Source organism: Serinus canaria, chromosome 21 (assembly GCF_022539315.1).
Source record: "Serinus canaria isolate serCan28SL12 chromosome 21, serCan2020, whole genome shotgun sequence".
Taxonomy (NCBI): Eukaryota; Metazoa; Chordata; class Aves; order Passeriformes; family Fringillidae; genus Serinus; species Serinus canaria.
Window position 1 is genome coordinate 350,109 of NC_066334.1, and position 71,065 is coordinate 421,173.

Below are 71,065 nucleotides of genomic sequence, written 5' to 3' on the forward strand. Positions count from 1 at the left end.
AGTGGAGGGGCCCTTGCTGATCTCAGCTCTCTGGTTACAGTGACAGGATGTTCCCCAGGGGGTGGTGGAGCACTGAACAAGCTCTCTAGGGAAGAGTCACGGCCCCAAGGCTGCTAGAGCTCCAGTAGCATTTGGACAATGTTCTTAGGCACAGGGTGGGATTGTTGGGGTGTCAATGTAGGTCCAGGGGTTGGACTCCATGATCCCTGTGGGTCCCTCCCAGCTCAGGATATTCTGTGATTCCCTCATTCTGCTACTCGTTTGCTAATTGAAAAATTTGACTTTGTCATTTGGCTTTGCCTCACTTTGCTGTCTAGTCTAGGAGCTCTCCGGGATTCTCTGCAGCTGGAGGAGAAATGTGGATCCCTCCAAATGGAAGATCCTTTCAGTTCCTTTTAGTACTTTAGATGCTTTTCCAGAGTCGGATGCACTGTCTCTGACAAGCCCATGATGCCCTTGCCAGAATGCAAACATTGGACTGCCTGTGATGCTTCCTAAAACATTCCCATTTTAGAAATACCTAACTTAATGCTATAGAAATCACCTGGTCTGTACTGCAAAGGGATGTCACGGATTTTCTTTCTCTCTTGTAAGCAACTGGTATGCTGCAAGAACAAGAACATCATGGGAAAAGCTTGTTCATGGGATTACTGACAGCAAGAATGGTTGTCTGGGATGGGATAAAACCTTATCTAAAGAAAAACACACATAGATACTTGGTGGTACAGGAAGAAATCAAGCTGGAGGGATGAGGGGTTTACAGGGATTGGAATACAGAAAATCAGGGACACTTCAGTCAACATTTAATGATGGTTTGATATGAGATGTGCAGGCCACTCTGCCATAATGGAACAGGGAGAATGGGGACTCCTATGAGGGTTCAGGCTTCAGCTGAAACCCAAGAACAGACAGTCACACTGCCACTAGGCTAGACAGGACCTTGACATGCACAAATGGAATATCATGGAGGCGGCACTGCTCCTGCATGTGATTTTAGTGACATCAGCAGCAAAATTCAGGTCTAGTGCTTATGCTTGAGAGTAACACTGAAAACTTGGAAAAGATTCAGGAAAGAATGAGAAAATTATCCCAGGGCTAGAAATCATTCTCAGTGAGAGACAAAAGGAACATGATCTGTTTATTTTATCTGGTTTTTAAGAGGTGATTTAATTGTGGTCTGTGAGAACTGATGTGGGGGAATACTTTGAATGCAAAGGCTCTTTAAGTGCGCAGACAAAGACAGAAAAAGATCCAGGGATTGTAAAGCAAAGCTGGTGGTTGTTGGGCTTGAAATAAAGGAACTCTTTTTAACAGTGGGAATAACTGACCATTGGAACAAGGAGCTGAGAGATGGGGTAAACTCTTCATCGCATACAGCCTTGGAACGCAGACTGGCCAGTTTTCTGTGGATGTGAACTGAATCATAATCTCCTGGTCTTGGTGAAGTAAAAAATGTGAATTTTCAGCTAAGAAAAACCTGAAATGACCCATGGTGGTATGAGAGAGATATTCCATCTCCATCAGGCTGAGATGGTGGCAGGGCCAGGCTTACCTGCCGCTGACATTGGCAAAGGTAGACAAGCACAAAGCTGCTCTTCCTGTGCACCAAAGTCCTGCCTGATACTGCAAGATGTCTGCTATTGAACCTTCCTTGTAATACTTTCTTATTTCCCATTAATGCAGTGCTCCTGGGTGCTTGTTCAAAACCTGGCAAATGTGAATGAATACCTTTCTGCAGCTGACTGGTGTTCTGAAAATATATTTTGGAAATATATATTCATTAGGAGAAAGCTCCTGGGAAGTTGTATAGAACAAAACTTGGTGAAACAGGAATGCTGTGGATGGGACTTGTGGCAGTTCAGTTGCTCCTTCTTGCACTCAGCCCAGCTTACAGGAGTGAATTGGTTTTACAAGTCTCAGCCCAGGCTGACAAGGTTGATAACAGGAAGGTATCAAGGGCAGGATTTAATGAATGGGCAGTGTCACCTTTGGAGAGGATCCTGGCTAATAACCCTTGGAAGGGAGAGTCCTCCTTTCCCTCAGCATGCAATACAATTAATTTCCCCAGATACTTCTATGAGGCAGCCCCCAGGTTTCATTACCCCCAAACTCATTGGGCTGCCTCATTTGAAAATTTCTGTAATTCTCCTAAAAGGCAGATCTAGAACAACAAACCCATACCTCATTCTAGGAACACAACAAGTTAGGCTTCTCAGAACAAAACTGAAAATAAATTTTCTTAATGAAAATATTAAATTAGTTCAGCCTGAACTTCTCTTGACATTGTCTGCTCAAGGGTCATCAGAGGGGATGTTGGGTCCTGCAGATGCCCAGGACACACTTTGGTCAGGAATTCCCTCTTCCGAGTTTTATTACGAGGGTTAATGATATTTTCATTTGGGGATTAAGTCCTCCTACCCTTAGAAAGGAAAAATACATATTTGATGAGCATGGTGATGAAAACTGCTGGGCTGCAACTGGCACAGCAGAAGCCTTTTATGAGCTTCTTTGGCCCTGGAGGGTCAGTGGACTCATCACTACTCCAGGCACCTTCTGTGGCATCACAACAAATAAGAGTTTCTGAAATAGGGAAGTGGGAGATACTGCAGGAGCTCTCACGGCATTGCTGGATGATATTACAACAATCACAGCATACAAATAATGTAGCTCTGCTCAGCGGGGATGGGGTCCCTCCTCTGTGTCTTATGCTTCTAAGAAGGTTACAGCATTGCCACAAAAAGGTATCCTCTGGTCAGTGAGATGAAGGTTTGTGAAGGTGGTCTTTGCATCTCAGACACCCTTTCTCTGATGTGGGAGGACTCAGACAAGCATCATGGCAGGAACGTGGCATCTGACATGATTGCGACTTCAACTGCAGGCTCCCCACGTGGCAGCCAAGCTGGCTACCTTTCTGGTGCTCTGTCCAGCATGAAGGCTGATGCAAACAGTAACTGTGGATGCTGGCACTGGCTGGAGGACAGAACAAACATACATCTGTGCTGGCTGCACGCAACTTCCTTCTGTTTGCGAAGATTCAGACCCACCCAATCCATGATCAGAAGCCACTGCATGTGGCCAAGCAGCCCAGTCAGGCAGTGTGGTGAATGAACAGCAAATAAGTTTGAGGCTATGTATTGTTTGTCCAAGTTACTTGACCAAGACTCCTGACTGAGGAAGTCACTGCCAGGAACTGAGATCACCTGGGAAGGATTCAGAAAAGAAGGAAATTCTTCAGCAGCTTTGTCTCGCTGAACAACGGCAGCTTTTATCCCTGACCAATCACGTTTTGAAATGCATCTCATACCTGAAACCAGAGTGGTTGCTTTGGTCAAACTGAAATCCTGGGCTTGAACTGCACCCCTCAGCTCACTGCTGCAGACAAGTTTCACCTAAACATCTTACTGAGGCATTGAGGAGTCCTGAATCCTGATACAGATGTGAAGAAACACAGCTGTATACTTACACACAAGTTTCTGTGTCCTGGGAAGGACTTAAAATCTTCTCAATTACTCATCCCTGAAACTAGGAATATGATGGAAACTGAGAGATGAAGACAGAACCTTCTTCCTAATCAAACCAAACCCATTTTACCCATCCCTAGTTGCTTCCTACATAACCTTATGAGCACTTTCTTGTCATGGAGCACTTGGAGTGAGACGGGTGTTTGCTTGGCTGGGAAGATGGTTCATTATTATGATGTCCTAGGTCTGTCTGAACATCACACCATGCCTCCTGTTCAGGAGTCTCACAGGATCACAGAATGGTTTATGCTGGATGGGACTTTAAAGACCCTCTTATTTCAACCTTCTGCCATGGGCAGGGACACCTTCTACAGACCACATTGCTCCAAGTCCTATCCCAAGTAGTCCAAATAATTTAGGAGAAATATATTGGAAAAGCAGATGGGTTATTTGCCATTGCAAAGACCCTGAAAAGAAGAAACTAAAACTGCATGGCCTGCATGAGTCTGTATGGTATGTGGTACACAGCTCTGCTGATGGGTGTGCAGGATTTGTGCAACAATGGTATGTCCCCATTGGACCCATACTGGTACAGATCTGGTATGGACCAGGACAACTTTAACCAGCACCTGCATTTCTTTTTCAGGACATGCTTGGGGCCCACCCTGGGCTTAAATCTCCAGAACGGAAGCACAGCAAGGCTCTGGCTCCAGCACAAGGCACAGGCAGTTCAGGGCTGTGCAGGCAAAGATCGAGCTGCCAAGGGCGTTACGTGTTTGTAGCTGAGTGTGGATGGTCTCACTGCCTGGACACAGGCACAGCACATGCTTCCCATCTGTTCCATCCCTATCAATAGGAGCTTGTCCTCACCATGATGAGGGTGGAGATTATCCCCATGAGCTGAGTCTTGTTGCTGAGATGCCCCATTAGCTGAGTGCTAACTAAGGAAAAATCCTGCAAAAGAAAAATGGAACAGAAAAGGGAATAGGAACCTTGCTGTGTCAGAACTACAGTCGGTGTTGCCTGCAACTAGCAAAGGCAATAGGAGATGCTGTTTTGGGGGAGCCTTTGGCTACCTAAGCACCTCCTACTTCAGCATTCATGGTCACTGGGCTTGGGACAGCAGAAGGCATATGTCTGACTGTTCTCTCTGATATTCCGTTATGGACCAGCTCTTCATTAGCTGGTCTAATCCCTTTCCATGCTGACAGCCTCTCAAGGCAGCAAATTCTTGAGATTTTACTCACTGCATGAAATCTTTCCTTTTCTCTGTTTCAGAATGATACACCAGTGCCACTGACTGCCCCTAGCTCTTCGCCTTGGGATTGATTTCAATCTCACCTGATTCATCCCGTTTGGTCACTTCAGTCACATCCCTCCCAGTTTTCTTCTCTTCAGTCAGATGAATCCCAACCTTTTCAGTACTTTTCACAAGACAACCCCTCCAGCCTCTTGATCATTTTAATTATTAATTACCCCTCCTTAGTATATGAAAACTAGAGCCTTCAGTTGTGTTTCTATCCTCTTTTTAACTTCAGAGGAGATCTGGAGGATCTTCTCTTGGCCTCCAGCTGTGGTGAGTGAACATTCAGCTGCTTGAAAATATTCCTAAAAATATCAAATGCCTTGTTCATAGGGTTGGCTGCAGTCTTTCTGAATTTATAGTTTCTTTATAGGGTATTGCTTTTGCTCCAGAAACCTGCATTAGTAGTTGCAGATTCAAGTGACCCACTGCTACAGCAAATGTCAGGAATTCTCTCAGCTCTGCAGAAAGAAAAGGCTTTTGTGGTTTAACCTCAAGGTGAGAAACAGCAAAATTGTGACAGCAACCTTAGATCAAATATCTCACAGGCCAATGTCCCTGGTGGTTTACCATAAACATGCATTTATTTAACACTGGGCTGCATGTGGTCTTGGAGCATTTGCAGGAGAACGGTTATGTGTCTCACCCTACTTCCAGAGTTGTCTGAAGATCCCAAGACTTCGCTCTGCAGAAGCACTGCTGCAGTTAGGATTCTCAAGGCTCACTACAAAGGTTAAGCTGTATCAAAGGAAGATGCTTTTCCAGGGTCAGGGTTAAAGAACAGAGCTCTGGTTCACCAGCACACTGTAAGTGTGGTTGTGATGGTCCATAAGAAGGGCTTTGGGACAGAGAGGGTGGACATTTATTTGTAAGGTTTCTGTTCTCCCGAAATGCTCAGTGCAAAGAGAATGAATAAAACCCAATTCTCTGCCACATTACATCTGTTTCAGCTTCTGCAAAAGCACAGATGATGGGGTAAGGTCATCTTGAGAATGACATCAAGCTAAGCAGCTCACTGTCCTTATGTTCATCTCACAACCCCTGCTCTGTCCTGGTCTCGTGCTAGTATGGTCCCTCCCCTGTCAAAACCAAGTAGAGCTTGCACTTGGCTCCTGAGCCTGGTGTCCACAGTGGCAGCTCTCCAGTGCAGATTCTGGTGGCTAGACACAGATGACCATCAGGCCCCTGTCCATTGCACCCACCACAGTGCATGCAGGATACCATGGGGCAGGAGGGGGCAGATCAGCTGCCTGCACTTTGCAAAAAACAGGTGTGCAAGCAGCAGAGAGGAACCACTGCAGAGTGCAGGGACCATGGCACAGGGACTGCAGTGACGGGACTCTTCCCATCTAATTCTCTGTCCTGCACGCTCAGCCACAGCAGGTAAGCACAAACCTGGGGCTCTCCCCTCCCAGGGCAGAAGATGTCTTGCTCACCAGGGTCATAACTCCTGCAAAGCCCTTTTTCCATGGCCATTGACCCCATGGAGCATGGCAGCTGAGGAGGTAGCCATCTGGCCTGTTCCCCTGCTTGGAGACTTCTGTGTCCCCTGTGGATAGAGCCAGGCCTGCCCTTGCTGTCCCCATGCAGACCCTGTGCAGCACAAGCAGTACACTGACCTCTCCTTGCACAAGGCTGGGCACAGCCTGTGCTCTGGGACCTGCTGACTCATGTATCTGACTCACTCCAGGGCTGATTTTCCATTGCCATGAGTTAGTCTGTTCTGCCAACTCAAAAGACCCCCACCCATGAAGATCCTCTCGCTGGGGCAAGGATGCTCAGCCCTGCACAGGTGATCAGCAGGTGCACCAAGAATCACAAAAGTGTCTGAAAAATTACAAACGGGTTCATGGTTTGGCTGCTGTGTGCTCTGCACAGAGATATAGCCTCTACTGGCTACCTGTTCCCTGGGCAGGGCAGAGGAGCTCAAGAGCCCCACTTCAGCCTCCAGTGGTAGCTTCCAGGAGGAAGCTGCCTGAGACAGGTGCTGTCTGACTGTTCCCACTTGCAGCTGCACAGCTTCAGCCCAGGGCTCCAGTCTGAGGTGTGCTCTGCTCCAGGCTGGCCACACACATCACCAGTGGAGCACCTGGCTGGCGCTGCCTGGTGCTGCAGACTGGCCTTTCTGCTCTCCCCTCTGGAATGGGGCATGTGGGGACACACAGAGCAATTTGCCTTCTTCCTCAGAGCCTTGCCCAGGTAGCAAAAGGGGCAGAGCTCAGGAAGAAGGGAGTGACCAGGATAGGTGTGTGCCAGACCAGAACTTGCTCTGGCTGCCTGATAAGTGTGGCTCACCTTGCCTTAGGATTTCCAGTGCACCTTGTGCTCCAAAGTGCATCTCACAAGAGATCTCTCACCACTTAAGAGATGTACAGTTATCCAGGAAGGTGTCCTTCCAACATTCCCTGTGCTTGTTGTGAGAAACAGTTCTTCCCTTGGGAAGAAAGAAAAGGATCCACTCCAAGTCAAGAGAATGCAGGACTGGCCCTTCATTCGTCCATACTGGTCTCAGGAATGGGGCCTCTTCAGCCTGTGTTCCCAGCATTGCTGGAGCAGCAAACCCACTGAGCTGAGGAGGGAGGACAGGCTGGCTCATACTGAGCTGATGTGAGTTCAGTAGTGGGATCTCTGGGATGCTTGTGGTCCCCTGAGCCCCTTGTACTGTCCTGGCACCTGCCAGCCATACTGCCTGTCCTGGATTGCCAAGCAAATTGCCATCTGTATGACAGTTGTCTTCTGCTAAGTGGGCAGTTTTCCTTATCTCTTCCACAACCACTCCTCCCTCTGGGGAGACATCTGCTGATAACAGGCATGTCACTGCATGACATTGGGAGATGCTCCACCCAGAAGGAGGAGTCAAGCATTCCTACCCAGATATAGTCTTGAGGTTCTGGAACACCAGCAGGGCTTTCTCCACTGGATTTCCCAGAGGAACAGCTGCCTCTTCCACTGGATCTTCAGAGGAAGCCTACACCTTTCTACAGGATCCCTGCTCCAACAGAACCACACCTGACACTTCAGGAGGACTGCAGCCACAATTCCAATTGGACTTCTACCAACATCCTAACCAACAGGGTGTCAGGTTGTATTCTGACTCTGTCAGTGGTGTTTTGGTTTACTGCATTGTTTATTTTATCTTTTTATTTTCTTCCCTAATAAAGAATTGTTATTCCTGCTCCCATATATTTGCCTGAGAGCCCCTTAATTTAAAATTTATAACAATTCGGAGGGAGGGGGTTTACATTTTTCCCATTTCAGGGGAGGCTCCTGCCTTCCTTAGCAGACACCTGTCTTTCCAAACCAAGACACTCCCTGACACTTTACTGCTCAAAATCCTCACCAGACTGCAGTAGCATTGAGAAGCTTGGGACTGTTCCTGGCGCCTGGCTAGGCTGGAGGCTCTCCTGGGAGGATGATCAAATGCTCACCATCCATCTGGTCTGTTGTCCCTTTGCCGTCCTCTCCTATAGGTCAGTCCCAGGAAGAACTATCCTCAGCTGATAGGTCAGGGCAAAACAGCAAAATGTCTCTGAACATCTGTAGAGAGGATGACCTCTGGTTCACAGCACCCTCCCAAACTGCCAAGATAAATAAGCACAGGTTTGGTTTCTTCTGCTGACCCATTATGGTTATCTCTCTGATCTCTACTGTGCCCCCAGACAGGGCAGTCTTACCCACATATTTAAGCAATTGTTGCTAGAGAGATGTCCACCACTGCTTGCTGAGGGATTACATGAATTTGAAATTTTGAAATTGAGTTGAATTTGAAACCATTTTACCATGACTGAACCACTTTCTCTTTCTCAAGGTTCCCATCCCAGCAGATCAAGCTAAATCTAGGTCTCTGCTTTTCACCTGTTACATCCAAGAGCAGTATTCCAGCCCACCAAAACACGTGCCATTCTTCATCCTGGAGTAAAAGACCTGCAGAGGTTGATCCACAGGCTTAATAAGAAATGCTTAATCCACATAACTCACCTGGAGCCTTGCAAGCTTGCTGGAAACCTTTCACCACCCTATTTCTGAGTCTCCCCTCCATTTTTCCTGGTGCAGGTGCCTGTGAGGTACAGAGGAGGTGCCAATCGAATTTTTCCCAGAGGATGATTGTTGCTGGGTCTCACATATTAGAAGACAGCACAGCATACAGCCAGCACATTGTTAGTGCTGCCCTGGGCCAGCTGTGCAGGGGTGGGTGTTCATGTACAACCTGTCCCCACTGCATGTCGACAGAGCTAAAACAGCCAGAGGCCTATAACACTTCCCTTGCAAAGAGCTCTGTGACAGACAGACCTTTTCCATGTCTGCCCTGCTGGGAGAGATCCCAAAATAAATAACTCCGAGGCCTGAAGGCCCAAGGGAGACAAGCAGGAGCAGGGAGTGGGCCCAGGCTGGAGCACTCAGCCCCACACACAGGGCAGCCATACAAATCTATGCTGTTGACAGAGCCAAGAATAATTCCAGCATCTCTATTTAATGCTATTTAGAAAAACCTCCTGCTCCAAAATGGTGAACTTCCCCAAAGACAGGATCAATATTTATAAACGTGGCAACTTCCATGCCCTGGTGATTCATCTTGGACCGGCTTGGGCAGGGTTGCTGCAACCCCGGCTGGGCCTGTGGTCAGGGACAGTGTCCATCATTTTGGCTGTTCCCAGGGGAGCAGGATGCACTGCGGCAGTCTGAGGAGGAGGTCTGGACTGTTCAGGGAGGCTGCTGGGCAGCGTTAGCTCACAGAATTTCCCACATGAAAACATAATGAACTTCTGAGGGAATTCAGTGCCAACCCAGTCAGGATAAAGTTGCCCTGTGAGACTGGCTGATTTCCCACATCAGAAGGAGTTGGGGGCTCCTCTGTGATAGCAGAAGGAGTGGGTGGTAACCGTGGACACAAGAGACTGACTTCATCCTCCCACGTTCAGGTTTCAGGTCAGCTTTCCCCTTAACAGGAGCATGTTTTCTTGGGGGACAAAGATGATTTTACTAATTTCTCTCCTCTCTCTCATGCCTTGCCATCCCTGGCACTGCTCCCATCCAGCTGACTGTGACTGCTGTAGAAAGCAGACGGGGGTTATATTTACCCCTTCCCTGCCCTTAAGTCATCTTTAGGACTCAATCTTTAGCCCAAAAAAAGGAGTCAGCAGTCGGCAGGAACAGCACACTGTGGTTGAGGATGGAGAGATGATCATCAGCCACCCCATAAACTGATTTTTAAATAAAGCTTTCTCTGCAACACCACTTCCCAAAATGTCCAGCCTGGCATTCGGACTGGGATAGGCAAGGGACAATATATGGGGTGCATGTTGCTCTGCCTGCATCAGTTAGGGATGGATCTCACTTTGCTAGATGCCACCCATCGAGACCTCTCCCACCTGGCCTCCATTCATCTTATAACAGGACAGGTCCTGGTCCACAAGAAAGGACCCTTGTGAAGTGTTTGAGGCACTACTCCTCTGTGATGGAGGCCTGGAGGCTTGATGCTCCCCAGGCAGGTGCACAGGGCACAGATTCACCTGCGTGGCTGAGTGATGGATAACATCCTCCTTTACAGGACAAGAGGGAATGGCTTTAAGCTGAAGGAGCCTAGATTTAGGTTGGATGACAGAAAGAGATTCTTCACTATGAGGGTGCTGAGGCCCTAGCACTGGGTGCCCAGAGAAGCTGTGGCTGTCCCATCCCTGGAAGTGTTCAAGACAAGGCTAGACAGAGCCTGGAGCAATGTGGGATCGTTCCTGACCATGGAAGGGGGGTGGAACAGAATGAGATTTAAGGTCCCTTCCAACCCAAACCATTCTGTGATTCCATGATCAAGCCCTTCTCTGTTCTGCAGCTCAACACTGCTGCCTAGAGAGGAGCTTCTGATCCAAATCATGGCCCTATCTTGGAATCATCAGGGGACTGCAGGTGATTCCATCCTCTGCTCCTCCAGCAGAAAAAGCAAAGCATGGTCACAGGCAAGCTGAGCATGCTCTCCCCTCCCAGCCAGCAGCTGGCACTGGTGTGCAGCTGCCTCCCTGTGCTGAGGGCCAAAAAGAGATTGGCAGTGCTCTGTCCCGGTAGGAACATGGTCCATGCAACAACTAGGTTGGGACGTGCAGAGGGACATGTGCCATGGAGGGTAGTTTGGAGGGAGAGCAACTAAATCAGCAAGGGAACGCATGGCTGGAGCCCTGCCAGCACCTGCCACCTCTGGAAATAGCTCTTACAGAGTCCCAGGGTGCAGGCATGAAGGCCCCTTCCCTTGGATTATTACGCAGCACAGGATACATGAAATATGTTGGCAGCAGTCAGTCTAGGGAGAGCTAAGCAAGGGAGGGAGGGAGATTAATAGGAAAACAAATCAGCACCTAGAAACAAAGCAAATGAACAACACATAGGGACCCAGATCACTGGGGATGCTGGATCACAGACAAACCCAGGCACATGCATGGAAGAAAACACAGGCTGCGAGAAGAGCTGGCCACCCAGAGCAAAGGCAGGAAAATGAAAACATTTTATTATCTAAAAGGGGTTATGATTTCTGGAAGAATAAATTCTTCCGTCCAGAAATGGTGTTTGAAGCACTAGAACAGCTGAGAGAGGTGTTGATGGGGGCTGTCACCAGAAAAAATGAGTGTACAGAGATACTGTTTTTTACCTAAAGCCAAGGCATGGGAGAAGAAATAGATACTCGGTTCTGAAGCAGGGAGCTCTGCAGCAGCAAGGGCCTGCAAAGGGAATAAAGCAGTGGAAGAAGTGCATGTGCTCAGTGCCCAGGGCAGTCTGCAGCTTGCAGATCTTGGAGCAGGGATTCTGCCAAGCTAGGAGTTTGCTGCTCTGCTAACAGCAGCAACAGAGAGGAGGGAGGTTGTGCTCACATAGAACAGGAGCTGTTGACTGCAGCCTCTGGTGGGGGAGAACTGCCCAGCTCACTGTAGCACAGATGCTGAGCCATTCCTGCTCACTATGAAGCCCCTTGTGAGGAGTCTTAGAAAGAGGAAAGAGTTCAAGTTGAGCTGGGCATCCCTTTCACCAGACACAGATGGATCTGTTAGCCTGGTCTGTTAGCCTGGTCTGTTAGCCTGTGATAGTACTAGTGTGGCTGGCAGGAGAGGCCCAAGGGCTGCTTCAAAGATCCCAACAGACATGAGTACTGAGGGAGGACAATAATTTGTACAGCAAGGTTGGTGAGATCACAAAAAAATCAATGTGACAGGTACAAACAGCTGCCAGTAGCAGGTAAGAGGTGAACTCAGTGCCACATTTAAGGTGGGATTTTGCTTAGAAGAGGCTAGGCACTAATAGCAGGGGACTAGAGAGCTGACATCATGGACAAATGCCTAAGCATGCTGAGTGGAGGATGAAGGCATGCTTGGAGTGGTGCCAGGGCTGGATATTGATGCTTAGCTGAAGACAAGTGCTGTGCCCCATCCTGAAAGAAATCTCTGCAGCCTCCTGAAACTCCAACCTGTCTGTGGAAAGACTGGAAGAAACCTGATTGCATTTAGTAATGGACCACAAATACGTGATAGCTGCAATAGCAACCACAGAGCCTAGGAACTAGACTTTCTAGAGGCCACAGAAGTCAGAATCTGGTGGAGAAGCAGATGATGGCCTGATCTCAACATGTTCTGCTCAAACTGGACCACCACACTCAGCAACAGAGTGAACACAGTTCAGTATCCCATGGGAAGCTGGACGTAAGACTTCTTTCCCTACAGAAAGAAGCAGTAATGGCAAATGCCATGGAGATGGTCTCTCCTGGAAAGCTCTGCAATAAAAAGTAATCAAGTCAAAAGCCAAGGTAGTTGATGGACCAGGAACTACAGGAAGGCATTACAAAGTCAGTCTGGGTGCCAGTAGTCCATCTCTTCAGAGAAACTTCATTTTGGCTGGAAAAACACAGAAGTGAAATATTTCAAACCCATTTACAGTCTCTGCTTCTTAATGGGAGAAGGGACTTCCCTTCCCCAAGACACCATCCAACTCAGTTTTGAGGGCAATTTAGATAGAATAACAGGGCAACTTACAGTCTCTGTGTGCAAGCCTGGAATGTGCTGGCAAAGGCAAGAGGATGGTGCAAAGTGAGGCAGAAACTCCTCTGCCATGAACCAGCTGCTCCAGTGACAGGAAGGAAGAGGACTGGGGTGGAAGGAAATCTGGTTTGGTACATGGGAGAGTGTGCTTTTCTTGGTAACTCCCAGTGTGTCCTCTGGGACAACACGAAGGGGTCGAGCATGGTGTTCCGCTCCATTAGCAATTCCTTTATGCCAGCACATGTAAATAATTATTCTGGCACAGGCTCCCAGCAGAGAGCTGTATGCAACCCTTCAGAGCCAGTGCAGCCCTGACCCCCAGCACAGCCTGTGCTGCTGCCTTTCATGGAGACCGGCACCAGGAGAGAGATTTGTGTTCACACATGGACAGGCGGCACGTCCTTGTATCAACGGTGCTTTTGAAAATCAAACCATCTGTGCAGGTGAAGTATAATTCAATGTGATCATTCCAAACTCTCTGCTTCCCCTCAAGAATTCATTGTGCAGCCCAGCCTTTTCCCTGAGATCTGACCCTCATGAGAGAAACCTTGGGGTTAAAAAGATGGGAGAAATATTTACAGAAAAAAATGAAGATAAAATAAGTCCATATGACTTGATATTTTCTGTGAAAGGTTTTGCCCAAGATGGAGCATTCAGGCCAAAGCTACAAATCCCTGAGAACAGAAGTCACGAAACTGATGTGCATCTGCATGGTACATCACCAAACAAGTCTTTCACGCCAGGAATCTGCCTCTTTCCAAACTCCAACAGTGCCCTCAAGTGCTCAAAGGAGAAAGCGCAAGCCAGGCATGGAGCTTGCTACCACCCAGGCTGCGAGGCAAAGGAGACTAATGAACGTGGAGGGGAGAGATGTGGTTGCATGACCTTAAGCGTGGCTCACTGCTGTCCCTGCCTGATCTACGGTGAAATGTCTGTGTCTTTTCCTACTTCTTTTCCTCGAATGGGTAGATCTGTGCTGATAGCCCATCTGTCACCAAGAGATGCTCCAAGAGCATCAGAAACAGATTTAATGTCTGTGTTGCCTGGAAAAGATGCACATGTCACAAGCTTGTGGGAACAGCAGAGTTTGGATTTGGCCACTGGAGTGATCCCACCCAGACAGACCTCCTGGATCCATTCCTTCAGAAGATATGACCTCTGGAGAGGAGACTCAGGCATCTCAATGTCCCAGCTCCAGAGGGGAGGCTGGGTTTCACCCCATGTGACTCCTGCCCGTGTACTTTCCAAGCTGTGGGGAGGCTGTTTTGGCAGAGCTATGCAGGGCTGTTCTCACTTCTTCAGTGAGCTGGGTGTCTCAGCAAGAGGGGCTCTTTCAAGGGACAGGAGATAAGGCCTGTTTGGATCTGTGGGACTTCTGCCTGCTCCCAGTGAGAATGGTAGCTGGAGACATGGTACATGGTCACCTGCACTCCTTTGTGGGACACACACGTGATTGAGTTCAGCATCCCAGCAGAATGCTGAACTCAAAACCAGCTCACCTTGCTCGGGTCTTTCCCTGCGGGTTCCTTGGATAGTCACCTGATAGAGCTTTATCCTGCAGTTCTACACTTTGGGGAAAGGAAGCACTCAACGGTACAGGTCCACTCACCAGGACTTGTTGTACAAGAACTAAGATGTTTTCAAGGGACAACTGAATGTTAATGTGCTGGGAACTGACAAAGCTACAGTGGGAACCTCTTCAGGTCCCCTGCTTTCTCACCCTTTTTCGTATTTGGGGAGACTTCTGGATCATGGCATTAGTTTGATTTACACGGCATGGACACAAATCCCATTGAGTTAAGCAGCAGAGGGCACAGAAACAGGGAGATGGGGACAGGAACTTCTGAGTCTGTTTTTGTCCCTGTAGCCAGAGTGTCATGGTGCCTCTGACCACCTTACCCCGGCCTTTGGAGAAAAGTCTGTGTGGCTTCTGTGAAGGCATGTGTGTTCTCTTCCATTGCTGCTCATCATGCCACTGTCCTGTCATCTTCACACACCACCATCCATCCCCTCCAAGGCAGAAGACCACAGGCGCTCTTGCAGCAGGCTGCTGTCATTCCATTAGGCCCCTGTGAATCATAGACACCAACCAACAAACACCAATTTCAGTTCCAGAGCTGGTTTCAGCAAAGAGCCACCCTTTGTGACCTGTTGCTGCATTGCCTTGATCTGAGAAGGGATACTCATCTTCTTTTCTCTAATTCAGGCAACAAGCTGTTCCCACACATGCCTGCTCCAGGTGCTTATAGGAAGTAGTATCACAATACCAGACAGGCAGGCTTGCAAACCTATAGAGAAAACCTCACCCATTTTAGTGCCAGAACTGCAAATTGCTTGCATAAGGAACAATTCTCAAGGTATCAGAGATATCAGGACTCTTCTCTGCCATCAAGGATGGCCTTGCAGGAGGAGTTTTGCTTCTGCAGAGAAAGCACCTACTGCAACACACAGTTCCTGCTCTGCTGTGGCTCAGGGTACCTCAGACAGCATGAGATGGCCCTGCAGCAAGTGTAGATCTGACAGTGATGGGAATGCTGCTTCTAGTGTAGCAGCCAGTGCTCTTCATCTCATCAATACTCTTTGGCAAATGCCAGCCTCTCCCCCAACAGCCTGGAGCAAGTCATTCTCCCAGCTGGGACGTCATCTCCAGGTCAGCTGCTGTCAGCAGCCATAGAGCAAGAGCCACTGGTGACTTCTCAAGGTACCACCTTGCTGGTGATATCACTGGTGATTTCCAGGTATCACCTTGCTTTGATCACCAGACCGGAGATAAAAACAACCAGATCTGGGTCCAGATGTCTCACAGGGATCTTTTCAATACATAGAATAGGAGCACTCAAGAGAAAACTTGTGGAGCAGCAATTGACAGCTGTAGTAAAGACAACTCAGTGCAGGAGACTGGCAAAGGACCATAATCTGAGCAGGTCCCCATGAACCTCTCTCCACACCTCCACAAGAAAACACTGTCCTGCTTTTGTTGCATTCACCAAAAATGACTTTGAAACCTGCTGCTGTGATGCCATTTCTATTGTAACAGCAGAATAGCTGCCATGCCACTCTTGGCTGATAGGCTCACCAAGAGGCATTTCCCTGGAAGAGCATAGAGGGCCCAGAGCAGAACAGGTCTCATCATGAAATTGTGGGTTTCTAATTAATACCCATTTGTCTGCAAACTGACCTGCTTGACTACATGCCAGCCTCAGAATTTCATCTTCTTCCCTGAGGACAGGGCTTGGCAGTCGCCAGGACCAACAGTCCTAAGCCCTACTCCCTGCCTGCTGCTGGTCACCAGGTCACACACAGACCAGGATATCACTCTTCACACTCCTGCACACTTATCTTGCAATTAATACTTATTTATGCAATAAGCCAGTTCACTGGCTCTCCTCTGCAATCTATCAATAGATGGAGCAGATAACACCCTTTCAGGCCTGTAAATGTGAATGGAAACTACCTTGCTACTCCATGTTCTGCCTGGTGAGATAGCACAGTTTTTTGTTTTTTTAAATTTTTCATATAAATTTCAGCCAAAATCTTTCTGCTTCTCCAATGACATGAGTCAGATAAAACTTCCCCAGAGCTCTGTTAGAGCCAAGCAGAGAGGGACCCGCAGCTTTCAGGTGTGCAACCATACAGAGAGCAGAGAATGCCTGCTCGACTTTAGCACGTGGGAGAGGGAGTCTCTCTGAGCCGGCCAGGGCACGGTCCCCATACAGCTGTGGCTTAGTAAGGCCACCGGGGACACGCGGTGGCCTTCGCTGCACTGGCTGCTGGTAGAAGGGCCAGTCCCACTCACGGGGGCCATCTGGAAACTCTCAGAGCTGCTGAAAAAACATGCCGCCGGAGGCCCTTTGTGAGTCACGGGCTGGGTCAGGTTACCGACAGAGGGACAGGGAACAGAAACGCAGCGAAGCTCTTCTGCAACGGCAGAAATACAGATAGGGGTCTCAGAGAGGAACAAGGAGTACCTCTGCCGTGGCAGAAATACAGACCAGGGTCTTGGGAAGGAACAAGGAGCATCCCTGCTATGACAGAAATATGGATCAGGGTCTTGTCACCCCTGCCCCAAGAGCAGGATGCCAGCACATGGGCTATAAAAACAGCCTGGTCCTACCCTGCATCCTGTTGCACACTGACTGACACACGGTTGACATGCACAAAACATGGACAAGCATGGTGGCATTCAACATCGGGGAGCATCTTAGCTATCTGCATATCCTAGGGGCAGCCACACACCCCAGGGTCCCTGCCTGTGACACTCACACCCTTCAGCACCCCAATTCTAGACCTGCTGCCCCAGGTGACCCTGGTGCCTCAGGTGTCCTCCCCAGCACATCATGGTGAGATGCTGCCAGGAAGGCACAGGGAGCTGGGCCTGAAGCACGCAGAGGGAGCCAAAGGCTGGAAACCGGGCAAGGAGGTAATAAAGCAGAAGATCAGGACCAACAGCCAGGGCGGTGTCCACCTTCCCCATATCCTACAGCCAGCACCTCAAAGTACACCCAGAGTGTGGGCTGGAAGGTCCAGCACTTCCCAAGCATTCCCTTGGCCCAGGCCAAAGGCAGGTGACCCTGAGGCAGACATGTCTCCTTGCCGCCTCAGCCCCACATGCCCCTCACTGCTGGCCTATTGCCCACAGCCTGCACCCAGCCAAGACTATCACCTCCCTCAGGGAATGAACCCCCGCTCTAATATAGGAAGGTGATGTTTTACTACAGAATCACATGCCTCAGAGACAGAATCCAACCTATGATCTAATACCACCTTGCCAACTAGACCATGGCACAAAGCACTATGTCCTATGTTTCCTTAAATAGCTCCAGAAACAGTGACTCCACCGCCTCCTTAGGCAGCCCCTACCAGAGTCCGACGGCGGCAGAGTCGTGCGGGCACGAGGTGGGGGTGTGACAGCAGTCACCTCGGCCAGTGGGTCCCTCAGAGCTGTCCGGGGACGGGGTGCCGGTGTTACCGGTTTAAGGAGCTCCCAAAACACAGATACAACGTCTAGTTCAGAAAGGAGACATTGTTTAATCTCACATGGTGTAAGGTGGAGGTTTCCACAAATCACGTACACCAGGGGTGAAAACCCGTATATTTTATGCAGTAACATTCACACGAACCTGCCTATCTAACACATACTCTCCGCCTACCTAATGCATATTTAATTTCGGTGATGTGACCTTGAGCAATGCTAGAAACACAGAGTTTATTCTTCATTAAGCAACTTCTATTGTAGAAGCTATCTGACTACATCAGTTACGTTTACAAAAGATGAGAAAATTCGCCAGTCGACAAAAAATTCGACTGGAAGACAGCAGGGCGGAGGCGGCGAGAGGTGCTGCCGCTGTCCCAAGATGGCGGCGCCGTGAGGGGGAGCGGGCTGGACAGGGAGGGCTATTGTTGAAGCTTTATTGTTCCCGCTGCAGCCGCCGCCCGCCGTGTCCGCCGCGCCGTGCCCAGTAAAGGTAAAACCATGGCGGAGTCGGCCGGGCCCGCTCGGCACCGGGGGGTCGGGGCGGCTCGGCTCCCCCCTGATGCCGCCGGCTCTCCCGGCTCCAGCCACCCCTCGCTACCCCGCCTCGGTGCCAGACCCGCGGAGAGGATGGGGCGCTTTGCCTCGTGCCGGGGAGCCGGGGGACGGGACGGGCGGGTGCCTCTCCCACCCGCAGAGAGGGACCAGACCCTAGGAAGCCTCTCAGGCGGATGAGGAGGTTGAGGGGGGCCGAAGGGTGCCTCTGTCTTCAACCTGGCCGGGTGCGGGGACTCTCACACCCCACCCACGTTAAATCGAAGTCAGCCTTGTAGGAGCTCCTCGAGTGCCCAAAAAACGCAGTCCTTCTCATTTTAAACACTCCCCATGTCCCGTCTGCCATTGTTGCCTTGTGGCACGGGCCTTTCCTTTTGAAACCTACACATAAAAGATGTTTCCTCTGAAATTTTGTCTCTACCAGTGAGCCAAAGCCTGTCTGCTGGGTTCCATTACCCTCCAAAGGTGTTATATTACCTGTGCATTAGGGTTGTGCCCCTGCTTAGGCAGGTGTGATCCTCCAGGAAGTTTTTTAAAGGTATGCATGGAAGGGGTTTATCTTGTCCTTTGCTCACAGCAGATTCCTCTCCTTGCTTTGGACCACTAATCACATCTGTTCCTTGAGATGATCCATCAAGACTGATCCATCAAGAGACGAATGAACAGGTTTTTTTCACTACACCAAAAAAATGAGGAGTCTCATTTGGCTTCCTCTGATCTCCAGCTCAATTGAGCTGCTGCAGGGGAGCAGGGAGAAGAGAGCCTCAGGGCTGTCCCCGTCCCATCCCAAGGCCAGGTGCAATGTATTACAGAGAGGTGCTGTGGAGGGTCCTGACCAGAACCCACCTCCTCCCTGCAGAGGGAGAAGCTGTAGTGAGGTGAGGCTTGGGGGCAGTTTACTGTGCTGGTCAGGAAGGCTGACTAACCTGATTTATGGGCCAGACATAGCATAAGGCAGAATGGCTCTGGTTAAGATATGCCAAGTGTCTTGTGCTGGAGGAGGAATTTGGGTTTACACCCTGGTTCAAAGACAGGATGGTGCAGGAACAACCTGTTGGAGTATGGACCAGAACAGAGAGGTCCTTTCCCAGTCCCCGTGCCCTACTTATTTACTCTTGTTTTCTCTCTTTCCACTATATTGTAACTGCCTGGACATACCACTTAAATAAGGTTCCCAAAGTGTCCCTGTTGTCCCTCAAAAATCAGCTCAGCAGTTATAAAATTATTCCAGGAGATGGAGGAGGCATGTTGGCTTTGTGGCTTTCACAATGCTACATCTTCCTCTGCTGTTTTGGAGCAACTGCGCTTATGTTTGAAGAGTTGTTGAAGGTCCTTTTCTTACTGGAGTTTTGGGGCTGAGGAGGTGCCTCTCTGACAGCCTGATGCAGGAGGTGATAGTGGTGGAAGTCCAGGTATCTTTATAGACTCAACTCCCAGTAATTCTGTATACTTACTAAGAAGTCTGAGGGAATCAGACCCATTTTGGGGTAACCATGCCTGAGAAGTATAATTAATAAGGTCTTTGCATCAAGGCACCTTAGGAGTGTGTAGAGCCATGTCTGGCCTTGGCTGTGGGAACAAATGGCTCCTGTACTTCTACTGATGCAAAATGGGTCACAAAAACTGGTCAGTAGTGTAATTTTGCTTTTCTTAATAAGTCACTAAGCAATTGCAAGACACCATCATCTGTGATGTAAACCTACCTTACAAAAAGCAGTTCAGATGCCCAGCTTTTGTTTTTTGAGGATGTTAAGGGAACCTGCAAAATATAATTAGCACTTTTGGTGTTCTTGGGCACGGTGATCCATGGCTGAGCAGTGACTGGAGCAAATTGGCTGTTTCTTTTCGTTTGTGCAGGTTTCCTACTGCACGATTTTGCTTGCTTTTTGGGGCAGCTCTTGGTTTGAAGAAAACTTGCCTTTAAGAGTTGTAGCAAGGCTGTTTGTTTTTTGATGTATTGTATTTCTATTCAGAGCATCAGTGCGGACAGCCAAAATGTGTGGGGTTTGAGTGGCATATTCTGCTGCCTTTAGAGACTGTGGAGTGCTGAATTTAGTCAAAGTGTTGCCTATTTTCCTCTGTTACTAGTCTGCACTGATGCTCTGAACTGCAACAAAATAGATTGAAAAACAAATTGGTGTGCCCTGGTTCCTTGTGCTGGATTTCACATTATCCTCTGGGTGAGCTGCCTGCTCTGCCCCTTTGGAGCACCCCAGAGACAAGTAATGACCCCTCAGCCTCTTTCAGCACTTCAAAGGCTGAATTACTTTTTGTGGGAGAGGTAAGAAAACTGAATTGCAGTCCTTGATTTTCTGGCTTTCCAATAACCCTCAGTGTAAGATCATCATCTTGGTAACAAGAAAACAGGAAACTGGTAAACAAGCGCAGAAAGTATTCAGATTGTGATTTAAGGTTGTCACTGCTCTTAACTCCCCAGAGCTAAAAACAGAACGTTGCCCCCTCACTCAGAGGCCACTGTCATGCCCAAGGGACTGCAGGGCTAAGCAACACAAGAGATGTATCCCAGGTTTCTATCCTACTTGGTTCACTGAGTTCTATGAGGATTGTGAAATGAGCCTTTGATTGAGTGCAAATGGGCTGGGATGTGGTGAGCTCTTCTCACGGGGCAGGGAGCCTTCCTGGGCTGGCAACCACTCTCCTGCAATGACCACTTTGGATTTTAGCTTCCCAAGCAGAGAGCTGAGTGGGGGGAACAGGAGGATTGTGGGAGTGCTCCTGTGAGCCCCTCTGATCAGCTCCAACAGAAGTGGCATTAACTGGGGACAGAAAGGTTCGATACTTCCATTTTGCTTATCTCTTTCTGTCCACTTTTTTTTCTTAGTTTTAGCTTTTTAGATCTTGCATACGACTCCCTGTCTTCTAGTTTTGCACTGGCTGTGCAAGATGATTTTATACACCTTCATTATCCATGTGAGCACTGCAGGTTCCCTGTCTCTGCATGGCTGCAGCAGAGCAGTAGGCTGTGGGTCTGTGCCACACAGAACTAGTATGCTTGGATAGCTTCATCATTTGGCAGTGAGACAATAGTTGTTGGGTTTTTAATTTATTTTTTTTTAAATAAAGCTACAAAAAACCTGCTCCATATGAATCTCTGGTGAGAATTTCAGGCATGGAATACATCCTCAAGCTAGCCACTGAGATGGATACAGGAAGAGCTTTTGTTATGTTACTAATGACAGCAGCTGTGTTGACCACACCTTGTTAAAGTCCTTAATTATATATCAAGGGATATACAGAATCTTTTTGCTTAAACTTTAGAGGCTTTACAATTCTTTCTGTGCCTTGTGATGGATGTTCTGAAGGTGTGGGTAAAGTGGCAGCAGAAGCTGTGAGGGAGGGATGGTCTCATCCTTGCACCTTTGGAGCACCTGTCTCTGTAGAGTCTGATTGCTAAAGTGCTTGGTCCTAAATTTCAATTGTCTTTTGATGAACCTGGTGATGTGCATAGCTTTTGAGTCTGTTGGATCTAGATGCAAGTAATTATATGAATAATGAAGAGAAGTGATTTAATTTGGGCACACTTTTCACTTCTGTGGATAGAATTGGGTATCGCCTTTCCTCCTTCGTTCTTCCTTCAACTTCCCCCAAGAAAGAAAGGTTGTTGCTATCAAGAGATCTTTTTCCTGTTCTAATGTAGTTTAAAGAAAACAACATGATAGCCTCAAACTGTGGAGATATGGGAGGACAGAAATAAGTAGGAAAAAGGCATAAAGAGCTGAAACTGAACAGTGGAGGGTGGTGTTTTCTGCAGCCATGTTTTGGACCTCCGATACTTCTGCGGTTCAGAAGAAAAAGGGTCATCTTTGCTGAAGTAGGTGTTCTGAGAGCAGTCACAGATGACAATTGTTGCTTAAGGGCGACAGGAGGATATTTATCAACGTGTTGTCAAGTAGAGCCTTAGAAATTGTAGGCACTGTTGAAAATTTGGCTTAAATGGATTGATCTCAAAATTTCATTGGAAGTCAGTGGAAGGAAAACTCCTAAGCCACCTTGGTGCTTCCCCTGGAAAGCTGACAGGAATGAGGCTTAAGATGTTCCCTCAAAGGATTAATTTTGCAAGGCCTGTTGTGCAGCTCGGTTGGGCAAATGCCCTGTCTCCTTTGTCCCCTTTCTGACTCCAGTGAGTGGTACTTTGGAAGAGGGCAGTTCTCATGTGGCTAATGTGTGAGGCAGCAGTCTGCTTAAGCCATGTTTTACTTCAAGTTTGAAGTCCCCAGTGGGGCTGACTCCCAAGAGGAGTCAAAGAAGCAACTTTAAGCCAAAGAAGTGACAATTGGCTTTTTCCTACCAGTGGTGTTGGCAGAGGAAGACAGTGCAGGCTCTGTCAGCACTCATCACTGCTGTAGTATCAGTTACCTGCTCTCAGGGAGAGATTCTCAGTTCTGCCCAGTTCCCCAGCCAAATCTCCTGAAAGTCTTCTAGAGGATGGCTGGGAGACATAGTCACGCAAACTCGGGTGAGAAACAAGATATGTTTTAACTGTGTGATGGTGGAGGGTACTCCACTTAAAAAACAGTTATCATGACTGGGCTCCTTACTGGAAGAGAAACATTAGTCAAACCCAAGTTTCTGAGCCTGGAAATCTGTGAGGAAGTAACGGATGAGCAATCAGATTGCTGATGGTGGTCCCCTCTGGCACTTGGGTCCTCTGAATAGGGTGCAAATGCCTTGGGGCTGGTCTTGGCCAACACCCCTTGTTATAAATGCCTGTTCTCTTTGATGGTATTGGATGGTTTGGGTCCCTATAAATAAAGAAATAAAATGTATTTAAACAAATATGTCTGTGCTAATTACTCAGGACACATTTTCCAGTGCTCTGAGTTGTTGTAATAAAGAAGGGGACATGCTGGTAGGCTGATTAGAGCTTCTCTGTTTTGAGCTCTCATGAGCAAAGATATCTTCTATATTCCTGCCAGGAATAGAGGGAGCAGATGGTGCTGCTGCTTCCTCCAGCTTGCCACAGTGCAAGCAATAAGTTTCATGCAGGAGGCTGTTCATGGCAAAGTGAGCAGACGTCTCTTCCAGGACATCGATTTCTCCTGCTTATCATTTTGTAGGAAGAGCTGTAGCTATTATTATTTAACCAGCAGACTCAACTTCAACTCAGCTGAAGGACGTCCAGTTGAAGTCCTCTGGGGAAGGAGTGGGTGGACTAAAACTGCTATTACATGGAGTCTGGCAAAAGAATCAGGTTTTTCTCTTCTCCCATGACCAGCAGCAACTCTGCTGATGGCAGCTTGGTTCCCTGTGTTTTAAAATTATGTGGGAGGAGACCAGAGCCTGCATGTTGGAACGACTGGAAGTACAGGTGGTTGGCCTGTACATGGGGGAGGGGGTGGATCTGGTACTTGGAAAGATGAGCTGCAGATCAGCCAGCCTTTGGTAAGTGATGTGCCTGAAGAAGTTCTGGCTTGGGGGTGGGGGCAGGAGTGTGGCCTATCAGCCCCCCCAGTTTTTTCTGCCTTACAGAGAAGGACTCACCAGCCTTGTGCTCTTGCTTCAGAAGTACTGAGAAGCGTAACACCTCTGCATTGAGGTGATGTCAAAACCATCTGTGATCTTCTCCTGGTGCTTGAAAAACAAGTTTCATAGCACTTCATCTTTAAAGCCTGAGGGAGTTCTTGGCTGCACAGGAGAGCTCCCCTGCATTTCTGGTATCTACCAACATTGGTGTTCAGCCTTCTGTGGCTCTGGGATGAGGTGATGTCTCTACTCTCTTCTATTTTTCTATTCTCTGTCTTCCCACAGCCACCGTAGGCAGCACCATGCAGAAGAACAGCTGGGGTCCTGCCTGCCTGTGGACAGGAAGTCCTGTTTCCCACAAAAGCTGAGCTCCAGAGGAGTTGGTGCCCTCAAGAAGTGAGATGTCAGCTCAGCCTACACCCATCGTCTGCTTATGATGTGATTTGGTACAAGGTGGGAGTTGCTCTGAGCCTGATTTCATGTGAGGCAGAGCTTTGAGATTGGTATATGTACATTGGCTGTTAAAGCTCATACCCTGGTGATAGGCTATACTAGTCCTGTTATCTACAAGAAAGGAGGAAGCTGAATGCAAAGATGTTAAATGTTGAAGGTCATGTAATTCATGTCCATCCAAGTGCTCTTTCTCTAATGCTCATACTGTTCCTTTTTGCCTAACATGCCTCTGTTAGGCATCCTAGTGTGTGGACAGGGCAGGAATATCTTTATCTTGTCTATCTTAGATAAAAACTCCAGATGACCCAATGATAAAAATACTGTTAGCAGATGTTCTCTCTGTTCTCCCTCCTGCAATGAGGTGGGGAGGCATGGAGGTTAAAGAGGGACTCTGGTAGGTGGGATTAGGATTATGGACTTCTCCCAGAAATTATATTTTAGGGGAAAAGACTCATAAATCAATGAGATGAGACCATGGTGTGCTGAGAAGGGGATGCTGAAGGCCCTGGGCTGCAAGCAGAGCCCTGTCTCTAATGTTCACATGGCCTTGCTCATCTTACCAGTGATTTGGGGGAGAAAATGAACTGGTCCCAAATCACTTTGTGCTTTGCAGGTTCAAACTAACATCTCAGATTCTCCTCTATGTTGGTAGGTGGTCTGAACAGGTCTTCATGCCCTACTTCCTGTTGCGACATGCGTCCGACAGCCGGTGATCTCTCTGACCCGGCTGGCAGCGCAGTGGCTGGAGATGGGCCGCAACACGTGGTGGAGAATGTGGGCACCCATCGTGGGGCATTGAAGAGTGCCAACCCCCCAGCAAATGTGAGGTATTGAGGACATCTCAGAGAGACTAACAGTGTGAGGCCCTAGAACACTGTGGGCTTTGGTACTCAGGAGTGAGGTTTTGCGAGGATCAGCAGAGAAGAGTGGGGATGTAAGCTTTCAATTTTAAGTCTTGCTTTCATTTAAAAGCTGCCAAAGAAGACCCTAAAACAATTACATCAACACTTTAAGATCAAAATAATCAACCCCCACTCCCCTCTAGAATTTTTCTTAAATTTAATTGATTTCTTTTGAGATGCATTCATTGTGTTGTTGTTTTGTTATGTTGTCAGGATGCTAAGAGATTATTTTTCATTTCAATAAAGTAATAATTTAAATTTTCATTTTGATTGTGCAATATTTAACAGACTTCCTTTCCCTGTTTTCGCATTCTGCCCCCCCATGTCCCTGAACCCACTGACCCTGAGAACAGAATGGGAGATGGAATCTCCCATCTTCCCTCCTTCTCTGTCCCCTACCCAGGACAGCACTGGCCATGCTGCCCTGGATTGTACCCTAACCACTTTCTGTAAGCCGTCAACCCCACCCCCACTTTCCTATTGGCAGTTCTTGATTTTTGTTATAATTCATGTTGCAGACATTGCCGTTATTTCCGGTTTATTTACGTGGGTGACCCTTGGAGTTAGGCCAGTTGACCCGTTTGTTTATTTATTTAACTTTGCAGCATGAACCCTGTTTAGTTGTAAACTTTATTTACAGCATTCTACGTATTTTTGTTCTCAAGTTTAGTTACATTGATTGTAAAGTGTATTAAGTAGAGTGAAAATAAGACTGTTATACTTTTTATTTTAAATGAAAGAACAGGGGGGGAGTTGGGCAACTTTGTCCTGGAGGGGATGGGATAGGGACTGGCCACGCAGCCACATCCCAACATCAGGCCTCAAGAGAGAAGAAGCCACAACTGATGACATCCAAGCAGCTTATGGTGAGGAACAAAGGACTCTGGGACCAGGTGGGAGGGGCCATGCAGATCAACAGCCTGTGATTGGCCAGAAGGCTTCTAGAACATTCTGAGAGACTGCATTTTATGAGAGACTCTATATATGCATGTTGGCCCCACTTCAGGGTCTTCTGAAGCAGCCTCTTTAAGTTTTGGTTTGCACCCTTGTTTACGGCCTTTTATTTGTTTAATAAATATCTTCAGTTTTGGCACTTCAGCTGTACCTGTCCCTTCCTTGTTGCTGTGCCACTTGACCACATCATTGAGCTCCCAAGACCAGAGGGTTTCCCCATGCTTCCCCATGCGCCCCGCAGATCCCTCAGGGTGCTGTTGCCGACTCGTCTCCGGCTGCTCCACTGCTAGCCAGGTCAGAGAACACTGGCGGTCGAACACGTGCCGCAGCAGCTTCCCCACCTGCCCTTTCAGAAACCAGCTGCTGAATTCAGCATCAGCTCCAGCCCGTGGATGCAGGCACAGCCTGGCACTGCAGTGCCTGATCTGATGCGTCCTCATACCTCCACGAGATATATGGCACATCAGGGAGGCTCTACTCCTTTTTTACAGCTCCTGAGACTCAGTACTCAGTCCATATCTGCTCATTTAGGATTGAACACTATCTAGACTCTTCAGGTGTCAGAATAAGTTGCTGAATTTGAGGAGTGTGAGTTCAGAATGAGGATCCTGCTGTGACCAAAGAATTGAAGCATCGTAAACTACTAAAACGTGGAAACTGAAAAGTCATTTTCTTACTCTTTCTTTCTGTGTTGTAGAGAGAAATGCTACCAGGATCCATTTCCTTTTCATTATTTGGGCTTTGTAAAAGCAGTGTGGAGACCAAGGCAAGAGGAGGCCAGTAGAAGTTTCCCAGTTATGGCTGGCAGTTGCTGCCCCAGTTGTACACTCTCTGCAAGGAGCAGCCCTTCTGTGACTGCACCATCTTCATTGGGAATGTGCATTTTAGAGTGCACAAGGTGGTTTTGGCTCCTGCCAGTCTGCTGTTTAAATCCGTGTTGGACAGCACAGACACCATCTCCAATTGATGCTTCTGTGGTAACACCTGTGGTATGGTAACACCACTCTTACTTGAGATTATGGACAATGACAAACTCCCACTGAGGAAACACAATTTCACCAAAGTTATCTCTGTGGCAGATAGTCTGCAGATGTTTGATGTGGCTGTTAGTTGCAAATACCTCCTCAGGGATCACATAAGTTGTTCTGTTCAGGATCAGGTAGTAAAAGGAGTCTCCAGCCAGGAAGCAGATTCATCTCGAAACCAAACTGCAGCTAATTACCTGCTCCAGTCTGGAAAACCTGATGAGGAAAGAACATTTATCATCCTCATTCAGAGAGTTTCTCCTTTACCCCATAGAAGCAAAAATAGAAGCAGGTGTTTCTCCTCCTGGCCAGGAACTTACCGTGAATCATACCTGGGTTCATCAGGACACAATGTTGAGTGAGTCCAGGTCCCTCCAGGAGGATTCAGGCTCTGGCCCTGACCAGCCTGTCCATGCTGAGTGGAGTGGCTGTATGGAAGAGGAGCTTGCTGAGCTGCCAGAGGCGGAAGGGCAGTCAAGGGATTTAGGTGAGATGTCATGTGTCTGGTCACACCATTGCCTCTTATTTGCAACATGTTGGCTCACATTTGCCTGTTTTGGGGTACTTTTACTCTCTGTTATATCTTTTTAGTTTGTCCCGGGTTGGGAGCAACAGCAACGTATCCTCCCATTCTGCAGAGATTTTCTTCCTTTGGCTTTTGTAGTTGCTTCATGCTAATTGCTTTGCCAGAGCTGTAGTGAGCAAAACTTTTATTGGCCAGGCATGTGATTGCCATGCAGTGGGATCTGTGTTACTGCAGGACATAGGGCTGATTAGACAATCTGTCTAACAGCAAGTGAACAGATTTGCTTGCTAATGCTACCTTATCTTTTAAACTCCTATTCAGGATGGGAGGAAAACAGAGGCTGTACTGGGTTTAAAATAAATGTTCCATTTATAACTGGTGTTAAATAAACTGTTGGTTTTCCCTCCAGGCTGTGTGATGTCTTCAGAAGGGATTTATAAGTCACAGTTTTCCTTTTATAGCCAATGTGCTGGTTACAAACTGATGCCTTTCAATCACATCATGCTTTCTGTGAATCCATTCAATTAGCAAATAACTAATCTTGTTTCTCTTGCACAGCAGCAGAGAGCAAAAGCTATACAATTAATTTCTTTGTTTGATCTGAAAATGTTTTCTCTGAGGCTCTTTCTGATGCCCAGGCTGTGCTGAAAAGACTCAAAGAGTGCAGAAAAATTGATGCCTCTCAAAAGGAGGTAGGTGTGTTTACTTCCATAAATCATGCAAGTTTTTTCTTCACCCTTCGAGGGGCTGTAATATTTTGTGCCTTGTTTAGGAAATTGTTTCATGGGAAACTGCTGCCTGATTGTTTGAAGGGCAACATGTGCTCACCTGAGCAACACCCTAGAGAGAAGCATCTGTAAATGCAAGTTGCTCAGGCATTCAGGTAAAGAAAAATGTCCTGCCCTGAAGACATCCTTGTGTTGTAGGAGAACTCCAGCACAGATTTCTCTTCTCCTGTTTTTGGCATTTTGCTTCAGGAATTGTATGAACTTGTAAATGGCTGACATATGAGATCCTAAAATAGATTTTCTGAGCCCTCAGCACTGTCTTGCTGTGAAGCATCTGCTGCTTTCTGTATGGCAGAGCTGGTGAGGGAGGAGTGGGACAGAGTGTGACAGGGGGAGCTGGGTGCTGCCCCGTGGAGCTTCTGCCTGTGTGCTGCATTAAGAGCAGTCAGAGTTCGTAAACGATGCCTCATTCCTGTTGGAGTGGTTAACTGAGTCTGCTGCTGGGTGTACACTGAAGGGTTCTCTGGGCTCTGAGCTGTGGTAGCCAGATGCCACCCATTGTCCCAGCTTGAGGGCAACACAGAAGCAGAATGGGATGTCTGTACTGGTGTGACAGTGGAGCAGGAGGACACAGAGCTTGTGAATGATTGTGGTAAGTCTAGGTGGGCACTCGTGCTGGCTGCACACTGCTGTGCAGTGGCAGGGTCTGCAGAAAAGCTGTAGCCAGTATAGAGCAAGGATGGGACTGTGCTTACTGTTCTCAGCCCAGCCTTTTCTGGTAGAGCATTTTTTATACCAAGCTGCATGAACTGTCCTGCATGCCTTTCTGAAGGGGATAAAGTATTACTGTTTCACTTCTGGCTCTTCCCTGGCTCCACGGTTATTATTTGGAGCAGCGCTGTTCCGTAGGCTGGGCGTTGCCATGCTCACTAGGTTCCCATGTAGTTGCTGGCTGGAAGCTGGATTCAAGTCCTCCAGTAGCAGTCTGATCACAGGACATGATATGTTTTTACCATTGTGGCATTCTACTTATAAAAGCTCAAGACCACATCTTTATTAGAAAAAAAACCAAACTTGTGACAGCAGGGAGGAGAATTCCCTTGAGTTGGGGAGTGCAGGATTATTTTCTGCTGAGCCCTTAAATGTTCACGAAGGGAAGTTCGTGTTCCCTAAGCAGCTGGTTCTCCTGATGTTGTGGAATATAACATATTAGGGGCTTTAGGAGAGAGGTGTGGGTCCTAATCCATATTTGCAGTAGCAAGCACAAGCCCAGCTGGGCAGACAAGCACCTCTGAGTGCCTTGCTTAGAGAAGGATTACATTTTTGTATGTTTGTTTTTCACCATGATCAGATAAGTGCATCAGGTGTAGGGTTTTACCTGTTATGTACTTTTACAAATGGAGCCGAGCTGGGGTGGGTGCTGTGCAGTGTGGATCGGTGCTGCCAGAAGAGATTTGGCAGCTCCATGCCCCATGCCAGCTGGCCCTGTCCCTGTTCCTGCCTCCCCTTACTGCTGGTGGCAGGGCAGAGCTGTGCTGGCAGAGTGCCCAGGCAGGTGTGCTGCAGCTTCTGAACTGCTCAACAGCCCCGTTTGCTATTGCTTTGCCGTCGCTGCCGTTTCGTGTTCCTTCACCACTTCAGACCCATTAGGGAAGGTTTACAGATCCATTCCTGGCCTTTTTGTGCTCCCAAATGAGTTGTTACAGCAGGAGCCAAGGGAGAGGTGGTGGAGCTCAGAGCCAGTTTGGGTGTCTGACCGCAGAGTGGTAGCTGGACAATTTTTCTGCAGCTATAAGTAAGTGCTGAATAAATGAGAAATGGATTTTCTTTAAGGCTTCCTGAGAAATCACTTTTCAACTGTGATAAGTGTGAAGTGTCAGCCCCAGGGCAGTGGGAGAACAGGCTGCAGCCTGTTATAATCAAGGGCTCAGCCAGACCTGTCCCTCTCTGAGCTCCCCTCTGGGACCAGCAGGACCTGTGGACCTTAGCACTGAGTCTGTTTCCAGCACACAGAGCAGCTTTTCCCCACAAGAGCCTGGTGTTTCCTTTGGGGGGAACCACAGCAGTGTATTTTTAAAGTCATGCTTGAAGTGCAAGTTCAGCTCCAAAGAGCCAAACTGGGATGTGTAACTCTGGCTGAGGTTGTGCCAGTGGTAGATGTCAATGGATTTTTCTTCTCATTTTTCCCCCCTCCCTTTCTTTGTATTCTTTTGCTAGTCATTTGTTTGAAGTCTCGAGTGCCTTGGGGCAAGTAAAAGTGTGTCCAGAAGCTGGTGAGACCCTGTTTCTGTGTAGAAGGCATTCTTGCTGTGTGTGCTTGCCCTCCTGCAGGGGACATCTCCCATTCCGCGGGACTATTCTCTTGGGAGCCTTTTGCAAGCAGCTGATCTCTCTAGGAAAGCACAAGTTATTTTGGGCAGTAAAGCCTGGGCAGCACAGAAGTTTAGGGGAGTTTTGTCAGCCTGCCTATTGGCACCAAGGCTGTCCTGATGTTCAGGCTCCTGTGGTTTTAGTGGAATTTGGGCTTGGATGACTCTCTATTTATTTTCCTTTGCTGGTGAACTCATCCCTGCATGGTATCTTGTTCTGTGCAGCACTCTGGTCTGCTCCCCTCTACTGTTCCTGCCTATTTTCTCCTACCTCCAGTGGAGACTCATTTGGTTGTGAGGTTTTTCCCCAACAAAGTTTGTGGTGTAGGGCTGGCTTTTGTGAGAACTATTGCTTCTCTCTGAGTTTGATATTCTGTTCTGCTCCCCAGACTGAAAAATGCAGATGAATTGCTTTTCAGTTTAGAGAGGTGTGATTTTTGGGGTTGTTTCCGTTTTATAGTTTCTCTGTATATTTCGCATAAACTATTCCTATCTAATTTGGTTTTGGCTTGGATGAAGCCTGCTTGGAAATGAGAACAAGACTGAAATTGCAGTAATTTAGGGAAGCGTAGAAGAGCTTTGCTGATGTCAAGTCTTATCTTCTTGTGCTCTCTTAGAGAAACTCAATTCAAATTATTGCACAGCTCATTTATTCCCTCTACTACCAGGTTTAGATGAAAAGGGGGAGCATTGACTCTCCCAGGTAGAAAAAATATCACTGTGTTTGTGGATCATTTCCATTGCCTGTGGGCCTGTCCAGTCATTGTCGCCCTTCATTTGCAGCTGCAGGGATTTCTGGATGAGACAGAAGAAAGAAGTTTCCTGTTACCTTCTGCATCCTGATTAGGAGAGAGAGCTTGTGAGGATTTGGTGGTTTTTTTTCATGGTGGCAGAGCTAGAGAACGTTTTTTTCCTCTGTTCTGGTGTATTTTTTGTAGAAGTTTGGGCTGAGCTTTTGTTCTTGTTGTGTGGATCAAGCAGTGTTTTCCACAGAGCCTTCCTGGGGTCTCCCTCATGAGTCATGTACAGATGCAGGCTTGAAAAAAAAATCCCTTTAGATTTCTGAAGGAAAAACATGAAGATAGTTTTTCTCTGATTATTGTATGCACAATACAATAGTTGATTGATGGTTGATTGACTTAATGGTGGGGTCACAGCCAGGGGGCTTCTCTGAGGGTGAGGTGTGTGGAGCCAGTCCTGAGGTTGTCCGTGCTACTGACCCTGTGAGAAGCAGCAGCTATGGAACAGTGCTGCTCAGCTTCCAAAGACTGGATAACCATGGAGCCATAGAAGAAGCAGCAGTGAAACAGTCCCTAACCCTGCAGATTTCCAATTGCTTTTTTATATTTTCATCACCTTCTGTACATCAAAACACAAAGCAGTGTACATTTACAGAGGACTGATTATGGCTGTGGAAGTTTCCCCACAGTGCCTGATCTCTTGCTGTGTACCTGAGTGTCCCTCAGATCTGAAGGGAGTCAGCTTTTTCTGCCACCCTGAGCTGGTGCTTCCCAATCTGTCAGTTGCAGATCCCTACCCACCACCCTCTGGATGCTTGCATTCACTCTAAAGCTGATGCTTGAAGGAGATCACACAGAAATAGTCAATAAAGTAGCTTTTTGCTGGGATGTGCTCTCATGGTGGGAGCAGGAGCATGGATAAGGCATGAAAAGCTGTAACCATGCTCACCTGCCTGCAGAGAAGAGTTAATTGCCAGCTGGGCTAATGACTGTGCTGCATGCCTTCCCTCTTTCCTCACATCCCTCTTTAGTCTCAGTTATGGGCCACTGCACATTGCTCAGGAAGGGTGTACATTATTTGTGCATGTGGTTGAGAATGAAGTTGCTTTTCATCCATATTAGTGCAAACATGGATTTGGCAGGATCTGAACACCTTTAAGGTGGTGAGAGTGAAGCTACTTTGTGTTTTACATGCTCATTTTGATCTGGATGGTGCCAGGCACGCAAACCTTCAGAACAAACATGATCTGGTTATCAAGTCTCATTACAAATTAATATTTGCATTTAAAAAATACCTTGACGTTTGTTCTTCACACCTAAGCAGATAGGAAATTGGGAAAGTGAGCAGGTAAAATGACAGAGAAACCCTGTATCTGGATGTGGGAGGTTTATCATGTGCTGGCCAAGATCCTGGAGCATTTCTGCCTGTAGCAGGAGACGTAGCTGTGCAGGACTCTCCCCACTGCTGCCTAGAGGGCTGGATAAATGGCTGGCAGCCAGTGTGAGTATAGCTGAGGTTTGGGGTTGAAAACAACTTTTTTACTTGAATTTGACACAAAACATTGGCCTTGCAAACCTGGTGTTAACTTCCAGCTTGCTTTATGGCTTTGTGCTCTGTTAGATAAATGAGACATTTTCCTTTCACAGAGTTTAAAGAGAATAGTAAAGTGATTTTCCTCTTCTGCATGTGCTTGGGATGAACTTTGCTATTCACTTAGATCTTTCAGAGAGTCTCCATCACTTCAAGAACCTGTCAGTTTCTTCAGACACACTTATTTCTTCTCTTGTGTTTCTGAATCTTTTTCTCCCCAGAAAGCATAGCCGATGAAGAGACGCTGACCGCTCGTTTGATGTGCTGCAGGGAGGAGCTGATCCGGAGCGTGACACAGCTGAGCTCTGTCATAGAATTTTGGAGGCAGTAGAAGAGGGATTCCAGACTGCCTCAGAGAAGCAGGTAAAAAAATCTGAAATAGGCAAACTGTGTGGACAGGGTGGGGTGTGTTTGTCTTCAAGGTAGCATCATACACATGGTTACCCAGATGATGGGCAAGCATCACCTGGCACTTACACCTGCCTTCTGCATATCATCGACTGCACGTGTGGTCTCAGGTCCTTCTGTGCTGGACTGTGGGAATAGTGAAAACTGAGCAGTGAGGGCAACCTGGAGACCAGGATCCGTGTCAGACTACCCCTGCAAGGGGAGCCTGGGCCAGAGGAGGTACTTGGTACTCCTTATACCCTGAAAAAGCCTTTTTGGGAACAAGGACAAGGTTCTGTAGGGGAGCTTGAACAGAACCTCTAACCACCTCTCTGCTACCTGCTTGTCAGTTCCTGGTCATCAGCTTCACTTTTAGCTGTCTCCCAGCTTTATGTCATTTTTGCAACTCTTGCCACACAGTTGCCTGTAACATCTCCTAGAACATCTACTAAATAATTTGGTTTTATTTTTTATGTGTTGCAGGCAGCAGTTGGTGGGGAGGACTGTTGCTTTCCTTTTCTGGAAGTGACTGCACTCTGTATGCTGATTTGCAGAAGTCATAAAGGACAAAATGCTGTTTATAACCTGCTTTCCTTTGTCTTTTAGAGGAGTTAGCTGTACCCTGTGCAGCTGGAAATTACAGGGTGCGCTCACATGCTGTGATCAGGATGCAGCTTGACCTCCTGTCCTAGTTTGTCACATCATTGAGTTCCCCTGACACAGGATTATAGTAAGTGGAAAGTTGTGCTCAGGGGCATGAATGATCTCTGCTTTCTGTCTGAGTAAGCCTGACCAGAGCCACAACAGGTGGGCTCATAAGCCCCTCAATTAAGGTCTCATGGTCCCTCACCATGTCCAGCATGGAGAATCCCTGAGAACAGGCACAGCTTGGAATAGGGTACCTAAAAAGGTATTGCCGACAGAGGCATCTGTCCTGTCTTTGTGGGCTGGGGTATGACTGGTGTGACTGAGGTGTGACTGGTGTCTCATGAATTTTTGCCTCTGAAAGCACACAGCTGAGTCTGGAATGGAGATGTTAGAAGAGAGAGAGCAAGGTGTAAGTACAGCAAAGGAGTTGGCATCTGTTGGGGGCATCGTGGCTGTCAGCAGAGACCCATGGGGGGGGCCTGGAGCTGAAGCTTCATTGGCAGTAGGTAGATTAGCATCTTCATATATGCCTGTTCCTGCTGCAGTGCAGCCTTTCTTTTAAAAACTTCACTTTCTCCCTGCTCACTTCTCTTTGTCTTCATACTATTAGATTATTAAAATTCAGCAATTCTTTCTCTCTCTTCACATTGAAAAAACCAAACACAACACACCAATAATAAACCAAAACCATTCTGCCATCATAATTCTGCTTCTTGGGAACAGGATACAGTCTGTAACTGCATCATTATGTACTGCTGAGCTCCTGCTTTGTTTGGTGGAGGAGCAGTGTTTCTTTTCATCCTCACCAGTCACTGTGTGCTCCATTTGCTACAGAGCCCCCAAACCCTGCTCAGAATATGAAATCCTACTCCTCTCTATGGGATCCCTTCATGCTCTTGTTTCAGCCGACAGTTTCCATCAAATGACAGATCTGTTTGGGGAGCACTCCAGGGAGGCTGTGGGCAGAGCTCTGTCCTGCTGCAACACAAGAAAACAAGAGAGAAACTGCCAAGCATAGACTGACCTTGGGGCAGGGGTTATTTGTTTAATTCCACCCCTTTTTCCCCAGACAAGTGGGAAAGTGTTTAATTATTCCAGAAGTTAAACTAATTAAAATAATGGGCATGTATGCGGGTGGGATCCCCGGTGTCTCAGGTGTAGGACTGGGAAAGCAAACATGGAATTAGCAGCCACCTCTGAAGGCTTTGTCTTATCTGGTTCATCCAGTGTTGCACTGGAGCTCTGGACTGGCAGGGATTGGGTCTAGTTCTCCAGAGGTTCATAAAGATGAGGCTTTCCTTTTTCTTCTCACTGTCACTGTGTCATTAGCTACACACTTATTCAGCAAGACAATTAGAGTTGCTCATGGAACAGCCTTTTTTTCATGGCAACTGGGTTCTTTCTGTACCTGGTCTGAGTTGTGCAATGGAGCAAGTTTGATTTTCTTTGCCGGAAAACCAGTACATGATGTTTTGTGAAGCATATTTGTAAATCTCTTTTTTTTCTGGATAACTTTTGAATTTAGCCTTTATCTTTTTTGAGTGCTTAACTTCTGTGGCTTTTTTGGTGTTTTTGTAATTAGGAAGGGGCAGAGGATTTGGAAACACTTAAGGTTATCACTTAAGAGAAATGAAGTGGATACAGAGCAGGTAACTTCTCCTGCATGGTGCACCACGCCGCTTAGTTTGTTTCAGAGTTCAGAGTGATCAGTCCACAATACAGCAAAAGGCTGATGTTTCTACTACCTACTCTGATTTTATGAACCTAGAAAATCAGAGTAGGTAGTAGAAACATCAGCCTTTTCCTTCTGTTTAGGCTCTCTTCTAGAAGGCACCTGGGTATTCTGAGCTATGTGTTTTCTCTCCCTTTTGACTCCAGTGCCTGTAGACCTTGATGCTCAAACCAAGCTGCTTCAGAGCTCAGACAGATATTAGGGATAGTATAAGCAGGTTGTTGGCCGCTGCAGGAATCTTAACTGGTTACACTGGAAATGGAAAAATCCTACTGCAAGCAGAATTGTCTCACCTGATGCTATCAAAACAAGTCTTAAAATATCACTACTGCATCTCCCACTGCCAGGGACATTTCTTCTGCTTGGGAGAAGTGGTAGGTTACTGCAGGAGCTCCCTGAAGGATGCTGCTCTTGTACCTCTTCTTGTGTTTTCTCAGAAGAGGACTTCAGACTAAGGGATCTAGAGGCAGGTTGGTGTGAATTAAAGAGGAAAATACATCAGCAAGTTCACTAGCAGAGTTCGGTCTATAAAAGGACAGATCTTTAGAAATGAGAGAAACTAATTAAGGAGTTCAGGTGCTTGTTAGAGTGCAGGAGGAGTTGTTGGATTAGTTTCTTTTATGTTTAAGGTAGGGGAACTGTCTGAAGTTTGCATCCTGAATGAGAGAGATCTTATATGAGAGGTTATGTACCTGAATGAGTGAATAACTTGAGGAAGAGCTTTAGGATGTTCACGGAAAGGCTGAAATGTCTGACAAGCAAACAAATGTACTGTGGAGCTATGGAGAGGCTTGTGGCACATCAGGCTGCTGGACATCACAGCAGATATTGTCTGACCAAGAAAAAAATAAAGAGAGGAGATGACCTTGCAAATTCATGGTTTAGCTTGGAGCCTGATCTAGGAGAAACACAGAAACACAAATTTCCTGCAGGTGAAGGAAAATCATGACTCAAATGACATCCCTCAACAATCCATTAGGACCAATCTGAAAGCCTTCTGTGATGGCAAGGCAGGATGGGCTGACAAGGGGACAGCAGTGGACGGTGTCTACCTCAGCTTCATCAAGGCTTTTGATATGGTCTCCTGCAACATCCTTGTAGGTATGCTCAGGCAATGTGGGTTAGATAAATGGACCATGAGATGGATCAAGAACTGGCTGAGTGGCAGAGGGTTGTAAACAGTGGAATAGAATCCAGCTGGGGGTCTGTAGTGAGTGCCATTCCCCAGGGATCAGTACTTCTTCAACTTACTTATCAATGCCCTGGATGAAGGGATAGAATGGGCCCTGAGCAGGTTTGGTGATGATACAGAACTGGAGGGAGTGACTGATATACCTGAAGGCTGCCCTGCCATTCAGCAGAACCTTGTTAGGCTGGAGAACTGGGTGGAGAGAAACTGAATGAAGTTCAGTAAGGGCAAGTGTAGGGTCCTGCACCTAGGGAGGGATAATCCCTAGTACCAGAACAGCTTGGGGGCTGAATTACTGCAGAGCATCTCTGCTGAAAAGGCCCTGGGAATCTTGGTGGGTGACAAGGTGTCTATGAGCTGGTAGTGTGTCCTCTCAGCCAGGAGGGCCAGTGGGATCCTGGGGGCATTGGGAAGACTGTGACCAGGAGATCAAGGGAGGTCATCCTGCCCTTCCACTTGTCCATGGTGAGGAGCACCTGGAGTGCTGTGTCTGGTTCTGCCCAAGAAGGACAAGGGGCTACTGGAGAGGGTCCAGCAGAAGCTACAAAGGTGATGAGTGGCCTGCAGCATTTCTCTTTTGAGGAGAGACTATAGGAGCTGGACCTGGATAGTCTGGAGAAGACTGAGAATGGATCATTAATGCATACAAATATCTCAAAGGGAGATGCCAAGAGGATAGTGCCAGACTGTTTAGTGCTGCCCAGTGACAGAACGAGTAGCAATGGCCATAAAATAAAACATAAGAAGCTCCACCACAACATGAGGAAGAACTTCTTTTCATTGAGGGTGGCAGACAACTGGAACTAGCTGCCCAGGGAGGGTGTGGAGTCTCCCTCCCTGGAGACAGTCCAAATCCCCCTGGACGAGTTCCCGTGTCACCTGCTCTGGAGACAATCCAAATCCCCCTGGACGAGTTCCCGTGTCACCTGCTCTGGGTGATCCTGCCATGGCAGGGGGGTCGAACTAAGTGATCTCCAGAGACTGCTTCCAACCATAACTATTCTGTGATTCTGTGAACAGATGGGAAGAACCGACACGTGTGCCATGCAAGTGACAGAAGGCTTCTTATTGTTCTCGAAGCTGAGAGTGGTCCCAACAGTTGATGAGCAGGACCAGACATTTTGGAGAGAAAGGCAGTGATCTGAGCTCTTTGGGACAGGCAGGAGAGCACATATAGGTGAAACCTGTAAGGGGAGAAAAAAAAGGGGGGGAGGAGAAAATGCAGTAAAGGGTACCGTCCTGTTCTGCTGTAAAAGGGGGAGGATTCTTCTGATAGATTTCTTGGACTAAAATAAAGTACAAATGCAACAGTATATCTGAGACCTGTTTATTGATAGAAAAGGTTAAGTGTTCCTATTAAGGGGGATAGGAAAAGGAGCAGAGAGAGGAAAAGAGAGAAGGAGAAAGAAACAGAAGACAGGGACAGCGTTACCACAAGAACCCAGGTGGTCTGTCGGCATCAGTTGAGCAGGCAGAGCGTGTGTGCTGTGAACTGCGTTGAGTCTCCGTAGCTCCTGTGGTGGGCCGGGCACGATTTCCAAAGAATAACAGACCGCGTGTTCCTTCAGTCGGGGAGAACGGGCTGCCGTGCCCACGGGCGCGCCCCTGGAGCAGCCGCGGGATTTTAGGGTCGTGGTGCGGCGGCAGTGGGCGACGGTTGCGGCTGGGTGCAGGCGGCGGCGACAGGCCGGTCACTAGCACTGCCAGGCTAGCGCTACGGCAGGTCGGTGCGGCGGGCAGCGCCCGAAACACAGTGCCAAGCAGACTGGTGCTGCAGTGGCGGCTGCGGGCGCGGCTGGGTGCAGGCTGGCGGCGGCCATGCCTGGGAAGCTTGAGGGCCAGCTGGCTGCAGCAGCGCCTGCTTCACTGGGGAGGCAGCAGAGCACCAGGTCGTCGCAATGACAACCTGGTTTTTCGGGAACGGTGAAGCAGGGAAGCAGACCACAGGGACGAAAAGGCGAGGAGGAGGGAGAAGGGCTGAGCGGACCCTACAGGCAAACCCCACCTCCCTCCAAGGTACCCAAAAAATATGGGTCCTGTTGTGTTGCATTTAGCTGCTTTTGTGTGCTAACGTTCCTCCCACACTCTCAGTTTCTGGGCATTCTTCGCCGGCACCCGGGCAGTTGCCCCACTGGCAAAATGGCGGAGAGTGTGCGTGGATGGGTGTGTCTGTGTCTGTGGGCGGGTGTGTGTGTCTGTGTGGGCGTGTTGGGTGTGTGAGAGTGTGCGGGTGTGTGTGGGTGTGTGTGTGCTCGGGTGTGGGTTTGTGTGGGTGTGAGAGTGTGTGTGCTGGTGTGTGTGGGTGTGTCTGTGTGTATCTGTGTGTGTGCTAGTGTGTGCGTCTGCGGGTGTGTGTAGGTGTGTGTGTCAGTGTGGGTGTCTGTGAGTTTGTGTGTGGGTGTGTGTGCGGCAGATCTGTGTGTGTGAGGGGGTGTGTGTGTCTGTGTGGGTGTGTGTGCGGGTGTGTGGGTCTGTATGGGTGTGTTTGTCGGTGTGTGCGTCTGCGGGTGTTTGTGTGGGTTTGTGTCTAGGTGTGTGTCTGGGTGTGTGTGGCGGGTGCGTGGGTGTTGTGAAAAACATCAATCACTTGTTTTTTAAATTGTTAAATATTTAATAGTAATAAAATAGTTATAAAAATAGTAATACAATTAGAGTAATAAGAATTGAGACAATTTGAATTAAGACAATATGAGACAATAAAAACAAAGAGTTACGGACGTCCGGGTACCTTTTTCTGGGCAGCACAAGCCCGAAAAAGGACACCCGTTAACAAAGGATTAACCCTTAAAAACAACAGCCTCTTGCATATTCATACACTTCATGCATGATGCATAAATTCCATTCAAACACAGGATTCGGCCTGGTCATTGTCAACTTCTTCCTCCTAATCCTAACCGCGCCTTCGAGGCGGGAAGAAGTTCGTTTCTTCTGATAAGGGAGCAATAAATTCTTTTTATGTGAAAGATTTAGGTCAGTCCTGTGGCTGCTATCTCGCTGCAAATCCATTCTTTTAAAAAAAAAGTATCCTACATAGCATAGTTTCTATTTTAACAATTTTTATAACCTAAAACTATATTTAACACACTACTGAAGAGAATTAATACAGCGTTACTTTCTAACACAACACATATAGCATTCATTTCAATATTTGCGAAAAGCCAATCATAAAATACACATTTTTCGCAGTGTGGATGTGTATCTGGGTCTGTGCGTCGGTGTGTGTGTGTGTGTGGCAGGTGTATGTGAGTGTGTCTGAGGCTGTGTCTGTGTGTGTAGGTGTGTGAGTGTGTGTCGGTGTGGGTGTCTGTGTGGGTTTGTGTGTGATTGTGTGGGTGTGTGTGGCGGGTGTGTGGGTGTGGATATGTATCTGGGTCTTTGTGTGTAGGTGTGTGTGTGTGGCAGGTGAGGGTATGTGAGTGGGTGTGTGTGTGTATCTGGGTCTGTGTGTGGATGTGTGTGTGAGTGTGTCTGGGTGTGGGTGTGTGGGTATGCGTGTGGGTGTGTCGGTGTGGGTGTGCGTTTGGCAGTGTGGGTGTGTCTGTTTGTGAGAGTGTATGTGGGTGTGTGTGCCTGTGTGTAGGTGTGAGTGTTTGTCATTGTGGGTGTGTGTCTGTGTGTGTGGTGGGTGTGTGGGTGTGGGGGTGTGTGTGTATCTGTGTGTGCATGTGGCAGGTGTGTGTGGGTGTGCGAGTGTGGGTGGGTGTGGGTGTGTGGGTCTGTGTGTCTGGCGGGTGTGTGGGTGTGGGGGTGTGTGTGTATCTGGGTCTGTGTGTGCACGTGTGTGTGGATGTGTGGGTTTGTGTGTGTGTGTGTAGGTGTGTGGGTGTGCGTTTGGTGGTGTGGGTGTGTGTCTGTGTGTGTGGTGGGTGTGGGGCTGTGTGTGTATCTGGGTCTGTGTGCACGTGTGTGTGGATGTGTGGGTTTGTGTGTGTGTGTAGGTGTGTGGGTGTGCGTTTGGCGGTGTGTGTGTATGTGTGTGAGAGTGTGTGTGGGTGTGTCTGTGTGTGTCGGTAGGTGTGGGTGTGCATGTGCTTGTGTATCATTCAGAGTCCCACTGTGGAGGCTTTCTCTGCCTTGATTGGCTGCCAGGCGAAGCCTTCCTGGGGACAGGGTTGCTAGCACATGTACAGCCCCTTTAAGAACATAACATATGTTGAGGCACAAATAAAAATCAGAATGGTCCCTCTCAGGTGTTAACTGAATTGCTTCTGCTTGACCTGGGTTCTTTTTTTCATGAGATAAACATGGGGTTTTTTTTCCTACCTTGGTCTTGATCTAGAGCAAAGCATTTGAATTTCATGTAAGGAAGTTGTTAAACTAGGAGAATCAGTGATACTAAAAAGGGCGCATTTCTTTGGGAGATGACCACAGGTTGTGCTGAAGGCAGGACTCACAACTTGTAGCAAGGTCACTAGTGGGATTCTTGGTACTTACTTAATATTAACACTTATGTTATGGACTCAAAAATACCAAGACATGTTTAGCAAATCTTAATGATGAGCACAATGAAAATCTTTTGTCCACACAAAGGAGGATCTGCAAGAGAGAGAAGAATGAACTGTGTTCAGTTTGGAGCCCCTTATGACAAAAAAGTAACTGAAGAGCTGAAGTGTCCAGGGAAGGAGCACAAGGAGTGGCTGAGGGAGCTGGGGCAGCTCAGCCTGGAGAAAAGGAGGCTCAGGAGGGACCTTCTCTCTCTCTAGAACTCCCTGAAAGGAGATCCAAGCCAGCTGGGAGTTGTTTTTTTCTCCTATGTAACAAGTAACAGGATAAGATGAAATAGTCTCAAGTTGTGCCAGGGGAGGTTTACGTTGGATATTAGGAAAATTTTTTCCACTGTGAAGGTTATTAAACACTGGCATAGGCTGCCCAAGGCAGGGATGGTGGAGTCACCATCCCTGGAGAGGTTTAAAAGATGTGGATGTGGTACTTGAGGACATGGGTTAGTGGTGAACATGGTGGTGGTGCTAGTTGATGGGTGATCTTGATGATCCTAGAGGGCTTTTCCAGCCTAAATGATTCTATGACTACTATATAACTGAGTAGTGAGGACTGACTGATGTGGCGGTATGAAGTGAAGGGTGGGCGTTGGGTGAAGTAATCTCATCCAAAATTTCTGTTCCAATCTGATTCAAAAAAGGTGAATTCATACTGGAACTTGACAGATCTGCAGTGGGAAGTCCAGGGGAGTGTAAAAGCTGTTTTATAAGAGGAGCTGCCTTATTTAGACAAGGGGAATGAAGACTGAGAGGGAATATGATCATGCTCTTATAATGAAATCAAAGAGGAAGGGTAGGGTAAACACCTCATAGAGTTTAAAAGGCTTTTAAAGCTAAAAGATAATATTGGCACATGAACAAACAGACATACACTGGCCATGAATAAATTTCAGCTGAAAATTAGAAAAATCAGCAGGGGAATGAGGCTGTGGAAGATCTTACCAACCAGGGGAAAGGGAGCAAAAATGTTTTAGGACAGATATTAATAATTTTATCATTTTATTGATAGGACTCTGTAGTGCTTATTGACATCAGGGAACTGGGCTGGTGCACAGGAGGTCACCTGTATTTGCCAGGTACCTCTCCCTTGTAGGAGCCTTAGAGGTATTTTACTGGCATCCTAGAGCTTTTCCAAACTACTGCGGTTGCATCTCACATAAGAGATGTTTCACGTGGCCTTGTCACAGAAATAAAAATTCAGTTAATAGCTGCTTATTTAAATAATAAGAATATTTTCTTCTGGCCACCAATTTTTTGAGGGCAAGCAGAAAAATTGCGGAGACAAGCGAAACGAGACTGACAGTTTTAAAAAGTATTCACTAAAAATATTACATGAAATGTTGCTTTGAACACTCTCTTTAAGTCTCCTTTTTTTTTTTTTTTTAAAGTAGTTTTTGCTTGTTGGCCACTTCAAGAGCTGGACTTGGTGGAAGAACCCACCAGGTTTGTTTTCAAGGTGACATGTCTGTTACACCTCGGCCATGTTTGGGTGTTCCTGTAACTGCCACCCCATAACCCCTTTCAGTTAAATTGTGTAAGCAGTGGGTAGGGATCTAGTGCAGTATTGTGGTACTGTTGCTGTTTTTTTGATCTCTGTTCAGATCCAAGAGTTTGTAGGAAGTTGTCACAGTTTTGTGGCTGTTTCTTTGTTACAGGTAGCTTTGGATTGCTGTGAAGGCAGCTCTCAGAGGGAAGTCATGGACAATCTGATCAGGAAGGTGGATAAAGAGAAAACCCTGAAAGTGGAAATTTCTGGAGGCTGTGAAAGCATCCTTCCCTTGACTCCAGCTTCTGCCGGATAACTTGGGGGCAAGAGCAAACATCTCTGATGGTAAAGGTATGAGTAAACTAAACTTCCATTGGTGACTTTACTCTATGGCAGTGACTGCCTTTGAAAACAAATACCTAAAACTTCCCCTAAGCTAGAGATGTCTTGACATTAAATACAGTGTCTTACTTGGAATTCCTTGTTATTGAGGAAGATGGGGGGGAAATTTATTTGGGCTCTGCTTCTTTCCTTGATCCAGGTAGCATTTCTGCTTATGTTGGTCACTGACTTGTGGTCTCCTGTGTGGAGCAGTGTGTTGATGGGCATCCTACACTTACTGTCCCCATTACACATCATTCTGTTGGATGGCCAGGCCACTCCTCTTACTCGTTTTGGTGGGATTTTATTGTTTGCTGCCTGCCTGTGATGGTTCAGGGATTCAAGAGCCCCCATCTTTTGCTTGGTGGGACAACCTTCCAAGTTTAGGTGGGTTTAGGCACACCCTGAACAATTCAAATCAAGAGACTCTGAAGTCATATAAAATTTAAAACTAAATTACCATGCAGTGAAATGTAAATGAAGATTTAATAGAAAGCAAAACTGCAGTCATAATGCTGATAATTTCCTCTGTAGCAAACATTCCCAACAGGCATTTGGCTTTGTCATTTGTTAAGCACGATTGCTTTCCAAAACACCAGATTCCCAGCATGGTTAATTATCTTGTGGTAATACCCATTCCAAGGAGGGGCATTACTTAATTACACAGAACTGAATTTCCTTAATTTGCAGCTTGAACAAACAGAAGCACAGATATTTGTTATGATGAAAATGAAGAGAGAGGGGATGATTTGAGTCTGCTGGCAACTGATGAATTAACTGGTGGTACCTTTGGTGTCCTATGCTGTCCAGCTAATAGGGAGCAGGAGGTCCTGCACTGTGGCACATGGCATGTGCTGGTTCTTGAGACCACCTTGGCATGATGGAAGAGCAGTGAGTGCATTCATAACAACTCAATTTTATGTCATAAAGTCAGAAACATCCTGATGGGAGAAGAAGGAAAATATTTCAACTGTGAATTTTCCTTGGCTTTGCTGGGGATCAGATTAATGTCTCAAAGAAGTCTTTTTTCAGGGAGTTGTTCATAGTAGCTCATAGAATCTTCCACTGCATATTCCCCCAGCCTGCTTGCTTCCTTCCTATCCCAGAGAGTTTTCTCTTACACGGCACTGTGTATTTTCTGGGTCTCTGAGACTTTACCTTTTTTTTCCAAGCTGTGCTTCTTGCTTTTCTCCCAGGTAGTGCTGTGGGAATGATGCATTGTTCTTGTTGATATCGAACCAGAATGATTAAAACACACAAGCACAAAAATCATGCATGGATGTCTGGGATGAACTACAGGTTTTTGGTTTGGTTTCTCCCACTGAAGTATAACTGTGCCTGTTCTTCAACTTAGTAACTGCAATGGTGAAAAAATCCTTTTCAGATTAATATATTTGCCAATTTCCAGTTTTATTTATCAAGTGACAAGTACAATCCTAGATTACTTTTGGGACACAGTAGATTTTGCCCAAGTCTCTTCATTATCCGGAATAAACACTGTTCCTCTTCCTGAGTTAGTCTATCATGTCCTGATGCTGGGGTGTCTTTAAAGGGTTGGGGCTCTACTCCGGAGTCATAATTTTTCTGATTCATCAAGGCAAACTCAGCAGATCCAGCTTAGAATTAGATAGGAGAAAGGAATGAGGTTAAAGTTACATTTTTTTTTTTTTGTGTGTAAGAGGGAGAAGAAGGTGTTATAGCTGCTCTGCAGTCACAAGTCTGGTTTGTGTGCCTTTAACATTTTCACCAAGGGCAACTTAGTCCACTGAGTTCTTGATTACCTTGGACCACCTGAGTGTAAAGTGTTGGTGTGTTTGATAGTCAAACAAGGGCATGAGAGGAACATGAACCAGGGTATTTCTGAGCTCCTTCTTGGTGGAGTGGATCAAACACTGACTTACAGACCTCTTACAATGAAACTCTAGCTAAGAGTCAGTAATGGGGTCTTTATGGTTCCAGGGTATCAGAAGAGGCTGGTAACGTCTTGAGGTGTTGGCAGTGTTGCCTTCACAGACAAGGCCATATGTTCATCTGCTGAACACTGAGATTTTCTTCCTCTGGGCTCAGACTGGGACTCATACTCAGGAGACATTTGGGTGCCAAAGATGCATTTCTTTGCACCCAAATTTCTGTTTGCACATGGGGGTAGAAGATATTCTGTATTGTCTCTGCATTGGAGAAGTTCTGATTTGTCATGTTCACCCCCTGCTGGAAGGTGAATCTGGGTGTGCTGAGCATAAGGCCCTGAGTATTAGTGACCTAGGGAGGACTTTGGTGCCTGGGCCTTTCCTGTCTCCCCTACCTTTGAAGCCCTTTGGGAAGATGCTGCAAGCTGAGCTGTTTGTTTTTCCATTCATTGAATTCAGGCACATGGAGCCCAGAGGAGTATAGGGCCAAACTGTTGTGACAACGCCGAGAGAACTTTGTGGAGTTCCTGACAGACACCCATGTGCTGCTGCAGGACATCTCTGCTGCATGGAGCCTGGCATCTGCAGAGAGAGATATGAACAAGCTCCTACACTTATGCAAGCAGATACAGAGTTTTCATCCCTATCTAGGGGGAAATACTGGAATTCTAAGGACGTGATTTACTACCTGCCATTCTTGGTTTGGGGCAGTCCTCCAGCGGGACTTGGTTTAATGATTCCTTAGTATTCTGTAGTGGGAATGAGGCAGGCTAATGTATATGAAGCTGAAGATTAGCAACTAAGAGTAGCTGATTTGGGTTCTGAGGAGAGATGCTTGTTCACAGCAAGCTGAGGGGATGGCTGATGTGTTTAGGTCCTAAGTGGTCACCACTTCAGTTGCACTGTGAGCCAGGTCTGCAGCAGGTAGGACCAAGGACAGGGTGGGTCTGGGTGAGCCCTTGTTCCTTTCAAGTCAGAATATTCTGTAGTTTTGGGGGATTCTGTGTCCAAGTGTGATGCAGGAGGCAGGTAGATGGGGTCCCTGTTAGTGCCTCCCTAAGGGTCTCCAAGGTGATGGAGCAGGTTACGAGTAGGAGGTGGTGGTTTCACCTGCCTTGTGTTGGCAGTGCTGGAGCAGCAGTCCCTGTCTGACTCTGCTGTTTGGCAGCTGCTGATGGCTGTGCATCCCCGAAACTGCTCATGAAGGATATCTAGAAACAACTCATCTCAGAATTTTTTCTTCCTCACAAATGTCCTCCTGCTCTTTCCCTGAGTTTCTTCTGCTGCTGGCAGCAGCTGCTTTCTCACTCCTCATCCTTCCCTGGCCAGTAACCTCTTTTCTTCCAGTGGCTCTCAACACCCATGTCCTTGATGAAACAGTTAGAGCTGGAAAAGCACTTTGGAAAACACAGCTGTTTTGCTTGTGGCTCTGTGCATGCAGGTTTTATAACGAGCAAACCTTTGAGAGCTGGCCACCATTCTATAGTAACAGCTGGAGGTGCATCAGTCTGAGAGCCCAGGGCTCATTGGAGGTCTCTGTGCAGCCACCATCCTGTCCTCCCCATAGCCTTAGCTTTCAGTTTTCCTGCTTTAAAACCTAAACTGTGCTTGTACCTCTAAATTGTTGTCAAACTCTCACACAAGCATGAGGAGTAGTCAGTTTGGTGGTCTCTGCAGCAGAGCCTGACTTTGTGTGCTGGCCCTGTGGCCACAGAGCTGGAGTTCACCTGCATCCAGGTGCCTCCATCTGAACTCCCCCATCCCCTCTGTTCTGACTGGAAAAACCAGTGCCTCTGATCCCCGGTGCATGCAGCCAATTTTCATGTGGCTGCCCTGAGATGAGGCAAATTGTGCCTAGGAATGCCTGTTCTCCGCAGAAGCTGGAATCTCTATAACTAGGGACAGAAGAAATCCTGAATCTTGGGAGAACCATGCCTTGCCTTTTGAAGTTGTCACTGTCTCTTTCAGCAACATATCTTAGAAAACCTGATCTTCTTGCCCAAAGTTGGACAACCAGTGAGAAGGGAGGTCTGCAAGGACCTCATGCTGCATGTCAGTGCTGCAATTAGTACAACCAGAGCTTGAATGTGGTAGTTTGGTGTTTTCTGTGCCATGAAGTCACTGTTAACAGCTGAGCTTCAGGTTCTTCTTGGGTTTGTGTTCTTAATACCTTTGCTTTTTATTTTCACCTTCAGTGGCTATCAGTGAGAACACAGTGGCATGGCAAGCTGATCTTCAAGCCATCCAGCAAAGGGAGGACCTGAAGGGCTTGGCTTTGGGGTAGGCAGGGCTCACAGAAGCAGTGAAACAGGTATGATGGGATGTTCTCATAGCAGGCATGGTTTGAGACTCAAAGGGTGGGCAGGTCCCAATGTGCCCTGAGATCAAGGAGTTGGGATCAAGGAGTTGGGATTAAGTTGGGAAGCCATCCGAAGTTGGAAGTGCCCCTTTGCTGAAGTGGATATTTTATTGGGTATTTTATAAAAATGAGGGCCTATAGGAAGGCTGGAGAGGGACTTTTTGTAGGGGCAAACAGTGACAAGACCAGGCCAAATGGTCTTAAGCTGACAGAAGGCAGATTCAGATTTGATATGTGGAGGAAAGGTTATGACAGAGCACACTCGTCTAGTGCAAAGATGACCATGACAATGCAGTTTGTAGTCCCAGACTATTTTCTGAGTTAATTTTCTTAGAATGCTTTAATTTAGTCTTGCTCTGTATGCACTTTACAGATAAATACCTCCCTGTGAGGGTCTGAAAGCAGCAGGACAATGTTACCTGCTGTACTAGTTTAGCAAAATTGTGGACAATACACATGCAGATAGCAATTTGTTAACTCCAGAACAAATGTAGAACAATAACCACATGTGAGTCCTGCCCTGAGCTGTGGGAGGCTTTCCAGCTGAGCCCAATTGTAACTTTGCATCCATCATTTGAAAGAAAAATGCTTAACTGAATTTGGTGCTTTAATGACAAGAATACCAGAGGGTCAGGGAGATAATTGCAGGTGTGTATTCTCCTGGAAAGGATGCAAATGTGACTTGCTTATTCTGTTTGCTTGCATATATTTTCATCTGTTTCCCAGCATATTGAGATTATTTGGACTGCAAAGTCCTCTGAGATGTGCACAGTGTGGTTTTTAGCCAAATACAGGCCAAATCCTTTCCTTTTTTCTCATGGTGCCAGAGCTGCTTAGCTGACAAGCAGTGTGGAAATGCCATCAGATTGCTGGGGAGTTGGAAGAAAAAGCAGTTTGCTGTTAATGTGTAGGGGTTTTTTAGGGATAGGAGGTTTGATTACTTCATATGCAAATTTGGGTCAAGGCTATAAGTCTTTGTGAATGAACACAAGCCTCATGGCTTTAACACTTGCCATCGTTTCATGTGTGGCAGGGACAGGCAAAGCCTGTCTCCCATGTGCTGGGGGTAGGTCACCCTCTGAACCCTGGGCTTGTTGGCTCACCTATTGTCTTGAGCAGTGAGGAAATGCTGCTGGGGAGGAAGGCAGGGGTGGGTGACTGCGATCAGGGCACAGATAGAAGAAACCAAGGATCTCAATTGTACAGAGCAGCATGATGCAGAGTCCCCAGGCAGGTGCAAAGGAGAGCTGCTTCATTGCAAAAATCAGGCCTTTTTCAGCAGTTAGGACATTATCGGTTACATTCCACTGAAGTATAACAAATATAATTCAACCAACCACCGGGATGTGAGCACATAATGGTTGTGTGCTTGTTTTTCCACCTCCAATTCAGCTGAGTCACTTTCCCGTAGCCCCCTTCTCCTTAGCCAAAGTAGCAGGCCTGAGCCCTGATTCTACAAGGGTAACAAAGCCCTTCTTTTATAAGGTTTTACCTATATTCAACACACGATGACTGCTGAAGTTGTAGGGCTTGGAGGAGGACAGCACATGGTCCACGCACGTTCCTTGCCTCAGTGGTCTCCTGAGAGAGGTCCTACACTGCAAATCCAATATTCATTCCCAATTCAGATCTACATCCTCTCTTATAGCTGTACCAAGAGCTGCCACCAATCCAGCTGGCATTTTTACCTGGTCATGGCTTTGATTTCTAGAGAAAGTGTGATTCTTTCTTACCAGCCATTGATTCTGTCACCTTCTGATGCTGCAGGCACTTGTCCCACTCTCCCTGACTCTCTGTGTCCGTGGGATGGGACAGAGCTGATGCCCTGATGACTCTGGAGCAGATGAGCCAACAATTCATGTGTCTGTGAATGCGCATCCTGAGTGAACTCCTGGACACCTTGGCGTTTGTAGCAGAGGGGCCTGGGGAGTCAGTGTGACTGCTCTGGCAGCTGCTGCCTCTCTGGCAGCAATATCAAAGAGAGCTGACTGCTGCCACTGAGTGGCTTTTCAGGGCTTCAAGCCAAGGTTGAGTTGAAATCAGGCAAGAAGCATCATCAAAAACAAAAGCCTTGGAAAATGTTATTTACTTGGCAAAAACATCTATTCTAGATAAAGTGTCCAGAGGAGGACAGATACCAGCTTCTTTCTGGCATCCTACAGATCTTTGCACTGAATTTATATATCTTAATTTTGAGGCCAGTCTACTCAGCTCTGACATCACGGCTTACCAGGCCCACACATTGCAAGTGACTTTATAGACCTTGTAGCTTTTGGCATGAGATATGAGTGATAACTACAGGCCTCATGTCAGGGAGGTGTGAGCTTCCTATTATAAATCTGAGGAGACCTTATGTTTCTGGGAGTGTATGTGCTGCGTGGAAATCCATTCCGTTTGCACATCCACAGTAAAACAATAGTTTTTGCATCTCTACTGCAAAAAAACCTTGGCACAGAGCATTCTTGTGGAAGAAACCACATCCATCTCCAACCATGCTCAGGACTGCAAGTAATGGATTGGTTTCTTTGGTGTAGGTACAACATGGAATCTCTTGGCTTCTCCTTTGAACCCTGCTGTAGTCAGACCACTGTCATTCTTGGCAGCTGGTGCATGCAAGGGCAGGGTTTGGCTCTTTCAACCAAGTCCATAACCTCCTCCCTAGCCTTCTGCTTTCCAGGGCTCTCTACAGTCATTTAGGAGATCATGTTTGTCAAGATTGGTCTTACTCTCAAATATCAGAAATGTGTCAAAAGCTCTATAAAAAAGGCTTTTCCTTTACATGGCCTTGTTTAAAAAAAAAAGGCATTTACCATCTCACTGGTAAATGTAGATTGAAAAATCATTCTTCACTTAGGTCAGAAAAACTGACAGGGTTGGATGAAGGGATATGGGAAGAAATCTTAGAGGTCATGAGTCAAAGTGACTTTGACAGAACAGGACAGATTGGAAACCAGTTTTCCAGTCTGCTATTCCCCCTTGATATGTTTGCAGATTATGGATCACCACTTCATGTCTTAAGATTTCCAGGTCCGTTGAAATATGTTGTCTGGTCTTTAGTTGGTTGGAAATGGGGCAGTGGTGCTGTGCAAAGGGACAGTGTGCTGAGCTCTTCCCACAGTGAGGAAGGCTAAGATGAAGTTTTTCAAGTACAGGCTGAGTTTTTCTGTACAGTGGCAAAAGAAGAAATCTGTGCCAGTTTCCACAGTGACACAGTTCCGGGTTCTCATTATAGTAAAGAAGAAAAATGTATCTGTTTGTATTTTGATTTCTCCCATACATATATTTCCTGTGGGTCTTTTCAGTAGATTGAGATCCTGGGTGAATTTTCCAGCTTGTGCTTTTTGAGGTGATGGTTTTAGAGGGACTCAGGAAGGCATTTGTGCTTTCTAAGAAATGAACATAATGAGTGGTTTAAAATACTTCAGGGCCCTGAGCAGAGGACTCAAAAGGGTTGTAGCAAGATTATCTGTTCCTTTTCAAAGGGATTGTGTTTGTGAAGTGTTTCTGAGATTTCTTGTAATTAAGGGCTGGATATCCACTCTTAGCAGCAGATTTTGACAGTACCATACCTGAGGCTCAGGTCTGCAAACATGGCTGTAACTTCATGTGTCTGAGCAGGAGGCAAATGCTTGGAAGCAAGAGTTTGAGAAACAAGCTTTTAGGAAAATCTAGCCCTGGTTCTTGGCATCTCATTCAGACCCTTGCATGTGTGGTGGAGAAATTCAAGGATCAGAGTTTATGTTTCTAACCATGCATGGCCAGAACCACTTCTGGGGCTGTGTGACCATTGTGATGGGACAACATGTCTGATGTGTGTCTGCTGTGTCTGAACAGGGAAAACTATGTAGGAGCATTCAGGAGATGGGAGACTGAGGGGCAGGTACTCAGTCCTACTGGTCACCACCAGTAGGACTGAGTAATTGCATAGGTCTCCTGATTGAGGGAAGAGGGCAGAAACCTGGGATCAGGAGGTGGAAGGTGAGCAGGGAATCTCAGTTTGAAGTTCTGGACAAAGATAAGGACAAGGCAGGAGGTGCCAGTGCCAGTGAAGCAAAGGAATCCCAGGACAAACTTCTTTCAAGAAGACTTTTGTCTGCAAAGCCTGTTGCAAAGTCTTTCACTTCTACTGCTGCCTAAAGGTGCACATGAAATGCTGTCAGGTTGCCAGAGGAAAGCAGATCCAGCGTAAAGAGTATGGTGAGGTCAAGTCGACAATGAGCTGGAGAAGCATCAGCTGGAGGTCTATGGGATGGTGGGTATGGCCAAGAAGAAAAAGAAGAAGAAGAGGCTCCCCATGGCATGTGACGTCTGGAAGAGAGTTTGCTCATACCTCAAGTAGGGTTGCTGGGAGCAGGGGTGTTTAAATGGAAGTTTGGACAATATAGTAAAGTAATAGTCTGAAATCTTGTCCTCTTCTTCCCTTCAGCTCTTGGTGAGAGAAACGTGTGAGAAACATGTGCTCCATGTGTGAGAAACACAGCTCAGCTCATTTTTCCTGCCCCACTGAGCACAACCACTTTCTCATTAGTTCTTCCCTAATTGGTTTTCCATATAGCTCATCAAGGAAAAGTAGGGCTACTGGCAAATTTGAAAGTCTCCAAAAATAACCAAGCTGTTTCAGTTCCTGGCTGCTTTAGCAGGATGCGTGTGAGGAACCACATCTCTTTGCCCTTCCTGGGGCAGCTCACATTGTTGTGGCAGACCTCTGTAGAGGGCTAACTACATGACAAAGGTCACGTAGACATGCTCTGGTTAGCTGACCAAGAATTGGAAAAGTACTGGACCCAGCTAATCTGAGTCCCTGCACCTGCAAGGCCACTGTGGCCTTGAGCATAGCTGTAGTACGATAACAAGATTCTGTAGCTGAGAGAGAGACATGAGAAAAAAGAGATGTAAGTCGTAAGGAATGAAGAAGTAAGGGGGGGAACTGATACCTATAGTATAACCAATAGATTGCTTAGCTTACAGAATATGCATGAGCTTATTACTTGTTGTGCATAAATGTCTGATGCTCTAATCAATAAACAAAGCTTGCTGATTCTCATATTGAGCGTCCCGAGACTTCCCTCACTGCGACAGACCTCCTCATTGCTGCAAGGGAGCAAGAATTCACGCCAAAAGGAGACCTGCAGTGAATGAGACAAGGATCAGGGATTCAGCTGTATTCAGCTCATCAGGGACAATGGAGAAACAGAGTGAGATGTTAGTGCTTGTCCAGTGGGAGGACAAGCAGGTCTTGTACCTGCTGAGCATAACTCCCCTGATCTGTTGCTTTCCACATGGCTTCTGGCTGTCATTCTGTCCCTGCAACAGAATTATAGAATGTCAGAGGGGATTGGGTTGGAAAGGACGTTAAAGCTCATCTTGTTCCACTCCCTGCCATGGGCAGGGATACCATCCACTAGCCCAGGTTGCTCCAAGCCCCATCCAGCCCAGTCTTGGACACTTCCAGGGGTGGGGCAGTCACAGGTTCTCTGGGCATCCTGTGCCAGGCTCTCACCACCATCCAAGGGAAGAATTCCTGCCCAATATCCCATCTAAACCTGCTTTCTTTCGGTTTAAAGCCAACAGCTTTGGATGGTAACCATGATTTGATCCTTGTCATTGCAGCAGTTGTCAGGGCTATGTTATCACAACAGGACTCACCATCCTGATGTCTTTGCAGCTCAGAATCACTGCTCCTTCAAGTTCTCTTCCATACGGTGCAGCTGCTGTGACAAAACCTTTACCAGCACTGCTGCTCACCAAAAGCATGTCAAGGCAGAGCACACAGGTAAGAGCCCATTGTAAGTGATATAGTGACTGCTTGGAGAGAGAGAATCACGAATCATTTAGATTGAAGAAGCTCTCCAGGATCTAGTCCAACCATTAACCTGACACGGCCATGTTCACCAGCAAACCTGTCCCCAAGTGCCACATCCACACCATTCCAGAGATGGTGACTCCATCATTGCCCTGGGCAGTTTGTTCCAATGCCAGACCATGCTTTTCATGAAGAAATTTTCCCTGATCACAGAATATGCTGAGTTGGAAGGGACCCCACAAGGATTATTGAGTCCAGTTTCCTAGCTCTGCACAGCACCATCTCCAAGAGTGTCCAAGGGTATTTTCCAAATGCTTCTTGATCACTGTCAGGTTTGGTGCTGGAACCACTTCTTTGGGGAGCCTGTCCCAGTGCCCGACTACTCTCTGGGTGAAAAGCCTATTTCCTGACATCCAACCTAAATCTCCCCTGACACAACTTCAGGCCATTCCCTCAAGTCCTGTCACTGGTCACCACAGAGAAGAGATCAGTATCTGCCCCTCCTCTTCCACTCATGAGGAAGTGGTAGATGTGATGAGGTCTGACCTCAGTCTCCTCCAGGCTGAACAGACAAAGTGCCCTCAGCACTTCCTTACATAGCTTCCGCTCAAGGTCCTCCACCATTGCCATGGCCCTCCTTTGGACACACTCTAATAGTTTAATATCTTTCTTACTTTGTGGTGCCCAAATCTGCTCCAGGACTCGAGGTGAGGCTGCCCCACTGCAGAGCACAGCGGGACAGTCCCCTTCCTTGCCTGGCTGGTGATGCTTTCTCTGATGTCCCCCAGGACACGGGTGGCCTTCCTGGCTGCCAGGGCACTGCTGACTCTGATCCAGCTGGCCATTGACCAGGACGCCAGGTCTCTTCCTGCAGCTGCTCTCCAGCCTCTTGTTACCTAGTCCACCCACACATCCAGGGTTGCCCCATCCCCAGTAAAGAACCTGGCACATTCTCTTGTTGAGCTTCACATGGTTGGTGATGGCCCAGCCCTCTGTTTTGTACAGGTCTGTCTGCAGCGCCTCCCTGCCTTTGAGGGAGGCAACAGCTCTTCCCAGTTTTGGATCTTCTGTGAACTTGCCTCATATTCCTTCCAGTCCTATCTCCAAGTCATTTATGAAAATATGGAAGAGCACAGAGCCTAATTCTCCCCTGGTGCTACTTGTGACCATTTCCTCTTGTCTTATCACTTGTTATGTGGGAGAAGAGACCAATGTAGTAATAACTCCGATAGCACAAGACTGCACATCCTGTTTTCCTGCAAGTCACAGTAAATTCTTGTGAACTGTAGTAGTCTCTTCTGGCTCATCTCAGCATCTTTCAGCTCGCTTGCTCCTGGCTGCTCCTCTGAGGATGCTCCTCATGCCTGTGTTCAGGTGTGGTGGTGATGAAATACTGGAGAGCTGTGGTCCAGAAGGTCTCTTGTAAAAAACCCTGAGAGCATGTTTTTGTGTTCTTGGCTTTGCTTGCAGATGTGAAGTTCCATGAGTGTGAGTCATGCATGGAGCTGTTCCCCATCCCGGCTCTCCTGCAGGTTTAGTGAAGTGCAGGCACTCAGGTCTGTCATCTTTGCTGCTGTTCAGGTTACCTGTTGAACAGTGATGGTTCCTCTTGGTGATGTCTGAAATGTAAACAGGAGGGTGAAGAAGGACATGGTGAGGAAAAAGTGTGAAGAAACAGAAAGTAAGGATAAACTGGAAAAACACTGGGCTTGGTGAGGCTGGGACATGTTAAGCTTTTGGACCTACTGGAATCATGGAAAGTTATGGATTTGATTGTTACAGTAGGGAAGAGAGCTAAGTGTAGGTGAGGACACAACAGCATGAGGAGATGATGGATGGAGCCCCAAGCACTGGGTTTGTCTCCACAGCTAGTGGGAGACTGAAGAAAAAGGGAGTATAGCACTAGAAAGATGAGAGACAAACCTGGGCTTGGGGACATCATGTCAAGGGCCCTTAGAATCATAGAATTGTAGAATGGTTTGGGTTGGAAGGGACTTCAAAAATCATCCAGTTCCATGCTTTGGCAAGTTTGCAAGCTGTAAGGGCAGAGTGAACTGGCAGACCAGGCTACGACAAATGGTGGGTCCCCACGGCAGAGCATGGGATAGCAGGAGAGAGTATAAATCAGGAGACATTGGAGGGGGCAGCCAACAGCAGCCTAGAGAAGGAGGAAGAAGACCTAGAAAAAGCTCTCTGAAAGTGGAGAACCGCTGAGTTGGGCAATGATTTTGGATCAGGAGATGCAAGCTAGGCCAGCAAGAAACAGTGCTGGATGGTGTGAGGGAACAGGAAGAAGGGATTCCTGTGAGTCAGGACAGCTCCAGCTGCAGGTAAACCAGCTGGGCTTCTTAATGCCGGTGCTGCAGGAAGCCAAAAGGAACCCAAGCAGCCATAAACTGTTTGACAGCCAGTGGTGCAGCCAGGAGAAGGGACACTAGCACATGCCAGTTCCTCCTGGGTTTCAGCACTGTGTGCCCTGGCCATTGCAGCTCCCTGTGCTCTCAGGCTGGCCCTGGCTGTCCCAGGCCAGACTTGGACAGTGCTTCTCCCACAGCTTCCCAACCATTGTGCTGCTCATACTGCTTCATGGCCTTCCCCTCCCTGGGGCCCTGCAGAGCCACGTCACCAGCCAGCATTTCACACAGAAGATAGCACCTTCATGGGTGAGCTCTTCCCCTCCCAGGGCAAGCTGGAGGGGCATCTCAGGACTGGGTATCCCAAGGTGACCTTCTCCCAAGCCACCACTGCCCAGATTGTGCAGATAAGAACTGCTTTGTGTCACAGCTACTGCATTGTTCACCCATCCTTCTCTCCTACACTCTTATTCTTACCAAATCCACTCTGTGGGCCCTGTTGCCCCTTCTGCTCTGTGATTTCCCATTCTTGGAGGTGTCTATGATGCAAACCCCCAGCCCACAGTACTCTGGGATTTCTGTGCTGGCATGAAGCATGTTTGCTGGAGGGAAAGATGCTCATTCATGACTTTAAGAAGCTGAGGAGGAGGATTGGCAGTGTGTGTGGAGGTGCCTGGTTACTCAAGAGTTATTAACACCTCAATGATGTCCCATGACACTGCAGCTGTTTTGTTGGAAGCGCAGTGCTAGGTTTGAAACCAGCCTCATCCTCTTCAATATCCATCAGTCAAGAAGAGTTCCTTGGATGAGGGAGTCCAGTGTGCAAGATTCCCTGGGATGGCATTCCTCCAGTGGATAATCACACAATGTTTACTGTCTACAATTGCTTGTGGAGCTAAATTATAGCAATTTGTGGAGAGAAATATTTAAATTACTCTCCTGTCTTCTTTTGCATCATTGGTGTGTGTGGTTTGGTGTTTCCTGTTACTCTTATGCCTGTTGTAATTGTAGAAGCTGTAGTGTGAAGCTAAATGTTATTACCTGAGCTGAGGCTGGGAAAGGTGTGAGCAGCAAAAGGATCCAGGGGAAAGCGGTGCTGTACAGGTCTGACTCTTAGGTCATCTTCCTTCCACACAGGTTACTCAGACATTGCAGCAAGGAGAAGCAGAGCACATAATCTCTTTCGATGATGCCAAACTTGTGACGTTGCCCAAATCCCAAGTGAGACAAACTGGCTCTGAGGTGGTGACTGTGGAGAATTTGTTTGATAACAGTCACTCTGATGTGTGAAGAAATCAAGGGAGGGACAGGGGAGGTTGCCTGTGCCTAGCACTTGGTATCCACTAGGCTTGTTCAGGAGCCCAGTGTGCTGCTCCACCTGGGAGATTTGGGGCTTCTTTGGGAAAGCAATCCCAGGCATGCAGCAAGCACAGCATAACCACGGACAGGGGAGGTTCATAGACATTTACTGCCTGAGAAGTCTCCCTGCAGTCAGCTGCTGGTAGAACACTTATCTCCTCCAACACATGAGAAATAAAAGCAGAAGAGGAAAAGATGGGAATCAGGTGTGATCCTCCACTGCTGTGAACAGAGGGCAGAGGACTAGTACAGGACAAAGCTGGGGCTTATGGATAAGGGAAACAAAAAAAACCCCACTGTCCTGAGAATTTAGCTTGGACATTTTTATGGCTGAATCAGCGATATGCTCACAGGTATCTTCTTCTGCAGTGTGTAAGGGCTGCTTTGTTCCTTCTGCTCTCACCTGTATTATTGTGCAGCTGGAGAACTTCTCCGGAGAAAACAGAGCACAGAACTGAAGAGCTGACCTTTGGGCCTCTCTTCTCCAAGAGAGACTTCCTGGGAGTTGTGCTAAATTACTTCAGCACTGTTTGGATGGCACTTTGTGCCACACAGATTTGATCCCATCCATGTTTTTGCTGTGGGTCTGTTTGGAAGGAGGATTCCAGGCTTGTCTGGGCATATCCATCCTTTCTGTGAGCAATCAGCCCTCTGATCTGCCACCACCCTCTAATTCACTGGGGACATTCTGAAAAAAGGGAAGGAGCTGTGCCTGTGTGCCAGTGTCACTTGTGGCGTGGCACTAGTGAAGGTGTTGCAGTGTGGGATAGCTGGTATGACTGCACATGATCCTTCCCCTGGCACATGAGGCACTGGCTTGTAAAATGCACTCAGTACCTGCTGTAAAGTTTGCTTCTCTGGTGCTGGCATAATGCAACAGCTTCATTGTGCACACCAGTTCCTTTGAGACTAAATTTCATAAAGCTTTTTTATCTGCAGTTTCCTAAAATATAATCTGATAATTAATGGCTTGCTGAATCCATTATGAAGTGCAATTAGAAGCAGGGTTCCTGTGGCTCTGAGGGGACTGGTAGCATTTATCTTCCTTTTCCTCATGCCAAAAGGTTGAGCCCTGCCACTGCGATATTTACGCACAGAGGGTTGATCCTGCTGGATCCCGGAGCCCAGGAACACGCTGTAAGTAGTGCCTGTTGTATCCTGCTGCCCAGAGCCACAGCAGCGTGGGAGGGGGACACATTGGAGCTTTCCAGAAGCATCTTGCACTGGCTGCTCAGTGCCACCAGGCAGAGATGGTGGCACAGGAGCGTGCCAATGTGGCTGTGTCAGTGTGAGAGTTTGTTCCTGTTAAAACTTGGAGGGAAGAAGAGAGAGCAGAGCTCTCAGGAGAGGGGCTAGGGGAGCTCACAGCATGTTGCGTGTGTGGCAGCAAGCTTATAAGTAACCCTGCTGAAGTGCTGCACATCTTGAAGGGCTCCCATGTGTGGTCCCCTCAAGCTTTGCGGGGATGGTGACATGGAGGAAGCAATGAGGTTAAGTTGCCACTAAATCTGTGAACGACCAGGAGATGGTGCTCAAGGCCTTCAGGATTAGTGCTAGTGCCCAGGTGCACCCTTGTGGAAGCTCCTCTGAGTCTTCCCAGGCCTTTCCCAGCTCCTGGGCTACCACCTGTGCAGAAATCTTGCTGCCAGGCTGAAGAAAAACTCCAAGCCCTGGACATCTCACCTCCAAACCCTGAATATCACTGCTTAAAGAGCCTGAAACTGGGCCTTGGCCACCTGTGGAGAGAGTGAAATGCACCTGTTACTGAGGTAAAGAGGTGAAAAACCTGGGATGCCCCTTGGCCAGGAGGAGAGGGGCCAGAGGGTGAACTGCTGGAGCCCATCTCATGCCTGCCTGGGCATTGTGCATAGCATTTTGGATGAGCAATGTGGATAATGACAGAACAAGCAACTATGTCTTGGTGGTTTCAGAACAGATGTGTTGGGAGGAAAGCAGTGAATTTTGTCCCACAGGCTGGTGAAGTTGGTAGCTGTTCCCCGTTTTCTGACTTTGTGGGGGCTGGGAGTTGTGGAAACCCTGCACAAGCTGTGGGAGTGCTCTGGCATGGGAAATGGGTTGTTCAGACAGTGCTTTACAGGTGTCCTGGCCTTTATGTGAGAGCAGAGAGCACTACAGTGAATCTGATCTCATTGTTCCTGGAAAACTGTGGAGGGAGGAAAAAGGTTAAGCAGGGTTTGAGAAGTTGCTTTATTTCTAGTCCTGTCCTAGGGCAGAGGTAGCTCAGACAGGGCAGAACATGAGCATTGGGCCTGTTGGCTGTGCCCTTTGGGCCTTGTTGCTGGAGTGTTATCACAGCTGAAAGAGGACAATGTAGGTGTTACATCAGGAGTGTTTCAGGCTCACCTGTCTGGTTTGGGGCCATCTCTCCTGCCTTCCTGCCCAGCAAGATCTTGTGTGGATGTATCATCAGCAGAGTCCTGCTGAGTCCAGCAGCACACACCCAGCAAGAACTCTGCAGCTTTACAGAGTCCATTGAGCATCTCCCATATTATTACGAGGAGATAATAACTCACATCCCCCCACTCCAGTTCCTTCTTGATGGATGAGATAGATACACACAGCAGAGCAAACTGCAGCATTAGCAACACCTATGTTATACCTGGGAGGGAGATGAATTTCCTAGGACATGTCCTGGTCTGGTGTGTACCACACTGGAGATACTGATTGCTGGTGATTTCTTGTTGTACTATGATTTTGTTTTCCTCTGTAAAAATAAAATATGGAGAAGGAGAGATGTGGCTGTGGAGTTTCATGTGAAGCAATTCTCTGGAAGGAAAAATCCTTCATTTTTGAAAACATTATTTTTTTCAAGTCTTTTCCTGGGCGCTGGGTGACCTGTTGAGTTTTGGGAGAATACTGTGCCCCTCTTGACCTTGGTGCCATCCTCTAAGGAAGTAGAGAATATGTTTTAAAGTCAGGCTGGATCATGAGACCATCCTGCCCTTCACTGTGTCCTATTGCAGCTGCCAGATGCATTTGGGGAAATGGTAGAGTGCCTGTAACAAACTGGGAAGTGACATCCCGTGGAGGATGTTAGATCAGGTAAAGGTGGAGTGGCAGGACAGAAGGGAATGGCTTTAAGCTGAAAGAAGGTAGATTTAGAATGGAAATCAGGAAGGAATTCTTCCCTGTGAGGGTGGGGAGGCCCTGGCACAGGTTACCCTGAGAGGCTGTGGCTGTCCCATCCCTGGAAGTGTCCAAGGCCAGGTTGGATGGGGATTGGAGCAAACTGGGAGAGTGGAAGGTGTCCCTGCCCATGGCAGGGGGTGTGACTGGATGACCTTTAAGGTCCTTTCCAACCCAAACCATCCTATGATTCTATGATTTATACATCTCTGTCCTGGTTTAACCCCAGCCAGCAGCCAAACCCCTTGCAGCCACTCGCTCACTCCCCCATCAGTGGTACTGGAGAGAGAATTTGAAGGGTCAAAGCTGGAGAACTCGTGGGTTGAGATAAAGACAGTTCAATAGGGAAACCAAAGGCCACACACACAAGCAAAGAAAAACAGAATTAATTCCCTGCTTCCCATGGGCAGGCAGGTATTCAACACCTCAAGGGGAGCAGGGCCCCATCCCATGGAACAGCAGCTTGGGAAGACAAGCACCACAACTCCAAGTGTTTCCTCCTTCTTCCCTCCAGCTTTATATACTGAGCATGATGTCATGTGGTCTGAAATACCCCTTTGGTCAGTTTGAGTCACCTGTCCTGGCTGTGCCTCCTCCCAACCTCCCATGCACCCCCAACTTCTTCCTCAGCATGGCCTTAGGAAAAACGAAATAGGTCCTGGCCCTGTGTAAGCCCCACTCAGCAATAAGAAAAGCACCTCTATATTATCAACCCTGTGTTCAGCACAAATTCAGAACACAGCCCCACATCAGCCACTGTGATGACAGTTAACTCCATCCCAGCCAAAACCAGCACAATCTCCTTGCATTTAAGGTGCAGGACTAAGCTTGTGACCATTAGTAAATGTCTGTTTTCTGCACAACTGCCATTTGTGACCTCGTGTCTGGCTTGTTGCTGTGGGATCCTTTGGAAGAAGGCAGAGTGCCCTGGGTACACTACTGGCCCTGAGCAAACCTCACTTGACATTTCCCATGTAAAGTGTAATTTCATAGCCCCCAGGTGTTATTTTAACACAGTCTATGCAAATTTGATGTCTAGGCTTTGTTTTGGGGTTAAAGTTTTATTATTTTGAAATCCTGTCTGTAATTAGGTGCAAAGATCTGCTTGCTCAGAAGTGAGGGATGGCAGTGGTGGGAGCACAGAGGCAGTTTGGATGTTCCTTGAAGCCTCTTGTGAGGGAGAGCAGGAGAAGAATGGATACCAGAGGTCTGAAAACCCTCCTTGTGATTTGGACAAGCCCCAGCAGCTGATGCTGATGTCTTGGCAAATTGTATTATTGATCTGGCAGACTGCCAGCATGTCCCCAGTTAATTTGAGCACTGGAAAAGGGAAGTGATGTCTCCAGTGGCCTCCATCCAGCTCAGCAAACCTGAGTGCCCTTTCACAGCACAGACATGAGCTGCTTCAGCAGCCAGAGGCGCTTTCCCAAATTTTGGTGCTTTGCTGCAGACAGTGAGATCTGAGGCATGTCCCCAGGAGATGGGCTCGGTGACCTTCTGTCCTGGGGAGGAGCAGGCTGCCTGATGGGTGCTCTGCTGCCTCTCCAATTTATATGCTTTAATCCCCAGTACTATCAGCTGCATGGGGCCCCCTTCAGTAAGTCACCACAATTCCTGATTTCCTGTGTTAACACAGTAATTCCTTTTATTGGGAGCAGAAGCTCTCACTTTTCTTTCCCTGCACTGTTTATGATCACTCAAGGTAGGAAATCTACCCAGACTTCTAATTATGTTTAGCAAACTTGATAAAGTGTAGTTCTTAGTCCATGTAATAGAGGACACATGGATGCTCTGTAAGTTGTGGTACAGAGCTCTCATCTACAATGGGAGTGGGGCTGGGATACACCCCGTGGATCGGGCCATAGCACTGGTTTCTGTGACCTGCAGGGAAACAGAAAGCCCTTGCTGAGACAGAGGCTGAAGGAGCAGTAAGGAGCAGTAGGATCTGAATTGCACAGTTGAGCAGCTCTGCACTGCTAAATGTCAGACCGTGGGCCTGGGAAGAAGCAATGCTGGCTGCATGGGAACAGGAGGGAAATGGTCAGACATGTGTCTCGGTTTGGAAAGACAGGAGTCTGCTAAGGAAGGCAGGAACCTCCCCTGAAATGGAGAATGTAAACCCTCCCCACCCCTCCAAATTACTATAAATTTTAAATTAAGGGGCTCTCAGGCAAAAAAATATGGCAGCAGGAAATAACAGCTCTTTAATAGGGAAGAAAATAAAAGGATAAAATAAACAATGCAGTACACTAGAACGACACTGACAGAGTCAGAACTGAACCTGAACTCACCCTGTTGGTCAGGGTGTTGGTAGCAGTCCAGTTGGAATTGTGGCTGCAGTCCTCCTGAAGTGTCAGGTGTGGTTCTGCTGGAGCAGGGATCCTGTAGATAAAGGGTGTAGTCTTCCTCTGAAGATCCAGTAGAAGAAGAGGCAGCTGCTGTTCCTCTGGGAAATCCAGTGGAGAAGCCGTGCTGGTATTCCAGGATCTCCAGATTATATCTGGGTAGCAATGCTTGGCTCATCCCTCTGGGTGGAGCATTTCACAATGGGATGCTATAGTTCTCTTCAGTTATGCAGTGACATTCAGTAGCCTGTTATCAGCAGATGTCCCCTCCCGAGGGAAGATTGATTGTAGAAGAAATAAGGAAAACTGCCCACTTGACAAAAAAAGACAACTGCCATACAGATGGCAATACAATACATCTTGCCTTGCAATCTGAAACAACATGTAACTGCGTCCTGAGGGCTGCTGGTCAGAACAAGAGGCATGCAGAGTCCTGAGTGATGTTTGTGGGCTTTAGGAGCTGCTTTTGGCACATCAGAAGGCATTCTCTGCTTCCCCTGCTCTGAGAGTTGCTGCAATGACATGTCATTGCTTACAGCTGTTCACCCACAGCAGCACGTAACATGTAAATGACAAACTGGAGACTGTGCAGGAAACAACTACCAGCATGAGTCACGAGGTGGGAAATCTGCCAAAGAGTACAAGAGTGAAGGAGCTCACGCTGCTTGGCATGGCTGGGGCATGAACTGGTGGCAGCCTTTGCCCCTGTGCTGGTGCTCACTGCCATCTCTGCTCTCTGGCAAATGCTGAAGAGCATCAACACTAGTCAGGGCTGATCTGTGCAGAGCACAAATGTTTAGATTGGCCTTATTTCCTTTGTCTTGGACACCCTGGAGATGCCCAGCATTGCAGGCAGTCCAGACAGTGACCTTTCCACCTCTAATGGGAGTAGTCAGTCCGTGTCTTGCTCCCAAGAGAGCTCAGGATCAAGTTTGTTGGCCTGTGTTCCTTCATCCCATGGATCTGGGATGCTTAGAGGACTGTAGCATATGGAAAGCTCTTCTCTGTGCCTCTTACATGCTTTCCTGCTGACCCCAGAACCTCCTGCTGATGGGGAGGGTTGGCCAGAATGGGTCTGTTGTGCACATCCTCGCTAGCAGCACAAAGGAGCTGCCAAGAAATGGGTCTGTCTGGATACATTGGATGTACCTTGGGACTGTGCAAAATTGTCTCCACTCATAGGTTTTCCATCCACTGGATGCTTCCTGCTGGAGATGGAGTTTGCCCTTCTCCTCTTGGCTGAAATAAGGTAAGCAGAGCCCTCCCTTGGGTTTCATGCTGCCTGGGGAGATAATCTGTGCCCCTCCAGCTGTGCTGAGCCTGCTGACAGGTGTGATGTCTTTCCCCAGCATGTGAAGCTGTCTTTTTCTGCCCAAGGAGGCCAAGGCCATAAGTCACCTACTTGATGACCTTGGCCTTCTGGCCACCACTTTGGAAGGGAAAAGTTAAAGTCCAGCCCTTGCCAGCCACCCTTGTCCCTCCACTTTGCTGTCCTTCACCTGGACTAGGTCCCCAGCCAGCTCACCCCAGCCTTCCACCCACATTCCTCTGGTCTGTCATCACCCAGACCTTCTTCCCAAAGCTCATGCTGCAGAGGTGGCACCTCTCAACATGTGTCTGCCTATGCTCTGCTCTCTGTAGAGATGTGTAGAAGTACGTCTGGAAAGTCTACAGCTGCAGGTAAATAGTTCCCATTCTGGCCTTCTGCGGGAGTCACAAGGAAGGCTCTGTGCTGGGTTGAAGATGGGTGGGATGATTGGAGTGATTACAAGTGAGGGGGTTGTTCCCTTTATCCAACTTTTCTTTTCATGTTTTACAGCTCAGAGGGTCCAGTGAGACATTGCTTAGAGTGGAGCTGCCCCATCTGTTGATCCTTAATGCCGTGCTAATATCACCTTGGCTTAGTACATTGCACTTCAGACCTGAAGTTGTTTCTTTTGTCTCTGAGCATGTAAAGCTGTTATTATTGAGCTGTCTGGTAGACACGGGGCTTTCTCCAGCAAGATTATAGATGATGGTGAGTTTGGTGGCACTCAGGAGCAAGCCAGATGATCCCCATGGTGAGTGTGAACTCCTGTTTATCACCACTGCGTTCCCCTTGCCACATGGCCAGTCTCTCTGAACAGTGAACTCCCTTCCCACCTCCTTCCAGCCTCTCACATGGACTAACCCAGATAATCCTTTGCTATCTGCCACATCTCAGTAGATTATTAAATACATACAAGTTCTTGTGTCCTTGTGTGCAACCAGGATATGCTCAAGGATTTCAAATCCCCCAGTGTAAGATTCTTATCAAAGTTTCTGCCAACGTCTTAATAAATACACCCCTTTTACTCATCCATTTCTCTGTGGCACTGAGGATTTTTCTGTTTTAAGGGCGAGGCATTGCTGTTCCCCCCGATGAGCTGGTTCACATCATTGGTGGTACAGCAGGCCAAGAGCTGATGGGAATCTGTGGTAGGGGATTGGATTTGGGATTCCAGGAGCTTTGCACAAGTGAGGTTGGGTCTCCCTACAGCTCTAGTGGAGGATGAGGACAGAGTGGACTTGCTTTGGGGGTTAACAGTAACTCATTTCATGGTAATGAAACTAAACCCTCAGCCTTACCATGCGTCAAGACTCAGCCTGTGTCCCTCTGGGATGTGCCCAGGTGTTTGCCAAGTGTTGGCATTTAGGAGGGCCAGCAGAGCAGGTAGCACAGAGAGCACATTCCTGCTGATAATCTCTTTGCTGGGTGCCAGTACCTGTCCCCGCCTCCCTGGCTCTCTGCAAAGGGCTCTACCACTCCTGCATTCCTAATGCAAACATTGCAGGAGGATGATTCAGCACTTGGCAAAGAATTGCAGATGCTCCAGAGATTATTTTGAGCATATTGGAGCAGCTCTGGGAAGTGACGGGGTGTTCAGGTCCCTGCACTTCTCCATGTGTCAGCCACAGCCCACACAGGGATGTGGGACACAGCCCTGGGACAGCCCCACACACTGCTGATGCTGTGCTCCTGTCCCTGAGCCTGCCTGGCTGCTCTCCCCCTTCCAAAACCCTGCAACACTGGCAGGGATCCTGCACTCCCCTTTCCCCTCAGGGAGCAGACAGTTCATCTTGCCAGAGCGATCGAACGCAATTTTCTTTTTTTGTGTCACAAGCTCATTCCTGGGGTTGCGCTCAGGCCAGGTGCTTGCAGGGAGAGGTCTCCTGTTGGAGAGATTCTCCTGTTGGAATCCCTTCCCCTGGGCTGGGGGGTTCCCCTGGCTGTATTTTGAGTGGGGACTAACTGGTGTTGGTTTAAATATGGAAACTACTGTCTGCCATGATGGGAAGCAAAAAGAATCCAAAAGCTGCTGGAATCAATCAATGGCTGCAGGCGAGGGGCATGAATGGAGCCCTAAGCTGATGATAGGTGCCAGCAGGATTTGTAGGATCTTCTCATCCCTTGAGGATACTGGCTGGGCCCTGAGGGTTCAGACATTGGCATCTCCAGTGATTTCTCATCCTCAGAGTACTTCTGCTCGCTTGGCCCTGTGCCCCGCTGAGCCCCAGCAATGATGGTAGTGCCTTGGAGGAAACCACGCTGCTGGAGCTCTGAGGACCCTGAACAAGGCTTTGGCATTTTCACCTGCAGAAGCTGTTTAATTTGGGGCAGTGATGAGGGCTGGCGCAGTCTTCCTCCCTGCTCTGAGGGGAACTATCTCCACCCTCTTGTCTTGTGTCTTTGGGGCAGGTCTCTGCTCATTGAGGGGTTGCTCCATTTTCTTCTGGCCCAGCCCAGCGTGGCCTGTCACTCCCTGACTTCAGTGAGCTCTCCTGCTGAAGTCTTCCTCCATGCTCTTTACTGCATGTGCTGGACAGGCTGGATGAGGTTTCCCCTCACAACCCTGTGGAATCACGGCCCGCATGATTTCCCTGTCTGCTGAGCCTCTTTGCTTCCTGCCTTGACCTGGCATTGCTGATGGCCCTGTTGGCACTGAGAACGGGAGTCAGAGTGGTCACTCTGCCCTGGAGGCAGCAGGGAGGTGATGGGGGGGCAAGAGTTTCCCAGCTGCCTGTCCAAGGGATGGTCTAGGAGGGCATCTTATATGCATGCACAGGTGGATCAGGGCACTGGATGGCTCCAGTGAGAAAGGGGGGAGCAGAAAGTTGCACACAGAAGCCTGCTCTCAGAGGAGGAGCAGGGGCAGACCCAGGCGGCTGTTGCTGGTCTGGATGATGGAGGAAGAGAATTATGACAAACAGTATTAACAGGGTGTGCTTCCTCCACCTCACTTTTTTTTTTTTTTTTTTTTTTTTTTGACAAGCTCAGATAGTGCAGAGCACAGCCACAGAGATTTTGGCTCAGATTTCCCCAAAAAAACCTTTAATCTGTGATGAAGCTTGAGACATCTCCAGCACAAAGAGTTGGGTTTTTTTAAAGTTGTTAACACCTTAAAAGTGGGGTTTAGGAGAGAACCACCTTTGGTGTTGGTTATAATCTCATGGCATGAGTCTCTAATATCCCTTGCTCACACAAATGGATACACCCAGCTACATCCAAAGCATCCTTCAAGATAATCGATGAGGAAATGGGATTTGCCATGTTGGTCCAGCTCATTCACGGTCCCCTCTTCAGAGGTGACTGGACTCATGCACTAAAGGTGAAAATCCTCTGCCACCCACATGAACACTTCTGCAGCAGCCTGAGAGGGAAGGAAATCCCTGTGGACCACTGTATCCCCTCAGATTTTAAGTAAATATTTTGGCTATCACTGTTGGAAGGCCAAACCCTGTTAGACTGCTGCAAAGCCTATGGTGCTGTCCAGGTTGGAATTAATTTAGGGATTGGTTGGCCGGACTTGCTCCAGGCCCCCGTTATCTAGGAGGGCAGTTCCAGGAAGCTCCAACAGTTAAATCATTACCTCAAAAAGAGCGAAACAGAAATGATATCTGATGGGCACTGTTGAGGTTTATGTCACCCATAGAAGGATGCCAGCTGTGTGTCCTGCTGTATCTCTGTGCTGTTACACCCTGAGATGTGACCAGCACCATGAGTGAGCCATCTCTGAGGGCTTAGTGAAGTTGGGAGAAAAAGGTACAGCAATGATTTGAGAAAGGTTGAGGTGAAGTAGGTGATTTTCAGAGCTTCTGTCCAACCTCCATTTACTCTGTGATTCTGTGATTGCAAATTTTTGACAAATCTCTTCAATTTTTCCCCTGAGGATTGAATCCATGGCTTTAGCTGTGTTTCTCTAACAGGGACAGAGAACTATCATAGAAGCTTACAATGTTTTGGATTGGACAGGACCTAAAAGCCCACCCAGTTCCACAGTGGCCGTTCCACCCCCTGCCATTGGGTGCCATTGGGACACCTTCTACTACACCAGGTTGCTCCCATCTAACCTGGCCTTGGACACTTCCAGGGGTAGGGCAGCCACAGCTTCTCTGGGCAGCCTGTGCCAGGACCTCACCATCCCCACAGGAAAAAATTTATTCCTAATATTCAATTGTCGTGGTTTAAGAGGAAATGAAGTTTTTGTGATGGTGTGGGCAAGCCAATCGGTGTTCAGATTTAATATTGGCACCTGGTTTGTCCACTGAGGGCATGGATACGCCTCTGAGAACACAGAGGGTTAAAAGCTGTGATCTCCCAGGGGAACTTCCTCTTTGAGTTCCGCTTGGGACTGAGCAGACCCTCAACCCTCCCTGCCTGGCCGAGCTGGGCGGGGGTGGGGAGGGGAGCCATGCGGCCGGAGGGAGGTAGGCCAGGCCTGGGCCCAAGGGTGGAGGAGAACATTGCAAGGGCTTCGGGCAGCCATCCTCCATTCCCCCCCCAGAGGGAGAGAGAGGGAGAGAGAGACAGAGCCGGCGCCTGTGATAGCGCTGCCGGCGTGAAGGAGAAGGGGGGGTGCCCAGCAGGGCAGCCAGGCGTGGGAGTTCATGAAGTAAACCGGCAGAGAGCCTGGGACTTTTAACCCTTCTGGGGAGGATGGAAACCTTGCAAATGCTGATTCCTCCTGAAGTTGATGAGATTGAGAGGATGTTGAGAAGAATCCTAGGTGGGAGGAGATGATGGAGTGGCCTTTGGCTGGACTTTGCTTGTATAGCCACACCAGAACCCCTTGTGTTCCTGTGACACAGAGACTGCATTCTAGGGGGAGGCGATGGCTCAGAGCCAAGAGAGTGCAGTGATGTGGAGGAGTGTGAACAGAGACACGGGTGAGGAGGGTGGTGGTGGTGCCTTCCGTCTTCGAGGAAGAGGAAGATGATCTCTGTTCAAGAGACCCCTCGGCCCCAGGGGGTGAAATTTGGGGGGGACAGGTGTCCCAAAAGGAGAGGGACTGTGCTCTTTTTGGAACTGGACAAAGTATCCTTAAAGGGAAAAACTCTAGAAGCAGCTCTGGTCCATGTGCAGTGGTGAGAGCACTGGACATGGAAGGAAGAACTCACGATGGCAAAATGTTCTCCGGGCGGTGCCACACATGACATGGAAACACGAGAAGTTTTGACTGTTTCCTGGGGAAGTCTGTGGTGCAAGGGGGACTCCTCTCTTCTCGAGGAATTGAGAACTGATTATCTAAAGGGTGGATATGGTGGTAATGGAATTGGAAATCTAGGTGAGGGGAGGAGGAAGAAATTTGGAAGGTTTTCATCTTGTGTTCTATGCGTCTTGTGTGTTTTCCTTAGTGTTTTCCTTTGTAGTTTTAGGTTAATAAAGTTTTTTTTTTTCCTTTCAACCTCAAGTTGGAGCCTGCTCTGCTCTGTCTCTGATCACATCTCACAGTGGGTGCCAGGGAAGGAGGTGATCTCGTGGGGGCACTGGCATTGCGCCAGGCTCAAACGGTGACATCAATCTAAATCTACCCTCATTTACCTTAAGGCCATTTCTTCTTGTCCTGTCACTACAATTCCCCTGAAAATGTCCCTCTCCAGACTAAGCAAATCCTGAACTCAAGAGTGCTGCTTCCATTCTTCGGCTAGAGAAGAAATGGACCAAGCCCAGAAGACTTTTAAGTGTGGGCTCCAGTGCAGTCCTTGTGCCAAGACAGGTTGGAGCAGGACTACTCAAGGTGGACAGTTTGTCTCACCAGGTTCCTGAGGGAGGAATATCTGACTCAAAGTTATGCCACTTATCCAGGGTGTGCGGTACTTCAGTCTGCTCTCTGCAGAGCCAGGGAGGTTTCCTTTGGTTCAGGTGACCATTGACAGCTCTGTACCTACTGCAACAGCCCTGTGAGAGCACTGTTGTAACTGTTCCTCCTTTTATAATGAAACAAAGAGGCAGTTTCTCACCTATTCCATTTCTCACAGGTCCTACCAGCTCTGTCTTAATGTGATTTGGACCCAGCTCTGGAATTATCAAGCGATGGGTCCTTCTGTCCTGTCCCTCTGTCCCTCTTGTCCTGGTGATGTTCATCTGACCATGCAGGTTCCATGAGTATTCAAACATCCAGCTGGATAGCAGCCCCATTGCAATGCTGGGGCCTCAGGCTTGTTATCACACCATGAGGTATGTTCTAGAAGTGGTGGGACCACACATCTGAGCAGTGCATCACTGTAAACATCCTAACTGGGGCAGGCAGAAACATCAGCACTTCTCTCTGTGTTCAGCCTCTGTGCTGGCTGGGGCTGTTTGCCATCCTGATGCTGTACTTCCAGAGGTTTCCTTTCTTTGAGGAAGCTGGTATTACTCAGTAGTGCCTAATGCCTGTTCCTCTTTTCCCTGGCAGGGCCAGCCCTCCTCCCACCCACACAGTTGCTGCAGCTCCAAGCCACATGCTCCATCTGTGCCAGGGACACAGTGGTTCGTGCTGCCTGCAGGCATGTCCCAGCATTCACAGAACTGTTCTAACTTTGCCCTTCTGCCTTCTGTTCACCTTCCAAATCTGCCCTTTCTGGTTCTCTCCACGCTGTTGTCTCCAGGACTTTTCCAGCTCTAGGATGGTGTCTGGTCCTGGATGCAGGACATTCCCACTCTGGGCTGTCCTCAATGGGAGTGGACAAAACTCTCCTGGTACCAAGGTGAGCAGTCTGGTAGCATTCACTTCAAAACCCCAGTGCTCATCCAAGCTGTGAATGCTCCAGCCACTGTTATTTCTACCAGGGACCACATCAGGGGTTAGCTCAAGTTCCTTTCTTTTAGCAATCACAGAATCCCAAAGAGATTTGGGTTGGAAAGACCTTGAAGCTTATCCCGTTCTACCCCCTGTGTTCACCTTCCACTCTCCCATGTTGTTCTAAGCCCTGTCAAGCCTGGCCTTGGACACTTGCAGGTATAGGGCAGCCACAGCTGCTCTGGCAACCTGTGCCAGGGCCTCACCAGCCTCCCAGGGAAGAATTTCTTCCTAATAATATAAATTTTCTGTCTCAGTTGAAAGCTATTCCCTCTTGTCCTGTCACTACATGCCCTTGTAACAAGTCCATCAT

The 71,065-nt window shown here is 47.8% G+C and overlaps 1 protein-coding gene and 1 long non-coding RNA gene across 2 annotated transcripts; both read left to right on the forward strand.

Moving 5' to 3' along the window:
* The first annotated feature begins 18,103 nt into the window (after positions 1–18,103).
* On the forward strand, positions 18,104–25,884 carry LOC108963543 (uncharacterized). The gene is made up of 3 exons (XR_001992251.3): positions 18,104–18,241; positions 24,073–24,240; positions 24,893–25,884. It is a non-coding gene; the product is annotated as an uncharacterized LOC108963543 (long non-coding RNA).
* A 103-nt stretch (positions 25,885–25,987) lies between these two features.
* On the forward strand, positions 25,988–57,150 carry ZBTB40 (zinc finger and BTB domain containing 40). The gene is given in 27 exon segments (XM_050982729.1): positions 25,988–26,008; positions 26,338–26,390; positions 26,892–27,386; positions 27,388–27,608; positions 28,206–28,339; positions 28,943–29,027; positions 33,297–33,392; positions 33,395–33,438; positions 43,186–43,274; positions 43,276–43,367; positions 45,764–45,926; positions 46,388–46,484; positions 47,273–47,372; positions 47,500–47,615; positions 51,498–51,507; positions 51,592–51,732; positions 51,735–51,875; positions 51,878–51,971; positions 51,973–52,003; positions 53,274–53,436; positions 54,937–54,999; positions 55,002–55,022; positions 56,021–56,062; positions 56,065–56,109; positions 56,112–56,236; positions 56,967–57,091; positions 57,093–57,150. Coding segments are annotated over 27 exon segments (2,865 nt in total).
* The last annotated feature ends 13,915 nt before the right edge of the window (positions 57,151–71,065 follow it).